The 71,711-nt window shown below is 48.8% G+C and overlaps 1 protein-coding gene across 1 annotated transcript; it reads right to left on the minus strand.

Moving 5' to 3' along the window:
- Nucleotides 1-17,994: 17,994 nt before the first annotated feature.
- On the minus strand, nt 17,995-47,491 carry PXDC1 (PX domain containing 1). The gene is made up of 5 exons (XM_003806702.7): nt 46,657-47,491; nt 33,489-33,580; nt 32,510-32,627; nt 23,012-23,123; nt 17,995-19,113 (listed from the first exon to the last, which is right to left on the minus strand). The coding sequence occupies exons 1-5, from the start codon at nt 46,910-46,912 to the stop codon at nt 18,996-18,998; spliced, it is 696 nt and encodes a 231-aa protein (XP_003806750.1). The 5' UTR covers nt 46,913-47,491; the 3' UTR covers nt 17,995-18,995.
- Between the last annotated feature and the right edge of the window lie 24,220 nt (nt 47,492-71,711).

Genomic DNA, 71,711 nt, shown 5'->3' on the forward strand with positions numbered 1-71,711 from the left:
TTGGAGAAAGAAGGAAAGAAGTGATGTTGGAGAAGCCAGTAGGAGCCCAGTGAGGCTGGACAAGGCTGGCCAGGTAGAGGAGTTTGGATTTCACTGCAAATACAGTGGGAAGTGATTATAGGATTTTCAGCAGGAGAATGACCTGATTCAGTTTTGGGTTTAGAAGATAACTGTAGGTACTGCTTGGAGAATGGCTTGAAGAAGAGCAAGAGAGGAAAGCTTGGTGAGGCAGTCACTAATTGTCCAGAAAAGAGATGGCAGTGACCGGACGAGGAGGTGGCAGGTGGCAGTGGGGATGGAGAAGTACATGGACGTGAGATTTGGTTTGGAGGTAGAATCCACAGGATATCCTGATGGCACGGATGGAAGGGAGAAAGAGGAGAGAGTGTGAAGAAGGGTTCCCAAGGTTCTGGATGGAGAAAATTGGTAGATAAAGGTGCTGTTTGCCAAGATGGATCACTAGGGAGGAGTGGGTCTAGAGAAGGAAAGAAAAGAAGAGATAAGCTATTTTGGACGTGCTAAGCCAGATGACATGGAATCAAGGGAAGGATGTGTTAAGCCAGATGGCGTGGAATCAAGGGTGGTGGTGGTAAACATGTCATCCGATAGATGAAGAGGTTGATGAGAATGAGAGAGGAAGCAGCAAAGGGAGTGAAATTCTTTTGAGACTGAGGAGGGATGGATCAGGAGCTCCCTGTAGGGGGATTGTGGCAGAGAAATCCTAGCCCAGGAAGAATGAGGGAGCAGATGAGAATAGATGAATGTAGGTCCATGGGTTTGGTAGCAGGAGCTCCCACCTGAGGGCCTCTATTTTTCCAACGGAGTATGAAGCAAGGTCATCCACTGAGAATAAATGTGGAAAGGTGGAGGTTTGGAAAACATGAAGAAAGTAAGAATCCTTTTTGGAGAGTGGAAAAGTCAGTCTACTAGAAAAAAAGTAAGATTGTAGGCCAGTGCTGAGTATTCATTTGTGTTAATAATTATGAATTTATAATGACTCGTCTTTCTTGTATTCTCCAGCAATATTCCACTGAATTAAGAGAACTGGTTGAGTTAATTCATAGGGAATGCTTAGAACTGTGTCTGGCTCCTAGCGATCATTTAACCTGTATTAGCTGTTCTTATTATCCTAACAGTAGCATCAGCAATAATAGTAGCAGTTACACATTAGTTCAGGCAGCAGAAGACAAATGGCTGGAACCCAAGTTTGTGTGATGAAAAGAGGGGCAAGAAAGTTGAGAATGCTTGCAAGAAAGCAATGATAATGATGACCATGGAAGAGAATGTAAGAGAATGTAAGAGGATTAATGGTAGAGAGAAATGAGTGAGATCAATGAATTGAAAGAACCTAATAAGTCAAAACATTTTGCACATGGAAAATCTGATCTTAAAATTTATAAGGAATTTCAAGAGACCCTAAATAACCAAAGCAATCTCAGGGGATAAAAACAGTCAAGGGGGATGTCTTGGACTTCCTGATTGCCTACTACAAATCTACAGTAGGCAAAACAATGAGGTACTGGCCTAAAGACCGACATACAAACCAATGGATTAGAATAGAGTGTCCCAAAATAAACGCTCGCACACACAGCAAAATGATTTGCAACAAGGGTACCAAATCATTCAATGGAAAGAGGGCAGACTTTTTACCAAATAATGCCAAGAAAACTGGATATTCATATGCCGAAGAATAAATTTGAACCCTTTCCTTACATGATATACAAAAATTAACTCAAAATGGATCAGAAACAAACATTAAAGCTAAAACTATTAAAAATCTATAGGAAAACATAAAAGAAAAGCTTCACAACACTGGCTTTGGCAATGATTTCTTGGGTATGATGACAAAAGTGCAAGTGACAGAAGGAAAAATAGATCACTGGGACTTAAACAAGATTAAAAACTTGTGCATCAAAGGACACAGTGAAAGGGCAACCCATGGAATGGGAGAAAAAACTGCCAACCAAAAATACGTAGAGCACTCTCACAATGCAACACAAAAAAACAAGCCACCCAATTCAAAAATGGGCAAAGGACTTGCATAGACATTTCTCCAAAGAAGACATCCCTCCAAAGACACACAAACGGCCAATAAACACATGAAAAGAAGCTCGGCTTCACTATCATTAGGGAAATGCAAATCAAAATGCAAGTCAAATCCATAATACGCTATCACTTTATACCCATTAGGGTGGCTATTATTTAAACACAAACAAACAAAAATGGAAAATAGCAAGTGCTGGCAAGGATGTGGAGAAATTGGATCCCTTGCAGATTACTAGTTGGAATGTAAAATGGTGCAGTTGCTGAGAAAAACAGTTTGGCAGTTCCTCAAAAGTTAAACAGAGTTATTACCATGTGATCCAGCAATTCCACTTCTGGGTATACACCTGAAAGAATTGAAAGGAGGGGCTCAAATACATACTTTGTTCCTAGCAGCATTATTCACAACAGCTGAAAAGTGGAAACCCAAGTATTCATCAGTGGAGGAGTAGCTAAACAAAATGTAATATATTCACACAATGGAATATGATTCAGCCTTAAAGAGGAAGGAAATCCTGTCACACACCACAACATGAGGGAAACTTGAGAATGTTATGCTGAACAAGCCAGTCCCCAGAGAGACAAATACCGTGTGATTCCACTCATATGAGGTACCCAGAGGAGTCAGACTCTCAGAGACAGAAAATAGTAGGGGGATTGCCAGGAGCTGTGGGAGGAGAATTGGGGGTTAGCGTTTAAGGGGTGCAGAGTTTTGGTTTGGGAAGATAGAAAAGTTCTGGAGATGGATGGTGGCAATTGTCGCACAACATTATAAATGTACTTAATTGCCACTGGACTGTACACTTAAAAATGGTTTAAATGATTAATTTTATCTATATGTTACCACAATTATATATACACATGTATATATGTGTATATATACTGTATATGTATACACAGACATATATACACTTGTATATATACAAGTGTATATATATACACAAATATATACATATACACTATATATACATATATACACTATATATACACATATATGCACACACACGCATAGAAACACATACACATATGCTTTTGATTGCAGTTAGAATCAGTGAGACACTGAGCTAGAAAGAGCAAGAGGTTGCAGCCAAAGAGTGGCAGGTTTGATTTTATTCCTTTATAGGTTGCACAGTTTCATATCATCAGAGTCCAGCTTGTGGCCGTGGGAGTGCGTGTCTGAGGCCAGCAGAAGGCAGTGTGTTTGGAGGGCTAGAGTACAAGGTGCTAAGGCTGCACCGTCAGCATGCCTGCAAGTGAGGGGGCACTGTGAGGAGCTATGAGACCCTGGATGATGGAATGGAGGTTGGAGGAGCTGGAGCCTGAGAGATACTGGTGCTTGTGCGGGAGAGAGCTTTTGATCTGCAAGTGGTAATGTGCAAATCTTGGAGGACATGGAAAATTAGCAGCCTCCCCTGGAAGCAGTGAAAGGAAAGTGGGGTCCCCGGAGAGAGCCAGGCTCTGCCAGGGTGAGGAGCTGATGTGGGGCATCAGAGCACTCAGAGGCCCCAGAGAGGCTGCTCCCGCCATCCAGGTGGGACATCTCCAAGGAGTCCACATTTGTCGGGAGCCTGGGCTCCCTCTCCTTGGCTCTGCTGATTTTCAATTTCATGCACTCATTGCTGGGATGAAAATTTATGCCAAAGGTCTGTTCATGAACACATTTCACAACAAGCGATCAAGAAGCAAACACAAAAGCAACCTCGGCAGAGCCATCATCAATTCAAGATCGACACAGCCTGGCCTTGGAGCCCAGGACCCCAGGGACAGGCCCTAATAATGCTTCTCCTCCTGGTCCAGAAGGTGTTAGAGAAGTCACTCCTGAAACCCACAGAGTGTAGCCGGAAAGTCAAGGGTAAGTCAGGACTGAAGAAACCCCTCTGCCCAGGCATGCATTAAATTAAATTGGGCAGAGCAGCAGGTCCTGTCTCTGCCAAACTCTGTCCACACGGGCTCCTGTTTTACTGGTGAACCCACATGCTGCACCCCTTGATTCATCATAATTAATCCATATGAATAATTAAGGCTCAGTTGAGACCTGTCTCTGAGAAATCCTATAGTCATGTGGCTTGTTCATGCAGTGTGAGGAAGGAACCAGTAATTTTTGGACAAAGGTAGGTACAGTGGAAAATGCACACCCTTGTAGCCGATCCCACCAAGAGCTGGTTGAGGCAGCAGCATCTGCCACCTACTTGTTTGCTCAATAACACAATTCCACCTCTTTATCATTCACAGGCCAGTCCTGGGCTATGTGGGGCTTCTGGCTTCCTGGATCCCAATTGCTGCAAAATCATCTAAATTCCACTCTTTTCAAGAAAAGCAAAGTTTGAGAGGGCTTTAATAAGGAGGAGGTGGACACTCAAAAGTCCTTGGACAGAAGAGAAGACCTATTATGAGCCAGCCAATATGGCACTTCACACTCATTGTTTGTTCTTTACAATGCACTTTTTTCTTTGACAGGGTCTCACACTGTCACCCAGATTGAAGTGCAGTGTGCAGTGGTGCAATCATAGCTCTGCATCCTTGACCTCCTGTGCTCAAGTAATCCTCCAGCCTCCTGAGTAGCTAGGACTACACGTGTATCACTGCCTTTGGATACTTTTCAAAAATGTTTTGTAGAGATGGGGGTCCCACTATGTTGCCCAGGTTGCTCTCAAACCCCTGGCCTCAAGCCATCCCCCAGCCCTGGCATCCCAAAATGCTGGGATTGCAGGCCTGAGCCACTGTGCCCAGCCTAACTCACTCTTCTTGAGCAATGTAGGGAAGCAGGTAATAAACTGAAGTGTCACATGCTTGGGCCAGATTCCTTCTTGCCTCAGGGCCTTTGCACATGCTGTTCTCTCTCTGGCTGCTCTTCCCTACATCCCACCCCCTCACTTATCCTCTTTCCACATTTCAGCACTCAGTGAAGTCACTCACGAAAGCCCCCTCAGACCTGCAGCCACATTGTGTTTCTCCATAGACATGCACTTACCTGGTCACAATCCCTGTTGTAACTAACCACTGCATTGCATGTCATTCCAGCTAAAACGTAAACCCCCTCAGCGTCAGGACCCTCGTCTGCCTTGTCTATAACCCCAGACCCCACGCAGAGTATCTGTCCTACACCTATTTGTGAGACCAGTGACTGAATGCAGGCAGGAAGGAAGGAGGATTTAAACCCACGTGTCTCCGACTTAAAGCCCAAATCCTTTTAATCACACCAAATTCCAGCAGAAGGAAGACCATGAAGGAGGATGGACTTTGAGGTCACGATCACAGCTATCCGGCAGCTTTACAGAAACTCAAGTCTCTGCACTTTCCTGAAAACTCCCAAAAGCTTCGAGCAGGAGATGGCGTGGTAGGCTGGGGGCTTCCCTCACATGCTTGGCCTTCCATCAAGTCCATTCATAGAGGAAACTGGTTTCTAACAAGTCCACTTAGTCCTGAAGCTAAGCTTGTCATTTCATCACAGCTTTGCTAAGACAATTCAGGGTCCATACTCAACATTTTCAGGGTCAACTTCTGGGTAGGACCAGGCATTTATTGTGACACTGAATCTCCAACCCTTCCTCTGCCCACAGGCTGAGTGCTGCAATCCAACCATCAGAGCCTGCTCTCTTGGTTTGAGATTTTGACCCCTAACAATGTTTTTAATACCCAGGGAAGAGACAACTCCTTGTACTATAATCAGGCGTTTGTATCTCCAGGTCAACAAACAGTGCGACAGCAGATTCACTGAGTTAAAGGCAGCAAGGAGGCTGGGCTGTGAAGTCATTCTGTGTGTGAGTGCCTATGTCTGGGGAGCAAGGGGGCCAGGCAGCATCTCAGCTCCTCCAAGGAGGACAGCAGGGCCAACGTCCACTAGGGAGGCTGAAATTCTACAGCATGCCCCAGGGCCTTTGTTCCACAAGTGTAAACAGTGATGCACAAAGCTGGTTACATTCAAAACAAACTCTGATCTTCACCTGCTTTCTTCACCCTGTTTTTCTCTGTCCCAGTCCTAGGGCACATTCTTCAGATCCGTGCTGAGTGTTTTCATCCTAATTAGCCATGAAGAGATGAGAAAGGTCTTACCAAGCAATGACCCGTCCAGCTCACAGCACCACCAGAGAGCACAGGATGCCCACGGGAGGGCAGGGTCTGCTCCAACCTCAGAAACGAACAGGCCCTGGCTTTCCTTCTGAACCCAGTCGTAGACACGCAAGCTGTGAATCATACAAACTCCTCTTACACTCACTTAGAAATATAAATTTGTATTTATTAAAATGAACAGCTTGCTTCATATGTAAGGAAACAAATACAAGTTTTTCTAGATCAATCTCTAATATGGATTGTTCCAAAAATAGATCTCCAGTAACGGAGTCTATCTTTGGTGGGCCACATATCCTAGACACTGTGCTAACAGATTTATATCCTTTATTTCATTTAATTCCCATATTGACCCAGACAAGTAGTTATTCTCTGTCTTCAGTTGAGTAAACAGGCTCAGAGAGGTCATGTGACTGGCTCAGAATTACATGGCTGTTTAGTGGTGGAGCCAAGTTTGAACTTGGGTCAGTTTGACTCCAAAGACTGTACAGTGACTGTGCTCTAGTGCTGCCTTTGTGACTTATCACAGCAGCTCTGACATTTATTAATGCATAACTATAAGCCAGGCACAGTGGCTCACACCTGTAATCCCAGCACTTTGGGAGGGCGAGGTGGGTGATCACCTGAGGTTAGGAGTTCAAGACCAGCCTGGCCAACATGGTGAAACCCCATCTCTACTAAAAATACAAAAAATTAGCCAGGTGCAGTGGCTCACGCCTATAATCCCAGAACTTTGGGAGGCCGAGGCAGGCGAATCATCTGAGGTTAGGAGTTCAAGACCAGCCTGGCCAACATGGGGAAACCCCGTCTGTACTAAAAACAAAAAATTAGCTGGGCGTGGTGGCGGGCACCTGTAATCCCAGCTATTCAGGAGGCTGAGGCAAGAGAATTGCTTGAACTCAGGATGCAGCAGTTTCAGTGAGCCGAGATCATGCCACTGCATTCCAGCCTGAGTGGCAAGAGCAAAACTTTGTCTCAAAAAATCATAATACAAATAAACACGTAACTGTAAGAGAATTACAACAAAATTACTTCACTACCGAAGTATAGTCACAATTACTAATAGCAAGCAAGTAACAACAGAATGGCACTTGGACCTATCTGGATGAGATAATCAGGGAAGGGAGTGAATGCAGTCAATCACGGTTGCCAAGAGCAGGCTTGACCACTTTGTGTATGAGAAGGAAAACAGCCAGGCTTGCTAAAGAATCTGGTGTATTCCCGCCAACCTACCAAGGCAACCATAAGCTAGGCCCTGCTCAATGTCAGTTTTTCAAATTGATTATCAAGAAGATAATAAAGTCAATGAAGAAATCTAGTCAAGCCTGTTAGATGTGCATGGTGGCATGTACCTGTAGTCCCAGCTACTCAGACTGAGGTGGGAGGATTGCTTGAGCCAAGGAGGTTGAGGCTGCAGTGAGCTGTGATGGCACCACTGTACTCCAGCCTGGGCCACAGAAAGACACTGTCTCTTAAAAAAATTGTGAAAACATAACTTTGTAGAGATGCTCCAGTCAATTCATCTCCAAAACTGGCTTCTAGCTCACTGTGATAGAGCCAGCCACACAGAATGGGTGGTGTGGGTTCTGAGATCTCCGTGTGTGTGTGTGTGTGTGTGTGTGTGTGTGTGTGTGTGTGTGTGTGTTACAGAAAGGGGGGAGGGAGGGAGGGAGAGGGAGAGAGAGAGAGAGAGAGACAGTAGGGAGGTACAGGTTTGTGAGAGAGAGAGACAGACAGACAGTAGGGAGGTACAGGTTTGTAAACCCGACATATGAAGTAATGAATCCATCAGGAGCCCCACTCCTGGTGACACAACATTGTGTTTGATGGATGACAGGGCAGTGGTTCTGGGGGCAATGGGCTTGGAGAGGGCACACACTCCAGCATGAAATATGGCAGCAGGATCCCTGGCAGAAGAAAGGCCGGGCATCAGGGCTTCACACAGAACAAGGCTGGTCCAGGCTAGGCTCTACCCATCAGGTTCCTGGGTGCTCCAGCAAAGCCAGTCGGAAGCCCAGCCTCCCCATGAGCACAGGGCAGGGGCAGAACAGAGCCAGTGCCCCCCAGGCCAGGTCTGTGTGACGTCCAGAGACCCAGACCACAGCCCACCTGCTCAGTGGGGGAACTCCTGCCATCTGGCTGCTGCCCACTGGATGAGCTGGGATCTTCCAAATCTCAACTGCCACCTTGCTCCTGATGAGCCCAGAAACCAAACACCCTGTCCTCCACAGTCCCCAGGGGAGCCTGGCAGGGCTGTCCCTTATCCTTGGGTGCTGGCCCAAATGTGTTCCTTGAACAAATAAGCCAGACCCAGAGAATGTGTCATGTACACTTCCTCATTCTTTTCTTTCTGGTGAGCAGGAGGAGAAATTCCAGTGAAGGAGAGGAGCAAATACCCTCTCACGGCCACCCCAGGACTACTGAAGATCAAGCTGGGAAAGAATGAAGGGGTCATTTCCAGAGAAAATTCAGACTCCCTGGGGTACCCTGGGTGCTTGGGAAAGGCATTAGCCTGTTCCAGACACAATGACACACTCGCTCAACGCATGGTTGTTTCTCGCCTTCTGTGTGCAAGGCATCTTTTCAGGGTGGGAATGCTGGCACTGAGCAGGACACACCAGGGCTCTGATCTCATTTAATAAGATCCAAGTGCCCCTGAAGGAGTTCCTGGGACTTTAAGCTGCTCAGCTCTTGTCTGGATGCCAATCACATGCCAAAGGAGTTTAGCCTAGAGAAAGAAGTTTCCAGGCCACGTAACTCTCTCAAATCTGAGCAGGAAGTGCAGAGCAGTCTCGGATAAACAGGCTGTGGATCCTGCCCTTGCAACTAGGAGTGGATTTGAAGCTCAAACTCTCCATGAGTTGATGCTATCTGCAGGCGAACCAGAGACAAATAGTCAGGGCCTCTTTGGACAGTGGTTAAGAAAATCTTCCAATACCCCACCAGGTAGTTGGTCTTTGACGTACCTTCTTCACTACCCTTGTTTTGCTGTAATTCCTTTTGTTTCTTTATTTTTCCTCCTTCTCTGTCTGCTCCACCTTCTCCTCTTCCTTCTTGATACTGTGTTTTTGTGGGATTTCTTCATGCTAGCTGATGTCTATTCAGGACTGAGACAGCATCTTATGTGTCTCTGTATACACAGTGCCTTGTGCAGTGCTTGGAATGCAGTAGGTGCTCAATAAAAGTCACTTCTTTCTCCTTCTCTTCCTGCCCGCTGTCAAGGGCTCTCCTTGGTTCCTCAGGCCTGCATGTGGGTGACAGCATCACGTCACAGAAACACTCATGCCTCAGGGGTTGCAGTCACTGTCACCTCTCTGCCCACACACTCAGAGGACTAATTTCATGGATTTTATTATAGACTTTTCTCCCCAAAATAGCAAGCTCCTGGGCTGACTCAGTCAAGTCAACTCCATTTATGAAATGAAAAATATAAATTAGATGGGAACAAGGGTCAAGAAGACTATTTTCAATGAGTCAAAATTTCTCTTCAGTCACCTGACTGTCCCAGCGTGATTCTGAAGGTCCTGGCTTGGATGCGGTCTGTTTCCACTGAAACACATTAGCAGCTGAAATCAGCAGAGATCAAACCTGTCCTGCTGGGTTGTGTGGAATGCCAGAGGGATACCTGGTCATTAAGCTCCGTTTGAGTGAAGGAAAGAGGACTGCTTTGGAAAATAAAAATTTATTTTTAAAGCCACAAAAGTGAGGCCATTCCACGTCCTGCATAGTCCTGCACCTGGTCCTCATGGCTGTCACCATCACGAGTGGTCTCTCTACAGAAGGCAAGACCTTCACTCTAAGGAAGCTCATATTCCAGAACTGAAACTGTTGTGATCAGCTGCTTCAAGGATCATTGCCACTTCTAGCACAGTCCCTTGCTTTATCAATAAACAAACTAGAGTGATAACCCAAAATACTTATGACAGAGAATTAAGATTAGGCCTTTGTGGGCCACCATGGATTGATCGCAGTAATGACCCCGATTTGTTCATGCTTCCCTGTATCCATGCCCTTGGGTAGTGTCTTACCACATGGACACTGAACTTGACTCACCTCAGCCAATGGGATAGTACAAATGTGATGCAGAGGCTTGAAAAGCACTTGTGCAAGGGCATTTGGCCTGACTGCTCTTGAACCATGAGTTGCCTTGTGAAAAAGCCTAGGCCAGCTAGATGGAGGCTGATTGACCACATGGAGCAGGAAGAAAAAAACCACCCAGCTGAGCACTTGCACCCTAGCTGTTCCTCAACAAGGCCAGCCAAGATCAGCCTACCCTGGCCCCAAAGAGCAGAACCACCCAGCGAATCCCAACCCATATTGCAGGCCCAAAGAACCAGCAGCTGAATAAACAGCTGTTTAGCCGTCCACTTTGGAGCTTGTCTCATACAGTAAAAGCTAACTGATACAAGGGCTAATTTCCTTCACATGATAATAGAAAGAATCCCTACAAATCAATCAGGATCTCTATTCTGCAAATATATTCTCATGCTTAAGAAATTTTTGAATATTCAGGTGTATCCTTTGCTGCTTATTTTGCAAAGGCAAAATATTTGAAATAATCTCACTTTCCATCAATAGAGACTTAACTGTATTCACACATGTTGCTGATGGAAATGCAAACTGTGGAAATTTGCAACATCTACCAAATTATCATCTACCCTTGGACCCAGAAATCCACTTTGGAAGAATTGCCCTATAAATATACCCACACATGTATTGTGAAAAGGTCATTCACTGAAGAATTGTTTGTATAATCAATAAAACATTGGAAACAGCCCACGTCTACCAACAGGGAACTGGTCAGGGCATGTCCACAATGAACCACTGTACAGAAGCCAACCAAGAATGAGGAAGCTCTTTAACAACAGATAGGAAAGAGCCTTAAGATAGCTTAGGAAAAATAGCAAGGTATAGAGAAGTATAGATAGAATGCTAACTTTTAAATTTGAAAACCACAGAGTGAGAATATATATTTTCCATGTATACTTATATTTGCATAAAAACTCTCAATGTATAAATAAGAAATTAATAGAAGTGGTTCCCTGGGTGGGGGTAGGGGTTCTGGGAAATGAGCAGATGATTGATAGGAGGGAGAAGGAGAATTTTTACTATACACCTTTTTATTCCAATCATGTCTTTGCTGCCCTCATCACTCCACTAAAATTGCTCTTGTGAAAGTTGACAGTGACTTCTGCTGTGTTCAAATCTGGCATTCTTTTCCCATCCTCATCGTAGGTATAGTAACTATCTCTTATATGCTGATCTTTGGCTGTTCCTTGAAACACTTTCTTCATTTGGCTTCCAAGACTCCTCATTCTCCTCACTTTTCTCATATTCCCTGGCACTTCTCACTCTCCTTTTATTATTTTACTTATTGATTCAGAGGGGTTCTTTGAATAAGAGGAGGAGTTCTTCGCACATGAAGGAAATTAGCCCTTGTATCAGTTAGCATTTGCTGCGTAACCCAAGCTCACATATGCCTCACTCTGCTTTGCTGGCACCTCTTAATGTTGGGGAGCTCTAGGGCTCAGTCCTCAGAACTCCTTTCTATCTATACCTGCTCTCGTGGTGATCAAGTCCAGTCTCATGGCTTTACATATTTCCTCTTTTGTTATGATCCTCCAAAATCTCCACCTCCAGATCTGTTCTTTCTTCTTGGCCCCAGCATTTTGGGAGGCTGAGGCAGGAGGACTTCTTGAGGCCCAGGGTTCTAGACCAGCATGGACAACATAGCAAGACCCTGTCTTTATTAAAATTTTAAAAAAATTAGCCGGGTATTGTGGCACACACCTGTAGTCCCAGCTACTTGAGAGGCTGAAGTGGGAGGATCACCTGGGTCCAGGAGGTCAAGGCTGCAGTGAGCCATAATCACGCCATTGCACTCCAGCCTAGGCGACAGAATGAGACCCTATCATTAAAAATAATAAAATCATAATAAAATATTGCTATTTGTATGTTATATTCCAAAATTGACACTTAATTGATTAGAATAAATGATATGTTCAAATTATTTTTGAATAGAAAGAATGGATCTTGAATCTTGGCTGTAAGACCTGTCTAAATGTACTGAAGTGTCTAAGGAAGAATGTGTTAGGGGAAGGGCAGTCAGCCACAGTAGCATTGCAGAAGCAAACTTGTTCATTGCCTATCAAGCACTATCTGGTGGAGAGGAATCTAGAACAAGCCAACCAACTTTTGAGTGTCTAATCCAGCAGTCAGCCGTAATAGTTCCATCCAAGAGGACACAGAGCACGGAAATATAAGTGCCCTGTCTTCCCACCATCAACACTCCTCCTGGAGAAATGTTTCCCTGGTGAGCTGGGACTCTAAGACTAGGAAGAGGATCCTCCCTCCTAACCCACATCTGAATATTTCAGTCACACTATAGGCAAGGCCACTCTGACATGAGATGCTATGGCTTAGACTTCCATGGGTGAATTCATTCCTGTTGTCTCTTCATTCAACTCAGATTTCCAATAAACTCACTGCCTATGTCAAGTTTTCACTTGTCCACAGAGAGAAAGAAAAAGCATGGTAGTCACTTTTTTAAATTGCTTATTTATTTTTTTTTTTTGGTGTGAAAATGCCCTCTGTGAAAACTCCAAAGTCTTTATACAATAATATTTCCAGTGGCATTAATGTAATTAATTCCCTCTATTACATTTTCTGTATTAGCAGAGCCGGATTTAGATCACTATTTGACTTTCCCCACTTGTAGGGAGTAAATACTCTGATAGGACGTGATTTCTAAGTATTCTGATTTTGGGGTCAGTTATGTCTATTGTAAATACATAAATGGGCAGCTATTTTGGTGTTTGGACACCTGCCTCAAGACTGTTTAATATGAGTGTGCCCACAGGAGAGAAGTTTGCTCTCCAGGTTACGTTCTGCAAGACCAAGAGCATCCCCTTGGCCTGTGGCAAATTCACCACCCTTGGCCACCTCCCCACCGCCCCATCCTCACCTCCACCCCCAAAAACAGACAGGAGCGAATAACAGAAAGTGTAATGCTTTGGCCAGAATCCTAATAAAATTACTTATTTAAGATATGATGTACTGCACATCAACCATGCCCTTTAGAAGCAAAACTTATCAAGTTTGAGCAGATCATCTATTTCCGAAGTGCTTCAGGTAGATAAGAGAGATAGACAGATGAAGATACAGATATAGCTTCAAGACACATTATTGACCATGAATGCTAAATTATACAGGCTCCAGAGGAATTCTTTTAGCTATTGTCTGAAAAGTGTATGCTTACATTCATTTGGCATTTGCATGAAGAAATATTGGCAGGATATACCAGAAACTAATCAATTCTGGGGGGTAGAATAAGGACAGGAAGCAGAGTCATACTTTCTACAAAACCTTTCAAAGCTTTTTAATTTTTGGACTGCAGGAATGTATCACCCATTCAGATTTTAAAAAGCAACACTGATATCTGCACAGAGCCTTGTTCGTGTTGGAAGGTCTTTTGCATGAAGCATACAGGCATGCCACGTTTGGTTTTGTGTTCCCGCAACAGATAAAATCAAATGTCTCCATCAATCAGGGGTCCACAGCGATTGGTGTGTGTCATCACCATGGTTTCTAGTTTCTGTATTTGATGCTTTGACATTATGGGGTCATGCTGACCTTGGACTGTCCTAGGAATTAGCCAGTTCCTAGAGATGATAAAGGACTCATCTGCTAGTTTGCTAGGCACATGCACACCAATCCATCCATGAGCCCACATCCAACCACCCTTACTGGCTTTCATACTCTGGGCCACCATCCATCTACCCTAATCATCCCAGGACCAGGTACAAGACAACTAGAGACAGCCCCTAGTCCGCGGAGCCTGCTGAAATTATCAAACTGACCAATCTTTGAAACTGCTTAGTCTGCCTCCCTATCTCCTCCGCACAGAAACCACAATAAAGACTCTTGCTATGCCTTCCCCTGCTCCTTCTGCCTCCTGACCTACCCTGGTACTTCTCACATGGCTCCCCAGGGCATATGTGCCCCCTCGACTTGCGATCTGCCTGTATAGCAAACTATCTTTTCAATGGCAGCCACCTCCTCATCTGTTGGCCTTGACATGCTGAAAAATAATACAGTCTGCATTTTAAGTCCTTAGGCCTAGAGGAGAATATTGGTCTGCAGAAGGCACAGAGAACACAGGACAGAAATTTTAGTTGCAATAAAAAGGCTTGTAATTTGACAGAATGCTTCTAAAATGAAACCCAAGAATGTGTCCTATCCCCAACAGGAGAAACTAGTGAAGGTTAGGACACATTGCTCAGGGCAGTTTGGCTGCTAACACCCCCAGGTATACTTCTATTAATAAATGTCACAGCCATGAGAACTGTACGCTTATGAAGGAGCCCACAGTCAGCTCCGTTACCAGGTAGCTTATGCTCATGTGCCTCCCCACAAGGGAAGTGCTGGGGAGTGTCAATTCTGCAGGAATCACCACAGGCGGGACTAGGCAATGTTTACACTGTGCATTTTTCACTTTAGGAAGGCCTCATACGTGAAAATGAGCATTTGTAACAAAACAAAGAAGGAATGATTCCTCAGCCCATAAATAGTGTATGCTGAAAGCGCTTTTCAAATAGGAAACTTAGGTGACTTACATGATTTGACGACAGGAATTTGAATTGCTCACCACTTCACAGGAGCCTAAGGTGATCAAGTGGAGTTAATGACAGCAGCCTTCACACAATTGTCAGTGACTAAGGGCAGTGTCCAAGCCCCTGCAGCCAAGGGTGTTAGTTGCCAGAGCAGCACGAAGAGCCTAAGTGAGTTAGGAAAGAAGCTGGTCCGTGTGTTCGGAATTGTTGGGTTCTTGGTCTGACTTAAAGAATGAAGCTGCGGACCCTTGCAGTGAGCGTTACAGCTCTTAAGGTGGCGCGTCTGGAGTCTGTCCTTTCTGATGTTCAGATCGGTTCGTTGTTTCTTCTTTCTGGTAGGTTTGTGGTATCGCTGGCTCAGGAGTGAAGCTGCAGACCTTCACAGTGAGTGTTACAGCTCTTAAGATGAAGCGTCTGGAGTCTGCCCCTTCTGATGTTCAAACGCGTTCGGAGTTTTTTCCTTCCGGTGGGTTCGTGGTCTCGCTAGCTCAGGAGTGAAACTGCACACCTTCACGGTGAGTGTTATAGCTCTTAAGACAGCGCGTCTGGAGTTGTTTGTTTCTCTCGGTGAGCTCGTAGTCTCGCTAGGCTCTGATGTGAAGCTGCAGATCTTCACGGTGAGTGGTACAGCTCATAAAAGCAGCGTGGACCCAAGGAGTGAGCAGCAAGATTTACTGCAAAAAGTGAAAGAACAATGCTTCCACAGCATGGAAAACGATCCCCGCGAGTTGTCAATGCTGGCTCGGGCAGCCTGCTTTTATTCTCTTATCTGGCCCCACCCACATCCTGCTGATTGGTAGAGCCGAGTGGTCTGTTTTGTCAGGGCGCTGATTGGTGCGTTTACAATCCCTGAGCTAGATACAAAGGTTCTCCATGTTCCCATCAGATTAGTTAGATACAGAGTTTCACCACACAAGTTCTCCAAGGCCCCACCAGAGCAGCTAGATACAGAGTGTTAATTGGTGCATTCACAAACCTTGAGCTAAACACAGGGTGCTGATTGGTGTGTTTACAAACCTTGAGCTAGATACAGAGTGCTGATTGGTGTATTTACAATCCCTGAGCTAGACATAAAGGTTCTCCAAGGCCCCACCAGAGCAGCTAGATACAGAGTGTTGATTGGTGCACTCACAAACCTTGAGCTAAACACAGGGTGCTGATTGGTGTATTTACAATCCCTGAGCTAGACATAAAGGTTCTCCAAGGCCCCACCAGAGCAGCTAGATACAGAGTGTCGATTGGTGCACTCACAAACCTTGAGCTAGACACAGGGTGCTGATTGGTGTGTTTACAATCCCTGAGCTAGATATAAAGACTCTCCACATCCCCACCAGACTCAGGAGCCCAGCTGGCTTTACCTAGTGGATTCTGCACGGGGGCTGCAGGTGGAGCTGCTTGCCAGTCCTGCGCCTGTGCTCACATTCCTCAGCCCTTGGGTGGTCGATGGGACTGGGTGCCGTGGAGCAGGGGGTGGTGCTCGTCGGGAAGGCTCGGGCGGCACAGGAGCCCATGGAGTGGGTGGGAGGCTCAGGCATGGCGGGCTGCAGGTCCCGAGCCCTGCCCTGCGGGAAGGCTGCTAAGGCTCGGTGAGATCGAGCACAGCGCCGGTGGGCTGGTACTAGTGGGGAACCCAGTACACCCTCCGCAGCCACTAGCCCGGGTGCTAAGTCCCTCATTGCCCGGGGCCAGCAGGGCTGGCCGGCTGCTCCCAGTGCGGGGCCCGCCAAGCCCACGCCCACCCGGAACTCCAGCTGGCCAGCAAGCGCCGCACGCAGCCCTGGTTCCCGCTCGTGCCTCTCCCTCCACACCTCCCTGCAAGCTGAGGGAGTGGGCTCCAGCCTTGGCCAGCCCAGAAAGGGGTTCCCACAGTGCAGCGGCGGGCCGAAGGGCTCCTCAAGTGCCGCCAAAGTGGGAGCCCAGGCAGAGGAGGCGCCGAGAGCGAGCGAGGGCTGTGAGGACTGCCAGCAAGCTGTCACCTCTCACCTGGAGGAATGTGCGGGCAAGAGTGAAAATTCACACATGAACCTCAACTGCTCTGGTATCGATTTTCTGAAATGACAGTTTAGAGGCTGACAATTCACAATTCTTTCACTTGGTCAAGTTTCTAATATATTTTTATTTTTATTTATTTATTGTCAACACCTCAAAATTAGGATATTTCACAAAGAAGAGTCAGATTTCTAGCTTTTATTGAAAAACTAGGAGATCTGGCCATACTGGGCCCATACTTGCAGGCAAAACAACCAGCTAAACTGAGCAGTGGTAGCTGCTCCCTTGATGCAGCGTCTGAGCGCTCCTGTTTGCCATAGCTGCCACCACTCCATACTGCTTCCAACAGTGATGCTGAGTGCCAGTAAGCATATGTCTTTGCACCTAAAGAAACATTTATTTGTACTTATGGCTCTTTCAAGTGTGGGAATATAAAAAATGGACTTACGAGACCTATGTTTTTCCAGAAAAAAAAAAAAAAAGGAAGCCAGAGAATGCTCTGATGTGCTTAATAGGACAACAGATGTCCAAACATCTCACCCCTACTGGCAAGACCTCATTGCGCACGGACTAGTAACAGTAAAACTTCTTCAGTGAAGGCTGAGCAGGGGATGAGGTTGGGGAGCCAAATTTGAGTCTTGACAGAGGAACACAGCCTGAGCAAGGAGGTGGCCAAGGAAGCTGCATCACAGTGACCGAATGGCTGGGGAGAAGCACCTCTGTGAAACGGATGAGACGAATCCGTGAATCAATCCTTGAAAGTCAGATGGGCATTAATTGAACATGCTGATCAATTCTAATCTTAGCTACTAAGCAGGAAGCCTCATCCTTGCACAGAACCGAATTTGATGTGGCAAGAAAAGAAAGGCAACTGGTCAACCCCGGAGTGAGCCACCTACTAGCCTATTTGAAATCGAGATGCTTTAAACAACACAGCTGGAAGGCAGAGGGAAATGCAAAACCAAAGGAAAGTCCATGTGCTTTGCAGCTGGGTCATCAAAGAGAATTCCTGTGGCTGCCAAAAAGAAAAATGGAGGAAAAGAAAAAAGCCTAAGTCAACCCCCTTCTCCCTCCAAAATAAAACAAGCTGTGTGTCCATTTTTCAATCTGGGCAGACCACTTCCCTGGGGTAAGAACATAACACACTTTCTCACTCACGGAATGTGACAGGAAGAGGGGGAGGGACCAGGCCCCAGGAGTCAGTTTTAGTTTCCACCCTGTCCCAAGGCAGGGGACAGAAAGAACCACGCCTTTATACACAAACATCCTGGACAGATCAAAGTAGAGTCATAGATTTTATTTAATTAAAATAGATTAAAAACAGACTGTGTAAAAGAATTAGAATTCTCAATAATTTACTATTATTTACATTAGCAAATGTCGGTCGTTAGTAGACACTGAGCAGAGAAGCTTGAAGAACGGGGATCCTCTCCTGTGGGCAGGGGAGCCCCAGCTTCCCTCGTGATTCCCGTCCTTTCAAGTTCATTATGGCAGCTCTGTCAATGAGCACCCCAGGGTGGTGTGGCCGCAGCACCAGGACCCGCGCTGAAGGCCCAGAGACCTGGCAGGCCGGGAAGAAATTCCTTTCCTCTGGGAAGAACCACCAACGCTCAGTCCAAGCTCACACGGTTATCTAGTCGGCAATGCCTTCCCTGCCCTGCAGCCAATACCCCCCACTGTGCTGGGCCTTCTGCAAACACTCCTGGGGTTGACCCAAACCCAGTTTCCAGATAAAAGATAAAAAGAAAAAAAAAAAAAGGCCACATATCCCAGTTCTCAGAGAAATCCTGGATTACTAAACATCCCCTGCCTGTGGCACCTGGAATGGGTGACTTGTCAAAATCTCCCTCAAGACGTTTTGTGCGTTTGCCGTGGGAGGGAATGGTGGGGAGTCAGGGTGGCTGGGGGCACTAGGCCACTTCACCAAGAGGGATGCACCTCCCAGGAAGCAGTAGCAGTGAGAGCGAGCCCCACAGGAACTGTCCCTGCCCTGGCAGTGCGCAGCCCTGTGGGCACCAAGCAGGGAGTGAAGACCCTCAGAACACAGGCCCTGTGGCCTCCGGCTGTGACCTCAGCTTGCTGGAGACTCTGCGGTCAGCCTGACCCACTAGGAGCCCCTGCTGCTCCACTTGCAGGATACCCAGGCCTCCTGGCGTCAGTGGGGCCTGGGACGTCTGGGAGGTCCAGAGCTGGGGCAGCAGCTGTGACCATGGGGGCCAGCACAGTGGACAGCATCAGAGCTGGCAGTGAACAGCTGAGGCGGGGGAGGCCTGATAGAGAGGTTCAGTCCCAAATGTCTGTCTCGAAGGGGACCAGGTGGTAATACGACAGGTTGGTGACGTAGGCTGCTGGGTCGTCCCCGTCCTCCAGCTCTGAGGGAAACTCACTGCCATTCTCAAATCTGAAATTAGAGAAACCAGAGGTGAGGGATGGCTCATTGTTGGGATCAACACCAAACACCCGCCGGGCCCGTGAGCATGACTTTCAATGCCCGCTAGTAAGTGTGCAAAAAAACCACGGCTACAAATGAACTGGTGAGCTGGCTCCTGCTTTGAGACTGCCAGAGCTTCTGGTTTCCACTGCCCTGGAGACTGCTGTCTGCATTTGCTTAGACAACCCTTAGCAAGGCCTTCATCCATTCTTTCATTCATGGAGTGCTGATTTTCACCTCTTGTTCTGTGCCCAGCACCGCGTCAGGCTGTGGGATCAGCAGTGAACAAGGCAGGCAGGGTCTGTCCTCAGGGAAGAGGCGCCTGCCTCGTGCTGGGCCCTGGGGACAGCTGAGAGAGGAATGGTCACGAGCTCACAGACTGACCGCAGCAGAGATGACACACGGACGCACAGGAGGCTGCGAGGGAACAGGAGGCTGGAGAAGAGCCGGCGAGGCCCGTGGAGGTCACGGGGGGAGACACCTTCTAGCGGGGAAGCCTGCATGTGGGTACGTGTTGCATTCGCGCTCTGGCAGATGAGAAGCATCCGAACGTGGGGGACTTACATGGGGTGAGGAGAACTAGGGAAGAATACAAACCCCAAACATAAGGGGACGTAAAAGCCCGCGATACTGACTCCCCACACACTGGAACTGTTTCTACTCCCTCTGCAGCCCAGGCAGACTTCCTACGTTAAGAAAAGAGACTCCAGGTCTTTAAAAATGCATAACAGAGAAAAGCACAAGAAGGACATTCTCCCCAGGAAGGGGGACAGAGCTGTACGGCTTGTGGGATTTTCCTCCACCTATGAATCAGCCCAAACCCGGCAGGCCGCGTGGGAGTGTGGACAGAGGCAAGCAGCTGCCCCACCCTCCTGGGAGCCACCTCGGGGCTGCCTCCTGTGCCGCCCCCAGTGACTGAAGGTGGCCCTGGCCCGTGGACAACTGTGGGAACTCAGCCATCTCTGGAAAGCTTTGCCATGACCAAGATGACTGCACAGTCCAGGCCCCTGGCTGGACACACAACAAGGCAGGGCGAGCACATGTCCCCCACAAACCTAGTACATCGTGTGAATCCCGCTGACCTCAAGGGACAGGGCTGTGAAAACAGCTTTAAGGCATTTGGATAAGAAAGGCTGAGGCTGCAGAGGAAGGCCTCCCCTCTGACTCCATGGCCAGGCCTGGAGTGTGGTGTCAGCCCCCGCCTCGGCTTCCCTATGCTCACGGTCTTGGCAACACGAGGCTGGGACAGAGGCCGCGGCACAAAGAGCCCTAGCTGTGGGTGGGAAAGCTATGGGGGCTCACGGAGACAGAGCAGCTCTCCAACTTCATCCAGGGAATGAAATCTCTTCCCCAGACCAGGGCTGGATGGAAACCCAAGGGGGAACCTTGGGCGTGCCGAAAGGTTCAAGCCAGTCAAGGGACAGAGCCACAGCGCCACCTCAAACAGTGTCCCACCACCTGCCCGTCCTCCCTACCCAGATCACAGGATGACCCTGAGGACATGAGGAGGGAGGGGGACCGGGATGCTCAGGGAAAATGAGTCATGGGGCTAAGGCTCCCTGAGGTCCCCACAGAACCGCCCAGTGCCTCGGCCCTGGATGACCTCCCAGAAGCCAGGCAATCCCTTCGCCAGCTGAGACTGTCACCTGCAGAGCCCCAGAAGTCCTCACTGGCCCCATCTCTATCAGATACATCCATTCCCTGAGTGCAGGTGGGTCTCTGGGCCCTGGCACTGGTGCCCACTTGCCCCTGGGGCCAGACTCGGGGCAGCCTGCTGAGACTCTGCTGTGGGGGCCCTGCTGTGGGCCCGGCGGCACTGGGCTCACAGGCTCGGGCCAGACAATCAGCCTCGGGTGCCAGGGAGGATAGCCACGCAGGGAGGTGAAGCCTCCAGTTCCACAAAGGGTGTCTGTGCTCTTGGTCGCTGTCAACCCCCCACCCGACAGCCGGTGCCGTGTAGAAACAGATCGTCCCTGTGAGACACTGGAGCTGGACCATCGACTCCACTGCACTGCCCGAGATTGAGCAGCCAGAGAGAGGCCCGGCAAGCCCAAGTCGGAACTCCCTCCAAATGCTCCCGAGCCCCACAGCGGCAGGCGTTTCTTTGTTAGGCTTTTCTGGGGTCATGGGGATTTTCTCGGCCCTCTCTCCCTGTGAGCCAGGCATCCCGGAGCAGGTGGCCGCCTATTCAAGACCTGTCACTCCTGTCCACATACAGTCCCGGGCAGCTGCAAGAGCCACACCTCTGGCCCGGCTTTCTTCCTTCCGTGTGTTTCTCCTCAGCTCCAGCCTGCTCACGGTTGAACTTGCCTCCTAAATCTGGCCTCATTCCAGGGTGCCAAGGGCCTCTTGGATATAGAAAGGGGTCCCCTTGCAAACACTGCAGACTCAGAGCCTGCACAACTGGTGATGAGGAAGGGTCTCCATCTGTCTTCTCCCCAAGACAGTGCCTGGCCAGTAACTACCCCTGCCAAGCTAAAGGGCCTTTTTCTTTCATCCATGATTACACTCCAGCCTTGTACCTCCACAGTGCCAGCCTGTTGGCATGGGGGACCCACAGGTAATGAGTGAATGAGCTATGTACAGTGGGGTCAGGGCAAGGGACACAAAGGGGCAAGGCAGGTCAGGAAAGCTGCGGCCTTGGCCCCACTGGCACAGCCTCTGCCACCAGCAGCTCATGACCCCTCTACTGGGAAGGATTCTCGCACCATCTACCCGAGAGACACACTGGTAAAGGCGGGGTCTGTTAGCAGGAGCCAGTCCCACAAGCCTGACAGGGACCCCCCACCCCATGCTCAGTCATGGAGCAGACTGTGGAGAAAGTGGGGTCTGTTAGCAGGAGCCAGTCCCACAAGCCTGACAGGGACCCCCCATGCTCAGTCATGGAGCAGGGATTCAGCAGAGGAGGCCCAGGCCACCGGCTGGGGCCCAGGTTCATGCTAGGGTCACAGCCCTGCCGCCCACAGGCCCGGATGTGGGTCTCGGCACATGTGGCCGGCTCTAGTTTCAATCTGCTGCTATGGAGGGCTAGCAAATGCGTGGGGCAAGACCCGGGCCATCCCCAGGCTATGTCATTCCTGGGCCCACAGGGAGACTCTGCATCCAGAGCTGCCTCTGTGGGACTCTCAAGCGGGATGTTTTACACTCACCATCTGTGGTCTTCAACACAACCCATGGTGGGACAGCAGAATGGTCCCGTGAAGGTAAGAGAAGTCAGGAAAGGTTAAATAACTTTCTAAGCTCATACAGCCAAGAAGCAGTCTGGATTTGGCTGTGTCAGGAAACAGAGGCCAAGCTGTCTGGGGACCCTGGTGCCCCCAGAATTCACCAAGAAGATGCCTGGAGGAGAGCCAAGGCTGAAGATGCTGCCGACCCCAGTGCCGGGCTCTCTAGAGCATGTGTTACAGTCAAATCAGAGACAGAAAGAGCGGAGAAGACAGTGGTGGCTTTGGCTGTCCAGCCTCAGTAATCAGATACATCCTACACCTTCAGCACAGGGCCAGGCAGCCTTGAGGCAAACATGTCCCCATCTCAGGGAATCAGGACCATTGAGTGTGAGGCATGTGGCCCTCCTGGCCCTGGAGACAGCATCACACCCTTCAGGGCCCCACACGAACCAGGCCCCTAGCCCTGCAACGTCTCCTAAATGCCCCTCAGAGCCAGCAACTCCATCCTCCACAGATTCACTCATCAAGATCTCACCAGACTCTAGGAAAGGCAAACTTCTAAAATCAGTGTCCAAATGCAGGTAGGAACTGCTGGGTGGCTCTGGGCACCCACTTCCTTCCATAAGAACAGTGAGCCCCCATCCCACAAGGCAAATGGCTCAGGACAGTCTATGAAACAATATTCAAATCAGCATACTTACAAATGCTCTGCTGGGTCCACGCCCAGGTGCTGGTCTCTTCCATTTGGTATACTGTGGTCAATAACGATTGTTTCAGTATTTGCTAAACAAAATCCATTGGACCTCATGATTTCTGAAAACCAAAGCAACAAGGTGAGTCCTCAGGAGGGGTCGGGGCTTGAGGTTTTGGAGTTTGGAACTTACTCCCATCTCCCTGCTTTCTCCTCCACCTGTTGCCCGTGCCTCTCTTCCACACCGTAAGAGAATGCCGTGCACCCGAGACCCATTCAGAGCTCTGCCGCACAAAGTCAGGGAAGAGGTCAATCCCCGCAGGGGCCAGGCCTGCTGTGTGTCTCTCCCAAGACAAAGATGCTCTGCTGCCTGAGTACGCTCTCCATATGCCCTTCGCTGTGGGCTTCAAGCTGGAGTACAAAGAAGGAGTACTGGGCTCAAATCTGTGAGTCTGCGTGTGAGAGCAGAGCTATGGCACAGTGACATGTGGCTCTGCCCAGGGTACCTCTCCTTGCTGAGCTCTCACTGTGGCTGAGACAGAAGTAACAATATTGACTGCCCTGGGTTGTTGTTCTGACTGAACGAAATCAGTGTGCATTTTATTCTTATTTCAATAGTTTTGGGGTTACAGGTGGGTCTTGGTTACATGGATAAGTTCTTTAGCGGTGATTTCTGAGATTTTGGTGGATCCATCACCCAAGCAGGGTACACTATACCCAGTAAGTAGTCTTTTATCTCTCACCCCATGAACCCAAAGTCCATGATATCATTCTTATGCCTTCGCATCCTCATAGCTTAGCTCCCACTTCTAAGTGAGAATATACAATATTGGTTGCCCATTCCTGAGTTACTTCTCAGTGTGCATTTTAAACCAAAGGGTGACTTTCACTGTTTCGCTTTATGTAATTCTGTATGTAAATGATTTTTTTTTTCCAAATAAGCACAGATTTGGGTAATTTAGAAAAGCCAGCAAAGAAAAACGACTTCCTACGTCCACACCGGCTGCATGGCATGAGCTAGAGGGTGGAAGTCTGCGCTAGTCCTTGGCTGAAGGGGCTGGAATGGAGGATAAGGAGCCAGGACAACGAGCTCCATGGCCTTGGGACTCAGTTTCCTCCAATGGAAAATTTCAAAGTTGTATTAATCTCTGAGGATCCTTCTCACTCTGAAATCCCATGAACTCCTGGATCGCATCATGCCATCTGGTCCATCTAGGTATAAAAAGCTGCAGCGTTCGTTTGTATTTTCTGAGGGACCGCGTTTCCGTCCCCTCGCTCGGCAGATGAGATCTGGTAGCCATGGCCAGTTCTTGGAGCTAAGGTCCTCCAGCTGCCCGTGAGCCTGCTCGTCTCCTAACCACAGTTCTAAGACCAGAACCACCTTCGTCTGTTCTTTCGACTCAGAACCTCTATGCACCCCATCATAAAAGTCACGCCTAAAATATACTCCAATTCCCGGTGCCTTCTCAAATCCAAGGGATTATCATCTTCCCATTCAGGACACAGCTCCTAACAGCCCTCCCTCTCCCCTGGCACACCACACCCAACAGGAACATCGCTCACTGCCCCATCGGATGCCTTAGTTGCTTGGGGGACTGTTTTCCTTTATTTTTTCTTACACCTTACCACAATTTAGACTGGTTTATTCCCGTGTATGGATTTGCTTTTTTTGGTAACTGAAATAGTCACTTTCTGTTTAATCTTTCTACATATTTGGTTCTCAGTTCTTTGAACTGCTTTCCATATGAAGAGAATTAGGGAAATTACACAAAAATGAGGAAAGAGAAACAGATTTCCTCCTCGCCCCCCATAAGATCAAAATGTCGATTCATCAGTCAGATTCATCAGGTCATTGCTAAAATTCCACCTGCCTTTCTGGAGAAGGGCCACTGGTGTTTCCTGGGGACATCAGTCCTCAGCTCTTCCCTGCCCTCCTCCCTGTACCACCTGGTAGGGCTGCAGGTCCTGAGAAGGAGCTCTGCGAAGCAAAGAAGAATCAGTGCCCAAAGTCTGGGGTCAGCCACACTTCCAGGTGCAAAAGGGGCAAAAGACGATGCTTACCAAAGCCTCACTGAACAGGCGGACTGTGAAAACTGCCATATCCTAACAAGATAAACTAAGATTCCCTCGCCTCTCTATCTAAAATGGGTGGCAGCACAGAACCACTGCCTTTATTGTTTTTATTAACCCTGACCCAAATCTGTCTTTCTTGGGAAGCACATAAAACCTCAGAGCAACCTCCATACAGCCAGCTGACAGCCCCATCCCCCTTTCTCCCACCCCTTTTGCAAAGGGAACTTGGTTGGGTGGTGGCCTACAAGTTAAAACAAATGTCACTGCTGCAAATCACTTCTGAATAAAATTCTGAAGAGTTACTTTACATGCCTACTCTTTCTTAAATGTGAAATTTGGAGCTCCACAAAATGGAGTCATTACCAGTCCCCCAAAAAATAGATTTGTAAGCAATCATTCCTTAATTGCCTGTGACAAGGAGCCTCATGCACATACATGTGGTTTAATTATTTGCAAGGCTGGCTGGGCCCTGGAGGACACTAAGGTATGTCTGGTGCCTCCTGCATGGACCTTGCTGTCTCAGGCCCGGCCCAGAGAGGGACTTCGCTTAGACTCTCGCATTTCACTAAAGATGGTCCCTGAGAAGCTCCGGTTCCCTCCTGGATCCCACCTCTGCTGTCAGCCCCAGAACCTCGAAAAACCTAGGGGCAAGCCAGGCGACACAGCTGGCAGGTGTGCAGCAACCTCTGGAACATTTATTCCCAACAGGGGTTCAGAAAGGGATGGTTTATTGAAAAGCAAATTGTCTTAAAACCTAGGGAAGTGTGCACAGCTTTTATATGCCTGTGCTGGGAGAAAATGGAGCACAGATTCTCTAACAGTTTACATTTTTATTTACTTGGTCACTTTAACAAACAAGTCCTAAGAAAAGCTGTAGAAATTAGAACACATCCACAGTTTAAAAAAAAAAAAAAAGAAGAAAAAACATTTAGCTGTAGCAAGCCTCTAATTGTAGGGACCACTGGTTTAAGGAGATCTTCTTGCTAAGCCTGTAGCCTGTGCCCCGTTTCAACCACGGACAGCAGATATTTACATGGGAGTTGACCTCCCAGGTCAGTTTTCACAAGACGATGGTGTAGACCATGAACTTGTACCTTCAAGCAAAAGGCTGCATTGAGATTCATTGCTACGGGACCAGGGAGCCTGACTTGTAACAAAGTCCACTGATAACCTGCCATGTGCCTTCGGCCAGAGCACTAGCAAGCATGGCGTGTCTCAGTGTGGAATGCTGGCTCCTCAGGAGGCACGAGCAGGTAGGAAAGCATGCAGACTGCAGCTGGGAAAGGCTCTGCTACTTATGCCTGGAGAGCAGGTTACTTCTTGCTCAGTTTCTTCATCTGTACAATGGAAATAAAGGTATCCATTCCAAAGGCCATTGTGCAGACTAACTTGAGATGATGTATGTAAAGAATCTAGCAAATACTGAGGGCTCAATAAAGAGTCCTGAGTGATCTATCATGATCATTCAGTGCCCTTTTATTAACTGCCTAACTGGGCTACCCCTATTTAGTAAAAATAAGGTTGACATTATACAGAAGCGAGATTAATGAAAAACAGTGTTCTATTTCCAGGCCCCCTAAACCTAAATAATCAGATTTTGTGGCTGAAATTGATGAGTCCAAATAGCCGTATCAAGGCTGAGGTCCGCATTTCCTCACAGCTATTATGATCAGTGTTAGTAATGTCCTCACATCTGTTATGATGTAAATAAAAAAGAACGGAAGAAAATGTTGTCATTCAAGAAAAATTATAGCATCTGAGCCTCTCTTCAAACATACAATGTCAATGTCTTAGAAGTCAGCTTAGTATCTATAGCAAGAATCTTTGACCAGTGTAGCCATTTTAATCACATACATGACTGATTCCATGAAATAGTTGACTTTCAAGCTATTTTTTTACACTCATATTTTTCCAAATGAAAGCAGCCCTGCTCTTCCATGGAAACTGACATTGGCACAATTCTGTTAACTAAATGAAAGACCTCCTTCACTTGAATTTCAACAGTTTTTCCACCAACGTTCCTCTTTTCCGTGGGGGCCCCAATCCAAGATCTCTTGCTGCAATGAGTTGCTCTGTCTTGGTCTTCTGCGACCTCTGACAGTTTCTCCATCTTTCCTTGTCCCTCATGACCATAGCACTGTTAGAGAGGACTGAGCTATTTTAGCAAATGTCCCTCGATTTGGGTTTGTTGGCAGTTTCAGAGTGATTCGATCGAGGTGATGCATTTTTGGCAGGAACCCTACACAGTGACGCTGCATGAGACCTGGAGTGGCATATGGGGGTGGGGCTGATGCTGACAGGTCCTGCTGCTGCTGAGGCTGCTGTGGAGTGCCTGGTGAGGAGGCTTCTGCCAGCTGTTTCCACAGTGAAGTTACCACCTTTCCCTTTGTAGTTAATAATTGAAGGAGGATGCCTTGCGGCTATGCAAATCCTGTTTCTCCTCAAAGTTTCACTCATAAATCTTTGCATCTATCAATCAATGGATCTTTTTTGCAACAATTACCAATGTGTCTGTTTGCCTGATGGCAATTTTTCTGTTTTTTAGATGCAGCTATGTTTTCATAGCCCCACAAACGTCACAACCCCTCACTTCAATAACTCTATTCCTTTTCCCAGCAGACACGTGGTCTCAGCCGTGAAAGCATTTATACTCTAGCCTTCCTCCCTTTCACCTCCTCTCTCCCACTGTATTTCCCATGCACTCCAGCAACGGAACAAAACCCAAAGCAGTGCCCTTGTATTAACTGGCTAGCTGGACTACCCCTACATAGTAAAACTAAGGTTGAGATTGGCTAGAAGCCAGATTAATGAAAAATAAAATTGTGATTCATTTCCAGGCCTCTTAAACCTGAATGGTCAGATTTTGTGGCTGAGACTGATAAGTCCAAGTTGCCAGATCGAAGCTGAGAGGTTTGCATTTCCTTTTACATTGCACAGCTGCAGCCACGGGGCAGAATGCTCTAGATTCTTGCTTTCTTACATTTGATAAGCATTGGGACAAAGAATGATTAAGGAAGCACTGCCAAGGGATGCAGTCCATCCTGACTGTCCTCACCGTGGCCCCAGGAAGTGGAAACAGTCGCCGCGCCTGCTAGCGCCGGGCGCCATCTAGTGGAGCTCCTGACAACTAAACTGTCCTAGAAAAGCCAAGGTACTCGGCACCTGCAGGTCCCCATCCCCAGCCTACATCATGAGAGCAGAGACAGTCAGTGCCTCTTCCCCATGGCACCGCCTCCCTACACGTATGTCAGTGGCATAAGAAATGGAGGAGGAGGGTGGATGTGGGCTCTCGGCCGGGAATGAATGGAATTAACCAGGACAGCAGTGGACAGGCAGCTTTGCACGAAGGACCCTGCAGGGCCACAGTCCATGCAACGGCTGGCCAGTCCCCTGCAGGAGGCCGAGGCTCTGGAGTGGAGGTGACATCAAAAGGCTAGCGTGGGCTAGGCTCTGAATGCCCAGAATGACAAAGAACTTGGGCTTGATGGTGAGAGTGAGCTTTTAAGACAGTTAATGAGCCTCAGAGGTCAGAGCTTTGGGATGACTGGCTCAGTCCGCGGGTTCATATCCTGGAGAAAGGGGGAGGCATGAGAGAAAGCCATGTGGACAGTCTCAGGTGATGCCAGGACTCTCTGGACCCCGCGCCTCAGCCTGGGGAGCCACAGATCCAGAAACATGCCAAATATGGGACCAAGACTGAGAACATCATGTGCCTATGTGTGAGCCATTTTCTCAAAGGGATGTTGGGGCTATTTATTGTCAATAGTAATTTCATTAAAAAGCACTCCTGAAGGGAGGTATCTGCCATGGTGTGGGTGGGTGTACCGCCTCGCCACCGGCAGGCACAACTGCTCTAGATTAAGAAGCTCCCTTAGACACAGTGAGGGGCCGGCTAGACCGGGAACAGAGATCGGAAGGTCTAGGGGGTTCAGAGAAAGAAAACCAGACTCGGTGACCGGCAGAGAAGAGGAAGAGGAGGAAACACTCAGAGCACTTGAGACCCTCGGCTCTGCAAGGCTGCAAGAGGCCGTACCGCCTGCCGCCTCCTGCAGCAACCCCTCCGGGCCCCCAGACTTTGCACTGAGACTGTTAGCCACAGGCTGGTGCAGACTCCATGGTTAGGCAGCCCCAGATGTTAGAACGTGTTCTCTGCTGAGCCAAAGTCGCCCACAGTTACTTCTACCCACAGGCCCAGTGCCAGCCCCCACCTGACCCCTTCCCATGGCAGCCCGCCAACATCTGAAGGTGGCATCCCCTTCCTCCTAGCTGCTCTTCCACATTTCCTCCCATTCTTCTGACCCCTGCCCACCAGACACTCTTCTCTGGATGTAATAATTCATCTTGCTGCATCCCAGGGACAGTCTTGACTTGCATAAGGAGGCCAGGACCCCTGCCTTCCTAGACCTGGACACTGCACCCCCATCACACACGGAAGGCCACAGACAGCCGTGGCTGAAACCTGTCCTCAGCCCTTGCAAAAAGGCAAAGAAAACATACTTTCAATGGCAACATGAGACTCTACGTTTCTCCCTGTTAAATTTCGTCTCACTATGCTCGCCCCTTAGGGTCCACGTGGGCCATGGGTTCATACACATCGCTGATAGAGACGGGAGGCCAGGGCAGGCTGAAGCATGTGCCGGGCACTGTGCCTCAGGAGCTTCTCCATCAGAGGTGGCTCCAGGCCTCTAATCTATCCCTCTCACTCGGGGGCCAGCACCTCCCATAAGGCAAGGCACTAAGAGGACTCTGCTGCTCCTTGATCTCTGGGTTGCCCAAACAGAGCAAAACAAACCAAAACAGAGACACTGGTGCTAGGACTCTCCCCACTCAGACTAAAGAACCAGGCTTCCCCATGCTCTGCACTACAAAATGCAAAACCCAGAGCAATAGACAATTAGGACTCCAGAGCCCTCTGTGAGCCCTCTGAGATGAGGATCCATAGACACCCAGCCAGGAAAAAGGACCCAGTCATCCTCACTCTCCCATAAAGGTTCTGGAGACCCAGTGCCAGCTAAAAAGGGGCTCCTGTACTCACTGCTCTTGTCTAAGGGCACATAGGAAGGTATCTTAGGGAGATATCAAAAGCAGCATACCACCCAAAGTGATCTACAAATTCATCGCAATCCCCATCAAAATACAATTGACATTCTTCACAGGAATAGGAAAAAAAAATCAATCCTAGGCCGGGCGCAGTGGCTAATACCTATAATCCCAGCACTTTGGGAGGCTAAGGCAGATGGATTGCTTGAGCTCAGGAGTTTCAGACCAGCTTGGGAAACATGGCAAAACCTCATCTCTACAAAAAATACAAAAGCTAGCCTGGCATGATGGGATACGCCTGTAGTCCCAGCTACTTGGGAGGCTGAGGCAGGAGGATCACTTGAGCTGTAACTGCAACACCGCACTCCAGCCTGGGCAACAGAGGGAGACCCTGTCTCAAAACAAAACAAAACCACCAAACAAAACAACAACAACAAAAATGAGCAAAACAATCCTAAAATGTATATGGAACCAAAAAAGATGCCAAATAGCCAAAGCAATCTTGAGCAAAGCCAGAGGCATCACACTACACAATTTCAAAATATACGACAGAGCTACAGTAACCAAAACAGCATGGTACTGGCATAAAAAGACACACAGACCAATGGAACAGAATAGAGAACACAGAAATAAATCGATATACTTACAGCCAACTGATTTTTGACAAAGGTGCCAAGAACACACAATGGAAACCACCAAAGTGTCTACCTACCAATGAATGAGTAAAGGAAATGTGGTACATATGCACAACGGAATACTATTCAGCCATTAAAAAGAATGAAATGCTGTCATTTGTGGCAACATGAATGAGCCTGCAGGCATTATGTTAAGTGAAATAAGCTAGGCACAGAAAGACAAATGTCACAAGATCTCACCCATATGTGGAACCTAGAGAAGGGGAGATCATAGAAGCAGCAAGTAGAACAGTGGTTACCAGAGGCTGGGGAGGGGCCAGCGGTGGACAGGAAGAGGCTGGTCAGTGAGCACGAAGTGACAGTGGGAGGAATAAGCTCTGCTGTACTACTGCACAGTAGGGTGACAAGGGTTAACAGTACTGCCTTGTGTATTTCAAAATAGCTGGAAGAGAGGATTTTGAATGTTCTCACCACAAAGAAAAGATGAATGTTTGAGATAATGGAAATGCTAAATACTCTGATTTGATTTTTACACAATATACACATGTATCAAAACATCACACTTTACCCCATAAATATGTACAATAATTATGTGTCAGTAAAAACAAAACAAAGCAGCAGCCACAGACAGGATCAGGTGTTCCACCACCCTGCGCACACACAATCCTATTAATATCTACAAACCCATCTTCCACTCCAGGTTCCAGAACCTGCCCACCCCACCCAGTTCTCCCAAGCACACAATTCAGAATCCCACTTGTGCTGTGGCCCATAATCAGCAAGGCCACGTTCACAGCCAACAGCATCAGTCACCCATCCCCATTGTCCTCTGGTCTCCCAATTCCTTCTGGGTCAGCTCTGGGCTCAGACCCCCTCTCATCCGCTCTTCTCCCTTGACATCCTTCTGAGTCCTCCATCTCTCCTTCTCCCCTGCTTCCTCCTCCGTTCAGAAACGGAATGATGGACACAGGCCCCCTGCTCTCCTTCCCACAGATCGCAACATCATGGAGGTGCTCTCCTCTGGCTGAGCCATGTCTCCTCTCATGAGTCCCCCCTTCCCTCCCTGTCCACCAGGCAAGATCGCACACAACTGTCACCTCTTATGTCACAAGGTGATTGCCACTTGCTTGGGAAAATCCAGTCCTAGAGACTCCCAGGACAGAGCTCTTTTCCCTACAAAATCCTCCTCATCAGCCTTTGTCAAAATAGTGCTGCAAAAAACAAGTCTAGTGTTCTCATGACACCTGCAACCCAGATCTTAGTAAGTCACCAAACTTGGACTGGCCAAGAGGCCCCAGCTTCCCCTTCCTTCCTGCGCCAGGAGCCACAGTCCCACATCCACGCTAAGGAGACCTAAAGCCTGTGCGTCCCTTTGGTTATGGCTGCCCCTAAAAGCAAGAACCAAATTCAATGCCACGTTGACATGGGCTGTCTCACTTCAGCAGGCTGAACGGTGGATTCCAATAGTTTGCTTCAAACTCTATCATCAATGTGTTCGTTCATCGTTATACTATTTCTTAAGTGAGTTCCCATTTACATGCCAAACAAACCCCTGAGGACGCAGCAGGAGTGAAAACCACAGAAGGAAACACTGCTTGGGAGAATCAGGCAACAGCCTCTCCCTGTACATTCGCATTTCTCTCGATTGTCTTTCTGGAAAAGTGTGGCCCAGCCTCATAGACAGCCAACTGTGAGGGTTTCTGTGACACCTCAGCCTCAACAGCAGTCCCTCCCACCAACGCCTCCTTTGTGGCTCTTACCTGATATTTTGACTGGACTTTGAAAGCTGGGTTGAATTTTATGTACATTATCATTTTTTAACACCTGATCCAGAGGAGATCTTTCGAAGAAGGTGAGCACAACTTCCGATCTAGAATACTGGGGAGAAATACAGGGATTACTAAAAATGAACAGCCTCTACACGTTGGCCCTGTCTGTCTACCAAGAGAGGGGCCCCGCTCCTCCACAGAGGCAGCCTGTGTGATGCAAACGCCCCATGAATGTCCAGATGCTCCCATGGCTGGCTGCAGGGGCGGGGCTGCCATCACTGCACAGCCCTCACATGCTCATGGCCCAGGCGGATGAAAGGCAAGGCCTCAGCAACCTGGGCAGTGGAGGGAATCATGGCTCTTATGTGCCAGTTTCACTCACGCCTCCCTCCCTCTATAGTCAACTGTAGGCTGTGTCCACTCTCCCCACTGGCCAGAAAGAAAGGGAAGCTTCCAGGAGCTAAGGAGGTCTGCCTGGCGCTCAAGTCTAGGTTCTTAACCACCACTCAGGACGAAGCCCGCAGGCTTACGTGGAAAGGGAGTTGACGGTCAAATCCGGGCAACGTGCCCCGCTGTGCTGACGCCAACGTTCTTCTTGGTTTCCACATGTCTGTTCTAAAATCCCCTCAGCAAGACAGTGGATTCTGAGCAGAGGCAGAAAGCAAAGGCCTCCTGCAGCCAGAGGGGCCCCGCGCCCTTCCACCCATGCCTCCTTGCATCCCTCATTTTCACTCTTTCCCCAGGGAGGAAAAACCAGGGCCACTGGAGCCCATGAAAGCCTTCTTTCTCCTGATGACACCTGCACACCTCCACCCCGTCCCTATCGCCTGGTACTTCCAGGGAGGGAACAAAACGGCTAAGTGAGACAGAGCAAGCAAGTCAACCCTCCGGGGGGATGGACGCCTTTCGCATTTGGGAGGTGCCAGCACCTCCCACCTCCCTGCCCAGCCCGGGGCCTGGCCGCACTCACTTTACAGGGCATGCTTATGATCGTCTTCAGCAGCTTCTCCACCTCATTAAGCCTGGTCTCTATGTCGTGGGCTTCCTTTACGGCAACCAGTCCTAGAATTGAGACAGAAATGCTCAAAGTCAGAATAGCACACCAGGAAACGTGCTCCCAATGCAATACACAACAGGTGCCCACAAACCGCCAGGGTCGTCCTCTGTAATGAGATGTCGGGAACATTCATTCAGCCTTATGCACCTATAGCCGCATTCTGGAAGTCCTGCTCTAAGCCTCATTCGATGTTTCACCTACCCAATGATCCGTTAAGTCTGTGCAGGAGTTGGTACTGTCAATCTGAAAAGGGGATGGGAGGTGTAAGATCCCTCCAAGTGGGGCAGCCTGGCAAACTCCATAATCACCCTGGTCACAGCCAGAGCTCAGCCCAGGGCGAATCAGGCCCCACCAGCGTGGTGGCTACAGTCAGGGGCGCGGGCCCAGGACCAGCCCACCCCCAGTGACACAGGGAAGGACTCACTCTTCTGGCCACGGCTGCTCAGACCGCAGACCCCTGGAAATGGAGCCTCTGTTTAGACCAGTCATTTACATGCCAAGTTCACAAGGAAAAAAGTCAGATCTCTTTGGACACGACTCATGCCACTTTCCAGGAATCTGAGCTTCTGTGCTTCTCACGGTCACCACACGCCCGGGTGGCTGTCAGGCAGCACAATATTTTATTTTTAAAATACCATAGCTCGAGGCATGGAGGCTCGGGTGCTTTTCTATCTCCCCATGAGAAGCGCAGAGCAGAAGTCTTCACATCACAGGTTCTATCCCTCGGCTTTGCAGGGATGGGGAAGTAGGTGCCCAAGGACACTGGCGTCTCCCCCACACTTGAGTGACCGAGGCTGATGCAAACGTGCCTGTGAGCGGTGATTAAACCACAAAGGCTTAAGTGCCAGAACTATTAATGGCAAAAACCGTGATTACTGCGATTACTTTTGCACCAACCTAGTATTATTGGTCACGGAGCCTAACTTTTTCAGAAGTTCTGGTCTGATTTTGTTTTGCAGGGGAAAAGCCTGTTCAGTTTTCAAGCAATTCGTTGAATAGGTCTATAAAAGAGATAAAAAAAGATTTCTTAAACTTCCTGACTGAAATTAAGAGATCCCAGAGCATACAGTCCATGGAAACTCCCGCCAGGGCTCCCCAGACATAGGTCAAAGGCACTTCTGCAAGAGTGGGCTACCGCAGGGGCATCCCCATAACGGGGGTCAGTGGGGATCAGTGGAGGCCAAAAACCTTCTCCCCACTTCCTCAAGCACGTGCCAGGTGCCCATTCACCTGGCTCACCTGGTATCCCAGCAGGCATCCCTGCTTGGCAGTGGGGCTATCTGATCCTGCCCCCTCCACTGACCTCAGCCACACAGGCCCAGGCGGCCAGCTGTGCAGGGCACAAGGGTCCAAGAGGGGCAGGGTCCGTGGTCTGTGACTCAGCCACTGGAAAACCCTGGGGCCTCTGTCCACGTGGCCTGTGCCTACGCCCAAGCACGATGCCCTGGCCGTCACCAGAGGAAGGGGCTGGACGACCCTCTGCCGTCTCCTCCAGCCTCGGCCCACCTCCCCACACGCCGGGGCAAGCAGGGTGAAGAAGGAAGAAAAAGAGAAAACAACAAAAGTACCAGACTCTCCGGATGCCTCCTCCCAAGCCCTGAAATCCTTGCATAGAATTTCAAATATTTATATACCGCAATTTACATAGAATTTCAAATATTTATATACTACAAGATGTATATATGCACCACTCTTTCAACCAAAATGCTTTGATCCGCTGCTTGCTCAGGGAAGTCTACCAAGGAAAGGGAAGCCAATTCAAAATTCTTAAAAAGTTGTTTTTAAAGAGAAGACAATTATATAACTCATTCCCACAAAGTGCTTCTTTATTCTAAGACAAGCAAAACTACTGTTATATTTCAACTTTTATTACAGCTAGAATACTAGTTTCCAGTTGATCAAATGAATGACACAGTAGTTGTACTCAGTTTACAAGATCGGCTTCTTGCAAAGTCAATGTATCCAGCACATGTATACCCATTTCATAGGACAGAAAGCGTGACCTAACAATTTACAGGTATTATAGAGGTTTATAATGCTTTTATCTTTGCTTTGCTGACATATCTTTGGCTGCATCTTTGATTTAATTAATGTGCAGCTCTTGGTTGGGTTGATAACCTCCAAGGGCAACATTAGGGAGATAAATATATTCTGCGGTACACTGATCTCCTTTTAGTATGGCCAAACTTGGCAAATAAGACACGTGATGCCTAATTAAATACAAATTTCAGATAAACAATGGATAATGCAATAGCAGGGACAGACTTACACTAAAAACATATTTGCTGTTTGACATTCAAATTTAACTTTGGGTCCGGTATTTTATCTGCCTACGCTATCTTCTTTGTGACCCATCTTCCAGACTGAACTACACAGAAAGGCAAGTGTACCTGGTCAGGCCTCTGGAAACCGTGTTAGGATTTTAGTTGGGCAGGCAGACTCTTCATGACCTGCTCCTAGCCCACCTACCTCACCAGCTCTGTGCCCTGTGAAACACACCCTCAAGCCAACCCCAAGAAACAGGCCCTCGCTTCCCAACAGCCTCCAGGTGAGCTGTCCTCCAGCCTCCTCCACCTCCAGGCTCATCATGGGGCAAAGCCCACTTAGGCAAAAGCCACCTGCTATGTGATGATGGGACTGGGTCCTGCCTGTGGGTTCGGAAAGCCCATCCCACCCTCTACAGCCTCTTGCTCCTCTGCAATGACTGTGCCTTCACCTGGGGGTCTCCCCAGAGACTAGTGAGAGTCATAGGGCAGGAGGCACCTTAGGCTCATCTCCCTGTGACCAGCAACCAGCACAGTGCCTGGCCCACGCCAGGGATGCGATGTTCGCTGGCTGTGCTGGCAGAATACACTTGCATCAGATGAGACAGAAGTGGACAGGTGTTAGTCACTCTCCTGTGTGTGCTCCAGCTGCCCTGGGGCAGCACCCCAGTCTCTGTCTTCTCATCATCACCTCAGCCTGACCCCAGACAGAACCGACCAGCAGCAGGCTCTTCAGTCACCAGCCTCGAAGGAGAGTCTCGAGGGCGAAGTGGCACTAAAACTGCTGAGCCACACTGGTTTGATTTTATTTGTGGAAATGTGCAGAACCACATTGCTTCCTTTCACCTGCTTTTATGTTTCTGAATGGAAGCCAAACTGTGTTCCTTGGGTGTGTAAACATCCTTAACAACCAAACAAAAGGAGCCTGAGAAAATTTAGATGGGGAAAGTGAAGAGCTGGAATCCCTCCCTGGAAGCACAGAAATGACTTAATGCTTATTTTTTAAGCTCTAGGATTTTAGTTAAGGGCACGTCCATTATTGAATTCCCCATTCCGGCTCCCGGTGGCAACCAAGCTGGCAATCTGGATCAGCTTTCTCAGGACACTGTGGTCCTTTCTCCACGGAGACAGTTCACCTGAATGACAACGAGCGCTGGTCCCTTCCCCAGGAGGGGCCGCAGCTGATTCATTAAGTGATGAATTCTGCTGAACTTACGGAAACCCACCTGACTGACAGCAGCACAACTGGGCTGCTGTTGCTACGGCTGCTACCACCAGAGCTCCAGAGCACGGCAACAAGAACGCAGCGCGGGGCTGCCTTGAGCAGCAAACGCCTCCCCGCCCCCACTCAAGAAGTGACACCGGCAAGAGACTACAGACAGCCTGGCTTTCCTAAAATGCCAACGCTCGCATTTCCCTACTCCCCTTCAATTGTTTTTAAAATGTTTTAAATACACCAAACGGATGGGTGTATTTAATGTGGAAGGAAAACACTTTTTAAAAAAAAAACTGTACAACTGTCCACTGGGACCACAGTGCAGAAATAAAAGAAATCTTCATCTTGCAATTTCTGATTGTTTTATGTTCACTAAGGTTTCTCAGTTTCACAGCTGGAAACCTCAAACTCCTGCTGCCAGCATGCCAAATTACAAATACTCAAATTTATAAAGAAAAAGTTCTGAGCAGAATACACGTTGAAGACACTGCTTTATTTTCCAGGAACAGACAAGAACTATGAGTTTAAGAAGTACTGCTTCCCCCAAAGCAAACTATTGCGTGCATCTGCGTTTCTTTCTATCCTACCTGTTGTACTCTTCCTTTGTGACTCAAGTGCTTTGGCTTCCAATGGCTAGTGGAATTCTTCCAAATGTCACCTGTTTACCATAAGCAACGATTTGAAAACTTGTTTTCAAAACTGCACTTAAATACAGTAATTTTAGATCATCTAAAACTTTTGGTTTTTATATTCCAAATATTGTTGATGGCATGACAATTCTGGGGGTTCCTGTCCGACTTTGTTTTACTGCCTGAGATCGCACGGATGAATACCGCAGGCAGGTGAAGAGGGTTGCCTATTCTCCCAAGCGAACCTGAAAACGGAAGCAGAGCCGCTTCACTCGGGTCTTTCAGGACTGACCAGCAGGGGGCGCGCGCACTCTGCGGAAAAAGCAGGATGGCGTTCACTGCAACGGACGCTTAAGGAAGCTAGCCTCAGAGTTCACAGCCCCGGAAACTGTTCTAATTTCTGATAAAGAATCACTAATACAACCTCAACTTTAAAAATTTCATCCTACACATTTTGTGACATGAGAATTTCATCCAGATGTAGCCAAACAATTAAGAATTTGAAACCAAAAAATTGGTAACACAATTGTACATAAATTCCAGTGGGCCAACTGGACACACATTTGGGGACTGAGTATCAACAGGGGGCTGCCAGCGTCACTTTTCTACCTAAAGGAGTCAGGTCTCGAAAGCTGAAAACACAGCGTTGTATCTGTCAATTTGGGGATTAGCTGCTTTGTGCAAACACAAACACCTGATTTGTTCTTGGAATCAGAACTGAACGCGCTGGAGGCAGTACAAAAATCTGACAGTGAGAGCCAACGTTAACAAACACCGCTTCCGGATCTCAGAAACCTGGGTCCAGAGTCCCACTTTTTTGGGAAGTGGAGGCTTTGGGCTCAACACTTGTGGTAACTGGCCCAGCTTCCTCCAGGGAGGACCTTGGCCATCTGACTCTAGCGGGAGGGCTTCCTGCTGCTGCAATTCTGAAACTAAAGGCAGGATGCTGCTCGGGTGCGCAGGGAGGTCACGCGTTAAAGAGCGTCCACTACCCAAAGAACAGGCCTCTCTGAGCACTCAGAGGACGCGGTTCCCACACGCACACAACAGACGGCCCCGGGGAAATGCTCTGCAAAGTGAGCTTTAACAAACTGAGTCAAACCATAAATTACATTTATATTGTTTCCTTTCCATTTAACAAATGTGCCCATCAGCACACTACACAGATGCAGAGGTGAAGGGGGGAACGCAGCCTCATCTTGTGTGCTGCACGGGAGACACACATTCTTTAAAGGTTGACTATAATACACATCTTGGAAACTAAATATCTAAAATGTTTTAGGAAAGCCTTTAAAACTTCCTAAGTACCTGTTTTCTAAATAGGCAGTCAATGCTGAAGCAGCAGGGAGTTAAGAACTGACTAGCTGGTTATTCAATGCATAACTAAGCAACCCAGGGAAGTTCTAACTCCCTGGGAACCTGAGGCTGCTCTTCGCTATCCGAGACTGACACGTTTCCACCTGTGGAGTGTCACGCAGTATATGTACAAGGAGAGCGAGATTGCGGCTGTGTGGACACAAGGACAGAAGGCCTCCCCCACCTCCACCCTGCAATGCATCAGGGGCGCCCAGCAGCTGGTCCACAGCCACCTCCCCTCTACATCTTTTCAGGAGTGAAAAGCTGAGCTGAGAATGCAAGAGGAAGAGATGGAAGTGGCTGCAGAAAAACAGAACACCCGGAGGACCCAAGCTGGGGGCTGAGGGAAGTCTCTCTTCCTCCCTCTGCAGCAGCGGCTGCCTTCTGTACCTGGGAGGTGGCTCCTAGAGCGACTGGGAAAGAAATGTTTGACTTAAACTTACTGAGCTCTGCTCTGCTCTTCCCGTAATCCTGCCTTCTCTAGGCCTTTTCATTATTTTCCCCACTAAAAGCCAAATCCCCTTCCTAAATTTTAGACTCAACATTCTCCAACAGCCATCCACTTAGCCAGTCCGTCCTGCAGCATCACAGGTTCCCAGGGGGAGCAGCCCACTCAGGCAGGCAGGAAGCACTTCAGTCGCTCTTCCCAAAGCACCCATGGCTCCTCCTCCACCAGGCTGGGGATACCACGGCCAACAAGATGGGATCCCGGCCTCCCGGCACGTCATGCTAGCCAGGAGGGCCAACAGGAGGCAAACACAGACCACAAAGTGTCCCCTGCCTGGCAAATCCGGGTGCCAGGAGGATGCACAGCAGGGGATCCCCCCCCCACTCCTGGGCAGGAGGCGGCCTGAAGGGTGAGCGGATACAAGGATGAAAGGGGTTGGGGAAAGAGGGAGTGAGATGGGGAAGGTGGAGGGCAGGGGTGGGGAGAGCTGAGACCAGAAAAGGGCAAGTGTGGTCTCACAAATCCCGGGAAAGGGCCTTGCCCATGAGGGACAAGGAGGCAACGGCCTCCAACGGAGGTTCTGGCCACAAGAACTCTGTGCACTTGGCAATTCTTATTTTTATTTATTTTTTTATTTATTTATTTGAGGCGAAGTCTCGCTCTTGTCACCCAGGCTGGAGGGCAGTGGTGCAATCTCAGCTCACTGCAAGCTCCGCTTCCAGGGTTCAAGTGATTCTCCTGCCTTAGCCTCCCGAGTAGCTGGGACTACAGGCATGCGCGCTACCAGGCTCGGCTAATTTTTCTATCTTTAGTAGAGACGGGGTTTCACCACGTCGGCCAGGCTGGTCTCAAATTCCTGACCTCAAGTGATCCACCTGCCTCGGCCTCCCAAAGTGCTGGGATTACAGGCGTGAGCCACCACGGCCAGCAATTCTTTCTTAGGATCAGGCCTAGATCTTAGGATCTTTCTTAGGTAACCCAAGCCTGGCCCACACCCAGCACCAATTCTAGTTTCTGGACGAGCAAGGCCACAGGCCTAGTCCGTAGGGACCCCAATGAAGTTTGGTGGTGACCTCCCTCTTTGTGGGCTCTCTCTTTAGCCAGGGCAGGGGTATTCTCCCAGGGTGTATGGGGGGGCCACACCCAGAAGAGGGCGGGCACATGAGTGGGCCAGTCCTGCCAAGCGGCTCACTGCTCTCAGGAGCCAGCCTCCAGCACTCTCCCGCAGACCACTGTCATCAAGGGCACATGGCAAGTGCCAGGGCAAAGAGCAAATGGTCCCAAAGCCAGCAGCCCATATATGCCCAGCTTGGTGCTGGGCACTCTACGGATACCACTGCTTTCGGTACTCACAACCGCCCTGCGTGCGGATATTATTACTGCTATAGCATCAACAGTGCACCCGAGGCTTGAGGAACTTGCCTGGAATGACATGCAGGTGGCAAAGCCAGCATCCAATCCCCTAACCCCACCTGTCTGGGTCCAAAGCCAGTGCTTTCAGCCTGAGCCTGACCCCTCCTATTAAGGCCTGACTGTGTTCCCAGGTGGGGAGATCCCTGAGCCTGACCCTTCTCACTGTAATTGAGCTGTGTCCCAGGTGGTTGTCCCCCAAGCTGACCCCTCCTACCATGACCCAGCTGTGTCCCAGGTGGGTGATCCAGCAATCTGGCAGGGCCTTGATCTTCTATGGTGAGACTGACAGCTGCCACCTATCAAAGTATGAACTGCAAGCTCTTCCCTCCCCCTCTGCACCCACTGTCCACCATGTGTTTTCTGCTGAGTCTAGGTTAAACATCAGCAAGGTTTCTTAACAATGGGAAGAAACCCTTGCAGGTTTAAGTTGGCAAAAGAGTTACGTGGTCTGTCTGATGTCCCCATTTCCTGTGGGATGGGGCAAGAGGGGGCACAGCTAGAGGGTGTGCGCTCAGCTCCTCTCGCCACCAAGCAGGGAGCTCAGATCAAGGTGCTCCTGAGCTGAGTCCCTGGCCTGTTCTGTGAGAAAGCTGCAGCTTTTCAGTGCCAACTGCCACCGTGAAAGGCAGTAGCCCTGGAAGCAGGTCTGTCTGTGGAAGTGTCCAGTCTCCAGCTGGGAAGTGAGCTTAGGTGTCGCCTGGGGCCCAGGGGCTCAGTCTGAGATCTGTCGGGGGGCAGCAAACCAAACGCAGCTCAGTGGCCATTTATGGAAAAGGAAGAGGATCCCAGGTACAGCAGGATGGGGGAAGCAGAGTGGGCGGCGGGGTTTGGGCTTGGCAAAGAAAAGCAAAACAGAAGGAAGAAAGAGGAAGAGGAGGCCGCGTGAAGGTGGGTGGCCCCATGGGAGCCCTGGCAGGGTACCCCCAGTGCAGGGTGACTTGGCCAGGTCAAGAGAGTCAAAAATAGGTCTGTGAGTCAGAAAGGAAGATCCAAGTCCCCTGAGAAGTAAAGCTGCCCCTCTGGGTGGGGCAGAATGACGCAGGTGAATTCTGCACGGGGGTGGAGCTATGGTTGAAGGCAAAGGGCAGGCCCAGCCAGCACCTCACTTGCAAGGGCCCATTGGATGGGGCAGAGATGGTGCCTCTGTGCCCCTGCTCTGCTGCCCGGGACTGGTGTGGCCCATGATCATTTCTGAGCCACTGTCACTAAGAAAGTAAACTCCGTGGCTTTGCAGTTGGCCATCAGGTGGGATTCTCCCTTATGTTTCAGGGTAACACAGGGCTTCTCCCCTCACTGTCCACCCGAGAACAGCATGAGCAGGTTCAGGCCCTGGGATCAAATCACGCATCTTCCTAGAGCTGTCAGGGTTGTGGGAGTCTGGTAGTCACATCTGTGTCCAGCCCTTTTCTGGTAATGTCCCAGATGCCAGTCCCCTGGTACTCGGATCTCAAATCTAAGACGACAGTCTCCTAGCATGCAGGTAGATGAATGTCTTTGGTGATAAAGATGAGCACAGGCAGGTACATTAGCACCACATGGGCTGGCGGGCTTGTGATCATGGCCTTACTAAGAGAAAACGCTAAAATGCCGCCTCCCAAGCTGCCCTCCGGAGCCACCTCCTCCCCCATGCCAACTCCTCCTGCCGACTCCCCCATGCCAGCAAGTGGCAATCCTGCCAGTCCTGCACCTCAGGCTGAAAACTCTGGGGTCATCTGCACACTCCTCCACACCCCACGTCTGGCCTTGCAGTGCCCCTGTGGCTCTCCCTCAATGCACATCAGCGTTTGCCCACTTCTCCCACCTGCTCTGCTGCACCAGCCCCCAGCACCTGCCTCCATGCCTCCCCCACTCTTTCTCAGGACAGCAGCCCGAGTTTGAGTCAGGCCAAATCACCTCTCTGCTCAGAGCCCTCTCTGAATAAAAGCCCAAATGTGACCACGACCTTCCTCTCTCCCTTCCTGACCAACACTCTCCACACCAGCCACTGTACCTCCTCACTCCCCAAACCCACCAGGCACACGCCAGCCTCAGGGCCTTTGCACCTGCTCTTCCACTGCCTAGAATCGACTTCCCCAGGCACCCAATGGCGTGATCCCCGCTTTCCTTCATGTCTCTCTTCAAAAGTCACTTGTCCTTGATCACGCTGTCTAAACGCAAAACCCCTCCCCCTGCTCCTGTAAGTCGGAGCCCCTTTCTTTGCTTACTTATTTTTCCTTTTGAACATGTATCACTATCTAATGTATTTGTTACTTGTTTATCTTGTTACTATTGGATTTCTCCCAACCAGAATATAAGAATCATGAGGGATGTTCTTGGTCTCTTGTTCACTGCTGTGCCACCATCACCTATACATGTGGTAGGCACTATGCAGATATTTGATGGAATGAATGTAAAAGCAAAATGTTGATTGTACAGCTACTAAGAATGAAAGATCACCTGACTACTCGGGAACACAATCTGTTGCTGCAGTGGTGACCTGGTTGGCTCAGACATCACAAAGCCTGAAACTATAGAAACAACGATCAAAAAAGTCTAGGAGCCTCAAAATGCCAACAAGGAAATTCAACATGTTTATGTTTTAAAGCATAAACCTTCCTAGATGCGAGAGATGTAAATAAAGGGTAACCCTGAACCATGTTAGGTATCGCACAGAGGGGACTGAAATGAAAGACTTGGGCCCACTGGTGTTAAGAGTCTGGAAAACACAAGAACGGAACACCTTGGTGACCCGGCGACAATATCCCCAGGAAACAGCTAGCTCCCTCCCCTAGGGCTGCGGGACAAGAAAGGGAGAGGGGGCATATCCAATCTGGATGGAGAAGAAGGTCGGGTGGGAGAGTGAGTGTGCGAGGAAAGGGGCAAGAGGACAGAAGCTGGGCAAGTCCTGAGGTCAGCCCGGTCCGACCTCACCCAAACAGAAGGCCAGGAGAGTGCGCTAGTGAGCAGTGTGCCTCCACCCCAGGCAGGGGTTGACATATCCCTGCAGATGTGTCACCATGACACATACAAGGCCCAGGGATGGCCTCCAAGCACCACTCCACAGTGTGTGTGTGCAGAGAGAGAAAAAGCACATTCTCCCCCACTGCAGTACTCAAGGGACCAAGAAAAGGGCTCAGCATCCCTTTAACTGCTAGCAGATTCAAAGCTGCAAGTGGGGCCAAGGCTCCCACACCCTCCAAGGGTGTGCAGACACTTCCAAGAGTCACCAGCCCACTGCCAGCAGAAGCTCAGAAATCCAGATTTCCTCACAAATCTCTTAAATGGAACTAGAGAATGCAAATCTAACCCGTCCCAGAAACAGTTCAATCCATGTAAACTGGGGAATGTGATAGGGAATGATGCAGAGAAAAGCTGGCATTGCAGCACAGCAAAGCACACACATCTGGCTGCCTTTTGTGTTTATAGTTTGTATATCCAGATAATCTTTTTATGCAAATAATAAATCTGCATGGAAATAAGGTGCAATCTGCTTTTACATTACTGGGATATATTTTACTTGGCAAACAATTTCCCTGGACTTAAAAGGATCAAAGAAAGGGAAAGGACTTCCCTGGCGCTGCACAACAAAACTCAGGTGGTGCTGGGCAGGGACCAACTAACTGCCCCTCAGAAAACCAAGGACTAGAATGAAGGCAGGGCTTATGGTCCCGGTTCTGGTCCCAGGCTCCCCTCTTCACCCCCTCCAGGGTGTGCCAGACTGTCCCCAGCAGAGAGAGCAGCTCCAACAGTTCCACGGTGTGCTGTTAGAAAGTCCTTTACACCCAGCCGCTGGACCTCACACTCACCGCCCACCAGCCCTGCCACCATCATTCTGACCCCTATTTCTGATTTCTGTTCCCCTTGAGGTACTTGGAGGTAGCTATCATATCCCTTCAGAGCGTTTTCTCCACGGTAAGTGTTCGCGTCTTCAACCTTTCTTCACTCTTTTGAGCCACTCTTGCGTGTCCACACAGCTTGTGACCGCGTAACAGACCCAGCACAACTAGGGCGACAGCAAAAGAGGCGGAGCCAGGGTGTGTGCAGGGCACGCCCCTCCCTCCTGCTCCAGGTGAGGTATTTCCACCAGCGTGGATGCAACTGAAACCACGCCCTCTTTCCACCGTCTGGCCCAACCCCAGCCAGAAGCAGCTGATGCGTTGGTAACAATGACAACTGGCATTTATGGAGAACCTGCTCTTGTTAGACCCTCTACCATGCCTTTCAGTCCTCACAAACGTCAGAGACCACAAGCACAAAGTTACAGGTGGGGAGCCCCACGGGGATCCCGCTCCAACCAGCCTGCCAGGGGTCACGGAGCTCAGACGCCTGACCACAGTGAAGCTCAGGGACTCCAGTGTATTTAAGCCTCGTTCCAGGAAAGGTCATTGAATAAACCGCTGTTCCTTCACGATGCTTTCCTGATTTGGGCATTGATTTGTTAAATTTAAAATATCATAACAAACAGCAAATCCAAGGAAAACTGCTTCGATGCTTGAAATAACACCCAACTGTCTGGAGAACAGCTATAAATGTGAGGCTCTGGGGAGCAGAGGGAGGTCTGAAAGGCGGGCCTTCTAGCTCAGGGCCCCAACTCGCTGGCTGTGGGAGCCCTTCCAAAAGATGTGTCATGAGAACTAAGCTAATTATCCACGTAATTCTCACACTGGGGTTGGGGCCATCGCCAGGGGAAAGCACAGGTTATCTCAAGACCGCAGCCAGACAGGAGGCTGGGGAGACTTGGACGGGCCACCCTCTGCTTCAGTAACTTGGCCCCAAGCTTTCAGGAGGTCTCTGCTCAGAGGAGGACTGCAGAAAAGAAGGCTGCTGGGCCACTGTCCCAATGTTCCGAGCTACAGGTGGTCACACATGGAGGGGGTGGGACCTGCTCGGAAGTCCTCCAGTCTTCCCACCCCTTCTCCCCTCCCGGCCCTCCCAGGCGGCCCCTCTCCCCGGCCTGCCCCCTCCACCCCGCAATTCTTCCCGTCTCAACTCCAGTCCCTCTCTCTTGCGTCCTCCCGGCTTCCACCCCCTCAGCCTGGCCTCCAAAAGAAAGATCGGGCAGAGCGGTAGGAAAAGGGAAGCCACCGCGGTTTCTGAAAACAAGAATTCCCGCGAGCCAGGACGGTCACAAGGCCGGGGAGGAGGCGGCGCAGCTGATCAAACGCGAATGGGGACCAGCCCTGGCGGGGGTGCGGGGGGGCCCTGGCTGTCCGCGGCAGCCGCGGGCGGGGCGGCCCCTCCGAGGAGGGACGGAAGGGCTGCGTGGCACCTCGCGCTCGAAGACCAGGGGCGCGCCCTCCGCGGGGAGAACTCGGGGCGGCGGCCAGACCCGACGCGACCCCCGGCTCGGACCCTGCAGTTAACTGCTCCCAGACGCTTTCCCAGTGCGCCCGCCCGCCGGCCCTCGGGAGGTACCGGGCAGGGGGCTAGGGCCGGGCCGACCCTGTGAGCCGCTCAGCCCCGGGCGCCCCCGCCGTCCTCGGAAGTGACTCGTCCTCAGGGAGAGTCCGGCGCCCGCCCTGCCGGCCTCGGCCCCTTTCCCGCCCCATTTGGCTCCTCCGCCGGGGGCGCCCCCAGGCTGGGCAGGCTGGCTCCCCGTCCCCCTAACCCCGCCGCCCGGGCACCCCTCGTCTGCGGGCGCGGGGTCCAAGTGTCCCCTGTCCGGGGCGGGCAGGAAGGAGAAGTCGCAATCTCGGTTGAAGTCTCTTCCCCGCCTCCTTCGTGCACTTCAAGGCTGCCTCGGCCCCGCGCCCCTCCCGCGTCCCCGGCCCCGCACCTTGCCGCAGCGGCCCCTGCGCCAGCTCGGACCGGTCCTCGGGAAAGGCGTCGCGCAGGCGCTGCCACAGGCGGCCCAGGTCCGCCAGGCTGCGGTGCAGGTAGAGCACGCTGCGGTCCGACCACTCCGTGCGGATCTCGAAGAACTCCTCTTCGTCGCCGCGCCGGCTGACGATGAGCCTGCGGATGCCGTTCACCCAGCAGCCGCGCACGAACATGTTCACGAGCGACGTGCCCTCAAACACCGCCGAGGCCATGTCGCACGCATGCCCCCGCCAAGGGCTCCCCAGCCCCGCCGCCCGCCCGCCCGCAGGAGGCGCGCCCCGGCCGGGGTCGTCCCGGGTCTGTCCGTGGCCGGGGTCGTCCGGGGCGCGTCCGGGGCCGGGGTCGTCCGGAGTCGGCCCGGCACTCCAGGAGGCTGCGTACGGCCCGCGTTCGGGGCAGCGGGGCGGCGCGGCGGCGAGTGGCTCGGGCCGGCCGGGCGCGGCTTTATAAGGCGCTTCCCATCGCGGGCGGCGCGGTAGTCGACGTCGAGGCTAGGCCGCGTCCGCCTCCCGCCCGCCTCCCGCGGAACGGGCGCCGCGGGCCGCTCTGGAAAGGAAGAGGTCCGGCTGGCCGCGCCCCCGCCGCCTCCGCAGAGACCGCGTTGCTGCGGCCACGGGAACCCCCGGAGCCGGGAGCCGGGCCGAGTCCCAAGCGCTCGCCCCCGCCTCGCGCCCCCCGCGCCTCCTCCCTCGCGGCCCCGGAGCCGCAGGTCGGTGACTGGACCAGCCGGGAAGGGAGGCGGGGCGGGCCCTGCTTGCCAGGCGCTCGGCGCAGACTTTTTTCTCTTTCCGTTTCGCGATCCTCGGGACCTCCCAGGGCTAGGAGCTGCGCGCCCCACCCGGCCCGCGAGGGGATGGCAGCTACCGGGGGTCCGGAGGCGGGGCTGCGAGTGTCGGGGCGGGGGGCGCGGGCCGGGTCGAGCACCGCCCCGACCCGCCCCGACGAGGGCCCAGGCCAGTCCGGCCCGCCCCGGGTTCCCTCCGTGCCTCAGGTCCCCTCCGTGCCCCGCGTCCTCCCGCGCATTCCGGTCATGCCTCAGCCGCGCCAAGGCCTGGGACACGGCCGGACAGACCGCGGGGCAGCCCTCGGAGAAGTGGGAAGAGGAGAGAAAACAGTGGCGAAAAGAAGGTCTCCTGGGAAGGAGCGCCCTGGGAAGCTGGACGCGGTGGGTGCTCTTGAGGGGCCTCAGGAGTGGACTTGGGGAAACCGCCCGCCCTGAAAACTGACTCAGCGGCGCGTTACTGAGGCCGTTCCTAGTTGGAAGAGAATTAATAGCACTTGTTTGAGAATTACAAGTTAGTTCCAGAAATGAATCGAGTGACCTCACAGCCTGTAGGCAGGGGTGGGAGAGCCAGGGTGAGCCCCTCACCTCACCCCGCCCCCGCCCCGGCAGCGCTCTGGAAAGCCTCAAAGCCCAGCGCTGCGCGGAAATGTTAGAGGCCCAAGGCAGGTGGCCTGTCTGGACTCAGACCCGACCCAGATGTCCCCCCAGGTCCCTACCACTCAGTCCCACCTGCCTCGACTCAGTCCCGACCCAGATGACCACCCCCCTCCCCCCCCACCCACCACGACCAGCTTTTATTCCGACTGCGCCAGTGACTTGCAGATAGCATAGCTTCAAATTTCCTCACCTGGTCTGGGGCGGTGAACAGGTCAAGATGGAGAGTGTCAAGAGAGACTTTTGCTTTGTCTATGATGTTTTTATATACACTTGCTAATTAAATGAACGCATATGTTTCCTGTGTAATTTTGTATAGGGGAATAGGGGCCGTGGGAACTGGAAGTAAACAGCCAGTGTGCCAGCAGCTCTTGACTCTAGGTGGTGGGAATAAGTGCCGTTGTAACCACAGTACCAGCCCAAACGGGGCTTACTCTGTTTGTAACAATGTTGAGTTACCTTGCAGGTATAACAGAGCCAAAAACTCTCAAGTCACAAAGCCCAGGCATGCACCATAGAAAAAGATGTGATCTCTAACAAACATCCAGAACCAACTATTCGTCTCCTTGGAACGAAGAAGACTGGGACATGACTGGAACCCGAACATTCGAACTCTCAGAAGGGAAGGGTCTCTTGGCCCAGAAGATAGGGGCTAAAATCCACCTCAACATATCGTACCATAAATGGCCAAATTTGAAGGCCTTCAAACAGATCCTGCCCAGCCAACATTTCTAAGTCCTTTCCTTTGCCCTCTGCTTCCTTAGAACTTGCCCCAGACCCCAAATCAGGGAGGAAGATTTGAACCTGCCTCCTGTCTCCTTGCTGGCTGGTCTTGCAATAAAGTCTTTCTTTTCTCAAAGGCAGTACCATGGTATTGCTTCCGTGTACATTGAGCAGTGAGCCTGAGGCAGGAAAATAGGGTCAGGAGGCAGGGAACATAAGGCCAATTCACACTTCGGCTGTAACAGGAAATATCCACTCCATAGGGCGTATGCTGTAAGTGACTTTGTAACTTTACTTCATCCTCTGCATTTACATAGAGGGTAAGTGAAGTAAACAATGGAATCATCTAGGAGATATTTAAACTTCCAAAAATTCTGTAACGGGGCCTTTGAGCCCCTATGTTTGGGCCGCTCCCACACTGTGGAATGTAATTTCGTTTTCAGTAAATCCCTTCATTCCTTCCTTGCTTTGTTTGTGCTTTTTGTCCAATTCTTTGTTCAAGATGCCAAGAACCTGGACATCCTCCACCGGTGACAAGCCCATTTGCTTAATAAGATTATTATTTTCTTCTCAGTATTTTTCTGTTACTTATTTTCTGAAAGTGCCAGGAAGAGGAGGGCAAGCAGGACCACCCCAAAATAGGCCACCTGTGGTATCATGGTGACCTCTAACCCCAGCCCCCAAGAATATGAAAGTGATGACGACTCTTATGAAGTGTTGGATTTAACTGAGTATGCAAGAAGACATCAGCGGTGGAATTGAGTGTTTGGCCCCAGTTGGAGACCTATGGTGTTACAGAGAAATACTCAGTAGCTACCCAGATTGGAATGTGTGGCATGACAGGCTGGTATGCAGGATTTTTGCTCCCAAAAGTTGGGAAGGTTGCAGCAACTGCAGTGACTTCCAGATTGACTGGAAGAGAATTGAAAGAGACGTACATAAAGCAAAAAGACATACTAAGGCCCGGGCGTGGTGGCTCATGTCTGAAATCCCAGCACTTTGGGAGGCCGAGGCGTGTGGATCACCAAGTCAGGAGATCGAGACCATCCTGGCCAGCATGGTGAAACTCCATCTCTACTGAAACTACAAAAATTAGCTGGGCGTGGTGGTGGGCGCCTGTAATCCCAGCTACTTGGGAGGCTGAGGCAGGCGAATTGCTTGAACCCAGGAGGCAGAAGTTGCAATGAGCTGAGATCGCGCCACTGTACTCCAGCCTGATGACAGAGCAAGACTCCATCTCAAAAAAAAAAAAAAAAAGACAGACTAAGAAATGAGCAAATAAAGCAGCACCTGAAATCAACAATACAGTTGAAGAAGCAACTGACTTTATCAAACAGAACATTGTGATATCCACTGGATTTGTGGGAGGCTTTTTGCTAAGACTTGCATTTTAAGGACATGAATGGTCTACCATAGTAGACTCAGCTATGAGAAGTGGCGGCAACACAGTGTCCTCTCTCAACAGTACATGCTGCCGGATCTCAGAAAAACAACTAGCTGGACAATACTGAACTCACAACTTAGCATTTTGCCATCTGGAGCCTGGCAAACTGGTATTTGCTGTAAAACAACTTATGTGGTATGTGAACAGTAGTAGTTCTGAGCAAAACGTGGCTTTTATCATTTTTTAAAAAATGCTTCTCTTTAGAATTAGCTTATAAAATATCACCATTGGTTGTAGATATGGAGAGAAAAGAAACTGCTACATTTATTGCCTGGTGAAATATTAATCCCTTTTTATTTAAATAAGATGTTCTGGCTTGGCGCGGTGGCTCACACCTGTAATCCCAACACTTTGGGAGGCCAAGGAGGGAGAATCACCTGAGGTCAGGAGTTCAAAATCAGCCTGGCCAACATGGTGAAACCCTGTCTCTACTAAAAATACAAAACAATGAGCTGAGCGTGGTGGAGGGTGCCTGTAATCCCAGCTACTCAGGAGGCTAAGGCACAAGAATCACTTGAACCCAGGAGTCAGAGGTCGCAATGAGCTGAGGTTGCGCCACTGCACTCCAGCCTGGGTGACAGAGTGAGACGCTGTCTCAATAAATAAATAAGATGTTCTTCATTGTGGTTTACGGTATAATGACAATAATTTTAAAATCTGTATTATAGCATCAATATTAGGACTGACTTTTTTTTAAAGATATGTCTGCAATAAATTGAAGAACTGCAATGCCCTTTTGTGGAAAGCTTTAGAAATGATATAATTATTAAAGATATTAACTAGACAAAAAATAATTTTCTAATAATGATGATAATAAAAGAATCTCTGAAGTGAGTATTAGAACTTCTGACTACTTCTAACTATTGGTCCTACCCAGCCACTGATGAACTCCAATCATATAGTCTCAAACTGCTCACTTGATGTTTCTTTGCCTCCATTTGCCTTTCCGTGAAATGGGAATTTAAAACAAAAATTAAAAAGCCCACGACTGTTGTGAGGACAAATAAAATGGTACATGGCTGAAAGTGTGCAGTAAACACCTTTGAGGACTTGTGTTATATAAATGTCAGTAACAGATACAGAGGAGAAGGAGTGGTTTCGGGTTGTAAATCCAGCTGATGAGCTAGTTCATCGCGGGAGGCTACATAATAGAATGTGCAAATGGAGAACAAAGAGGAGCTCTCTGGGTCACCTGCCCATCTTCCAAGCCTGGTTTAGAATTACAAAGGTGTAGCCAAGGAGGAGTCCTGTTGTAGGTAAGAGCTTTGGAAACCAGATACTTCAATCTGATTAATAAGAGTAAATAATGAGAATAAAAGACTTCATGAAACCCAAGGCCTTTTCTTCTGAGGGGGTGTTGGGGTGTCCTGTTTATTTTTCTTCGGTGGTAGTTTTGTTTGGATTTAGCTTTTTTTTAAGTTCTATGTGTTCTCCCCGGCCCTCAAAGTGAACAGCAAGACAATGCAAAAGCCCGGAGGCATCCCTCCAGGTCTCTGTCTGTGACCTACTCATCTGGCATCTGACAACACAATAGGGAACTCCGTGCTGCTATAGTCTGAAAAATAAGATTAACTTCTAGAGCCAGGAGGTGAGCAGTGAGTGTGGGGTGGGAGAGGAGATGCTCGCCCCAGGGCACCCTAACCCCACAGGTTCCACTATTTGTAACCCCCTCTCCCACCCCACCTACTTTACCTCCCCCAACCCCTAAAGGGAGAGCTAAAGAGGGTCTTTTATTTTATTTTTTTAAATCACTATCTGTGCTTGCAAGGAGTTTGGAGCCTCATGTGATTGACAAGCTGTTTACAAGAGCACCATGATTTGCATGTTAAGTTCTGCCTCAGCAGTTGTTCTAGACACGGTAAGATAGTTCAGTGAGCTTCCCACAAAACTGCAGCTCTTGGCCAGGTGCGGTGGCTCACGCCTGTAATCCCAGCACTTTGGAAGGCTGAGGTGGGCAGATCACGAGGTCAAGAGATCAAGACCCTCCTGGACAACATGGTGAAACCCCATCTCTACTAAAAATACAAAAGTTAGCTGGGTGTGGTGGTGCACACTTGTAGTCCCAGCTACTTGAGAGACTGAGGCAGGAGAATCGCTTGAACCTGGGAGGCGGAGGTTGCAGTGAGCCGAGATCGCACCACTGCGCTCCAGTCTGGCAACAGAGCAAGACTCAGTCTCAAAAAAAAAAAAAAAAACTACAGCTCTTCTCTGTTTCTCTTCAAAACAAAAGGGATGGGACCTCAGAGTTGTGAATGTTTGCAGATACAGTAACTGATTTGATCCTCACAACAGCCCAAGGGGACAGGGAGATCCTTGTTCCTTAGATTCAAGAAACAAGGCTCCAAGAGGGTCTGGAGAGGCCCTGGGTGGAGGGCTAGTCCCACACCAAGGCCCTGCTTGGCCGGGCCCCTGCAAATCCACTCAATGGTCCGGCCCGGGTTCCAGCACATTGGTGTTCATGGTCTCCAACGGCCCTGTGCCTTCCCCAGGGACCTGCTCACAGGCCCTCAGTGTGGAATGCCTGCCACCCCTGCCCTGGACTGCTCATTCCCATTCTTCCTTTAGACCAGTGCTTTTCAGACTCTCCAGTGCCTGTGAATTTCCTGGGAACTTGTTACAAAGTAAATTCTGATTCAGGAGGCCTGGGTGGGGCCTGAGATTCTGCGTTTCTGCCGGGCTGCCAGAGCTCATGACCATCTGCCGGCCACTCTTGAGCAGCAAGGCAGATGCTAGCGTAGGCCTTGCTTGGTCTGGGATGTGTCAGGAGACACAATTATACCGTCTCCTGGTGCCCTGCATTGGTTCAAAATTGTAATGAGTTTGTTATGTTTTCCTGGCTGCGGTGTAATCTCTACGAGGGCAGGGACTAGAGAACTGTCTCATTCCTATTCGTATTTCCAGTGCCTAGTACGGTGCCTGACACATGGCAAATGCTCACTAAATATTTATTAAATGGGTGAGTGAGTGAAAGACAAGAGCCAACACTGGTCTTCCCACAGGAACAATGCTGTCCCTTGATCTTGTGAAGGGACAGTAATGGAACATTGGGGAAAATTTCACAACCCATCATCAAATCCAGATTTTACTGGAGGCCCATGTTGAGAGATGACAGCATGCTGGCGGCCCTCGCTCGCTCATCGGTGCCTCCTCGGCCTGGGCGCCCATTCTGGCCGCGCTTGGGGGGCCCTTTAGCCTGCCGCTGCACTGTGGGGGCCCCTTCTCTGGGCCAGCCGAGGCCGGAGCCGGCTCCCTCGGCTTGCCGGGGGTTGTGGAAGGAGAGGCGCGGGCGGGAACCAGGACTGTGCGCGGCGCTTGCGGGCCAGCGCGAGTTCCGGGTGGGCGTAGGCTCGGCGGACCCCGCACTTGGAGCGGCCAGCCGGCCCCGCCGGCCGGGCAGTGAGGAGCTTAGCACCTGGGCCAGCAGCTGCTGTGCTCAACTTCTCGCCAGGCTTTAGCTGCCTCCCCGCGAGGCAGGGCTCGGGACCTGCAGCCCGCCATGCCTGAGCCTTCCCCACGCCGTGGGCTCCTGCATGGCCCCAGCCTCCCCCACGAGCACCGCGCCCTGCTCCACGGCGCCCAGTCCCATCGACCACCCAAGGGCTGAGAAGTGTGGGCATACAGGCACAGGACTGGCAGGCACCTCCACCTGCGGCCCCAATGCGGGATCCACTGGGTGAAGCCAGCTGGGCTCCTGAGTGTGGTGGGGACTTGGAGAACCTTTATGTCTAGCTAAGGGATTGTAAATACACCAATCGGCACTCTGTATCTAGCTCAAGGTTTGTAAACACACCAATCAGCACCCTGTGTCTAGCTCAGGGTTTGTGAATGCACCAATCAACACTCTGTGTCTAGCTAATCTAGTGGGGACATGGAGAACTTTTTGTGTCCACACTCTGTATCTAGCTAATCTAGTGGGGACGTGGAGAACTTTTGTGTCTAGCTCAGGGGTTGAAAAGGCACCAATCAGCACCCTGTCAAAAAGGACCTCAGCTCTCTGTAAAACAGACCAATCGGCTTTCTATAAAACGGACCAAACAGCGGGGATGTGGGTGGGGCCAGATAAGAGAATAAAAGCAGGCTGCTCCGGTCTCCTATCCACTCTGTGGAAGCTTTGTTCTTTTGGTGTTTGTAATCAATCTTGCTGCTGCACGCTTTTTGGGTCCACACTGTCTTTATGAGCTGTAACACTCACCGTGAAGGTCTGCAGCTTCACTCCTGAAGCCGGTGACACCACGAACCCATCGGGAGGAACGAACAACTCCAGATGCGCTGCCTTCTAGAGCTGTAACACTCACTGCCAAGGTCTGTAGTTTCACTTCTGAAGCCAGTGAGACCACAAACCCACCAAAAGGAATACTCCAGACTCGCTGTCTTTAAGAACTATGAATGCCACTACGAGGGTCTGTGGCTTCATTCTTTAAGTCAGTGAGACCAAGAACCCACCAATTCCAGACACAATATCCTAGGCCTAAAATCATCTTAAAAAAAAAAAAACCATCTTAAAATGGGTCGCAGTAAAATGTTCATGGTGATCATCTCTCAAGAATGGGATTACTGACTCTGTGTACTCCGTGTTTTCCAAATTTAATGCAATGAACAAGCACTAGTACAGTAATTTGAAAATTTAAGCAAGTTCTCTGAATTGTCTCCCTGGTCACTTGTCACTGCAGATGAACTGTGTGGCCATGGCCCATCACTTGTACTCACTGTTTCCTTAACTACAAAGAAGGGGGGACTGCAGATGACTACCGAGACACTCAGCAATGTGAATTCTCTATGAATGTTTTTATCTGTATGCCTTCTCAGCCTTGCTACTCCAAAGCACTCCCAGCCTCATTCTTGACTATCTGATTTCTGCAAGTTCTTGCCAATATGAATTATGTTTCATGCTGCTGGCTTTCTAAGAATGGAATTTGTGACTCAAGGCCTAAGCTGCCACTGAGCTATTTGCTAGACTTAAGTTGCCGTTTTTGAACACCCGGACTCCTAAGAATCAATGAAAACCCAAGATGATCAACATTAGTCACAGAACCAAATAATCCTATGGACTGATGGAGGGTGGGTCGCTGGAGTTTTATGCTTTTCACATACTGGCATTCCAGTAAACATTCTTAAATATGTAAGCTGTGAGGTTATTCAGCAAACAGCCTGTGGACAGTCACAGCATTTGTACCTGCTCTACAACCCACTGTATTTTCCCTAATGGTATGACTGCATTAATACATGAAGTGATTTAACATTATTTTAGGAGTTGAAGCTAAACTTTTTTTTTTACATTCATTAGCGCATTGAGACATTCACTCAGCCTACTTTCTATAGACTATCATGAGCAGAGTTAGTGAGCTTGTTTGTGGAAACTATGTATGAAAAATAAGGAAAGTTTGGAGTTCAAATCTGAAATATTTTGAGATCAACATTGACGAGACATAGTGACAATGCTTGCCAATAATATTTATTCTGGAACTATTACATTACGACAAACATGGGATCCCTTTGTATGGTTAGATTCAATAACAGATCATTGTTACACTTTGATTCAGCATTTTCTTATATTCTGAATAGAAATAAAATTTCTCTGCCTGAACTCTGTTCTGACATGTGTTGAGCAGACATCAGTCTTCATATTCACCAGTAATATAAGCCCCAAACAAGTAATATAACTTTAAAATTTTTACCATATGGATAGGGACATAGCTATAAATATGTAGATACAGATGTGTCTTATTTGATTCCACAAAAGATTTAAGATGACTTGCCAAAATATATACAATAAAAAAATGCATAAATTAGAATTTAGATCCTAGGAAAATGTAGAAGAGAAAAAGGAGCGGAGGAAAATTGGTCCATGGATAAGCACACCATCGAAGTGCATTCAGTTACTAAATGTGGGTTGGAAATGGCTTCCCTCCAACGCTTCCTGACTCAAGAGTTAAACTCCAAAACTTTCGCCTGACCTGCAAGGCCTCTACATGGCCTGCGCCTGACGCCGTCCCCCCAGTCTTCCATCTCATCCCTCACATTCCTACATTCTCTAGTCCACTCCTCCTAGATATGCCAGGCGGGTCCTAAGGTCAGGAGTTTGAGACAAGCCTGACCAAAATGGTGAAACCCCGTCTCTACTAAAAATACAAAAATTAGCTGCCCATGGTGGCGGGCGCCTATAGTCCCAGCTACTCAGGAGGCTGAGACAGGAGAATCGCTTGAACTCAGAGGGGTCAGACGTTGCAGTGAGCCGAGATCACGCCACTGCACTCCAGCATGGGTGACAGAGCCAGCCTGAAACTCTGCCCTGTGTCCTTCTGAGAAGTGACAGGGTACCGGCATGGCAGCCCTCACAGCCCTCGCTCAGCTCTTGGCGCCTCCTCGGCCTTGGCGCCCACTCTGGCCGCGCTTGAGGAGCCCTTCAGCCCGCCGCTGCACTGTGGAAGCCCCCTTCTGGGCTGGCCAAGGCCGGAGCCAGCTCCCTCAGCTTGCGAGGAGGTGTGGAGGGAGAGGAACGGGCGGGAACCGGGGCTGCTCGCGGCGCTTATGGACCAGCGCGAGTTCCGGGTGGGCGTGGACTCGGCGGGCCCCGCACTCGGAGCGACCAGCCGGCCCCGCCGGCCCGGACAGTGAAGGGCTTAGCACCTGGGCCAGCAGCTGCTGTGCTCGACTTCTCGCTGGGCCTTAGCTGCCTCCCCGCGGGGCACGGCTCGGGACCTGCAGCCCGCCATGCCTCAGCCTCCCCCACGCCGTGGGCTCCTGCGCGGCCCGAGCCTCCCCGAGGCTCAAAATGGTCAAAATGGACCAATCAGCTCTCTGTAAAACAGACCAGTCGGCTCTCTGTAAAATGGACCAATCAGCAGGATGTGGGTGGGGCCAGATAAGAGAATAAAGGCAGGCTGCCTGAGGCAACCGCGGCACGCCGCCACGGTCCGTTTTCAGACTGTGGTATCTTTGTTCTTTTGCTTTTTGTAATAAATTTTGTTGTTGTTTGTTCTTTGGGTTCACGGTGCATTTGCGAGCTGTAACACTCACCACGAAGGTCCTCAGCTTTCCTCGCTGGTGAGACCATGAACCCCCCAGAGGGAAAAAACACCCAACACATCAGAACGTCAGAAGGAACAAACTCGGCCATGCCGCCTTTAAGGGCCTGTAACACTTACCGCAAGCACCAGCCACGCCGCCTTTAAGAACTGTAATACTTGCCGTGAGGGTCCGCGACTTTGTTCTTGACGTCAGTGAGGCCAAAAACCCATCAATTCTGGACACACTCCCAAATGGCTTCCTCCCTCATGTAGAATTCACCATCTCCTTAGAGGGGCTCTTGGCCACCCACCTGAAAGAGGTCACTCCCCCCGCCCACCTGCCCGTCATTCTCTTTCCCAACGTGTTTTGTGTTTTTTCAGAGTGAACGTCGTGATAACGTGTATCATGACCTGTATCCTCACTAGCATGTAAATCTTGTGGGGAGGGCCTTTTTCTGTTCTGTAGACTGCTGTGTCCTGAGAGGAGCAAATGGTGAAGTTTGTGTTCTCTGGCTAGGGGCAGTGCAGGTATCCTGTCTTGTTGGTTGAGGGCGTATCCACGTGCTTTTTTGTTTGTATTTGAGATGGAGTCTCGCTCTGTCTCCCGGGCTGGAGTGCTGTGGTGCGATCTCGGCTCACTGCAACCTCCGCCTCCCGGGTTCAAGGAATTCTCTTGTCTCAGCCTCGCCAGTAGCTGGGACTATAGGCGCTGGCCACCATGCCCAGCTAATTTTTGTATTGTTCAGGCTGGTCTCAAACTGCTGACCTCAGGTGATCAGCCTGCCAAAGTGCTGGGATTACAGGTGTGAGCCACCGCATCCGGCTTCCACGTGCTTTTAAAAGTAGCAACTGAGCACTCGGATTGTAGAATGGACATCCTTTCACGTAAAAATTCTTGTCTGAGTCTGATAATCCTCACAACAACATCTGAGGAACATCTTATGTCTGTTTGGTCATGGGATGAAGAGAATCTGCAACTGAAATTTCCAGTAGACGGGGAGCTGTTCTAATGCATGAACAGCAGGACATCAAGACTCCAACATCATCTTCCGTCAGGTTGCTCCACGGTGATCTGGGCTGAGAAAATTTCAAGGTAACATTTGCTAATTGTTGGCTGTATGCCTATACATATAGACAGTTCACCAACGTAGATTTCTAATGATCCTGCCAGGTAAACTTTGTTCTCAAATAAAATGCCTCCAAGTAACTGATTTTAGAAGTGCATTTACCAACATGGTAATTTCAGTATTAGAATAGCCTCTCAAGTCCTGCTTTCTGACAACAGAGTGAAGCCAAGTGTCAGTAAAGTCACTCCTAGTACATAAAAATGAAACTATATAATAAGCATAGAGAATAAGTCTTAGACCACTGGGAAAACTTAAATATAAACAGGATACAAATGATATTTCAGAAGTTGTGTTTATTTTCTTAAGTACAATAATGGTATTTTGTAATGGAAATGTTCGTGTTTTTAGGCTTTGTTTGCTGAAGTTCTCAGTAATGAAGTGTGATGTTAAAACTGTCTTTCAACTGGCTTCACAATAAATAAATAAATAAGTAGGTAAATCTAGGAAGCATATATAGCAAAACGTGAATAATTGTTGTATCTAAAAGGATTTAGGCCTTTACTATACTATTCTGTCAACTTTTCTGAATATTTGAAAATTTTCCCAAGTCAAAGTTGGAGAGGGATAATACTTATATTTCTACTCCTTTTAATAAAGATAATCTAAACATGGTTTTAAGAACCTGTTGTCTGCCTTGAGAAACCATTTATTTCTGCTGACATTCTCACAGTGATATTAAAGCTCAGATACTATTTAAACATTTGTGGCTATGATTTTTTTATCAAGCACATTAAAATTAGTCCCAAACTAGTTATTATTCACTGAGTCAAAAGTCAAGGAAAAGAACCAAAATTAATCAACACTGTGTCTTGTATGTAATACAAGTTCATAGAGCCATGAACTTGTAATATAGCTTCATGGAAGTATCCACAGGGTGTTGACGAGTGTGGCAGCAGCTGTTTCTAAAGCCTCCTTATTCCTGAGACGCCCTGGCTTGTTGCATGCCCCTCACCAAAACACACAACAGCCCCTCAGCAAATTAAGTCCAGAATATTGCATTTTACACCCAAATGCCCCAAGATAGATATTCAAGTAAACTTAATAGAATCACTTAACATTCTAGCTGAAAAGGACTTTAGTGATCATTTAACTATAGTGAATGTTGGTTGTAAAATCATTAATGCCCTGCAGGGCAGAGATGTTGTCCTGACTGTATTTGCATGAGTAGTATCACATAACATAGACACTTTCTAGACTGGTACCCAGTCATGATTTTATTCCGTGAGTGTGTGAAAAAGGGATTGAGGTCCTTCAGCCTCATTCAAGGAGTTGTGGAGGGAGTTTTGGGTTGATGTCTACCTCATTTGATATCTGCTCATATCTATGTGTCCAGCATCTTGTTCATTTTTTGCAGCCTCAATCTGATCACACATTCAGCCACTTAGGACTAGGTGAGCAAGAGCTGTTGGTTCAGAAAACCAAGGCTGAATTCCATTGTCCCTTACCTGATGGAGCAGAGAGGCTCCTGGAAAGATATGGTTTGACTAAATTTCTATACATTTATTTGAATGGACATGAATTTGTAGCAGGTGGTATATTTCACCACTTAGCCTTACCCACATAAGGGGGCTTGGATTTGTCCCCAACAGCATTTCTGAATAGCAAGGACCCATGCTGTTTTGGAGGGAATTGTATGCTGTTTTGGAGGGAATTGTATGGTTTGAGCCATTCAAGGCAAGTAACATGAGGCCATTGTGAGGGGGCTCATCGAGGTGTTTGGGCAGAGATGGGCACACCATCCATAGGCAGTGGGCAGGTGGGTGCCCTTGGAGGTCCTGGCCCAATGAGGACAGGACAAGCAGCTTCTCACTGCCTGCAATGCACGATCCACAGACATGGTTTGGCTTCCATGAGGTGGTGGTTGGTGTATGCTGGCTGCCAGTCGGCCCTCTGCATTCCCAAGTCCCTCCCCACCCACCTCCAAAGCCACCCCTGCCACCATGTTCCCTTCCACACCCTCCCAGTGACTTTAGGCTCTTCCTTTCCTCTCTTTCCAGGGTAAACTTCTTGTTTCCTCCCTCCTGTGGCCTTTCTATTAGAATCTCAAGAGCATTATTGGGGGTTGGGAAACCCTGGCTTACTTCTCCTTTTATCACTGACACAATTTTAATTCTTCTTGAAGGATAGTCTAAGGAAGTGGGGGAAAATTTACATCGAGATGATGTTTGAAGATACTACAAGCCAAGAGAACATTAGAGTCCCAGGTCACCCTTCTTTCTGAAACAAATAATCACGTCCTGATTCCCTTTTGGCTTTTGTGTGTATTTATATGTTCACCCAGGTTTGCTCAATGCAGGTATGGGCATTTCAGTGAAAGCCTCTATTTTACCCTTCTCTCCTTCTCTCTAGTTGGCCAGAATATTTGCTTCCAAGTGCAGCCCAAATTACTTACCTTAATTGTCTGCACCTCCCAAGTATTTCAGCTAATTGTCGAATTGTTGCTACTCATTGTCTTGTGACTGTGTATACCTCACCCACGGGGCTTAAATTCTGCCCAAGCAAAAAGGGCTTGGTGAACTGAAACCAGAAAAAAGCTCAAGGCAATGGAACAAATGCCAATGTCTTGGTTCAAGGAGCGACTTTTACAGAATTACGTGCATTCGTACCAGTTGTTATGATGAATTGTTCTGACTCTCATCCAGACAGAAAAATAATTGAAGTTCTTTTCCCAGGGGTTCTCTAACTCAAACACTCAAAACGACCTGACCTCAGCCCAGAGCAGAAGTCACAAGGCCAAGATTAAAAAAATAAGTAAATACATTTATAAGGAGATATAAACTGCTTTCCGAAAACATCCAATTTGGGTCAATGATTGATGAAGAACTAAGAATAACTGGAACATTTGCTTTTCCTTATTTTTAAAATAATTAAAGTTACTTATAATGCTTATATAGACCTCTGAGCAAGGAGTGTGTGTGTGTGTGTATGTGTATGTGTAAGTTTATGCTTGAAGATCTTTGTTGCTACTCCTACCCCCATCCCCCTGTATATATTCTAGAAACCAGTGCTAGTTCTGATGACCAACTTTGGGCTAAACCACAGCTATACTTTGGAAGCTATGCAATCGCAGACTACTCTGCAGATTTTGCTTTTTGTTAATAACCTATTTTAAAGTTCAGCAGACTGGCATCTCTTTTGATGCTGATTATACTCCTAAAACTCCACTCCAAGTTCAGCGTCAGCAAATCCCAGTCTGACAGAAAGTAAGATTGTTTTCTCAGTTTGCCAGTACACTGCATTTCAGAGACAGGCTCAACCCCAAAGTCGCTGCTGTGGCAGAGCTCATGCCGCGCCTTTTGGACCACAGTGACAGATGGTTTTGCTTAAAGACAATCCCTCTGAGATAGCTCGTCTGCCCAGGCGGCTGTGTGGGCATGCTTCGGGCATGTAGCCAGCGCTCACATGCTATCCACGTATTTCACATCCATAACCACACCCGCATATAGTTTAAACACTGTCTGGTCTTCAGAGGCCTTTATGTAACTTTATATTCAATGAAAATAGCTCTTGGTGATTAATTTTGCTGCTTTTGGCCCCTTTCAGGGAAACAAGTTTGACACTTAGTCTGTACTTTTCAAAGCGAGAGAAAATGGAATTGAAAAGAGTGTTTTCTAATGAATTAATTCCAGTGATGTTGAGTCCAACATGAGAAGAAATGTAATTCCTCCTGGAATGCAACTGCACACCTACTGCTCAATGATGTATAATAACTATTTTATTCCAAAAAGGATTTGAAGTGGCTTCCAAAAAATGAGTGACATTAATAGCTAAGGATATTGGGGAGAAACTGGGCATAGCCGATGGATTTCACTTGCCTGTGGCCGTGGCTGTTCATTTTCGCTCATGAAGTGTAAGAAATGAGGAAGGGTGACTGACCAGGGGAAAACGACACCGCATCTGGGAATACCCTCCTTCAAATCAGAGACTTACAGGAAAACGGACAGGCCAGCGCACATTATTCAGGCCATTCTCAAATGTTTAATAACTGTTTCATATCAATATCAAGTTAAGCACATTTTAGTAAGGTGGGTGAACATGTTTGCCCATATCCCAAATTATCCCAGACTCGCCACTGTACAGGAAGCGGACAGTGTCTTCCACCAACGCCTGCTTCACAAGGTTTATTCCTTAATAGCCAGACTTGGCCTCTTTTCTTAGCTCTGAGCTGTGAGGCACAGTCAGTGTTTTCAAACAAAAGGTATTTCCAGGAAATCTTCTGTCTGAGGAAGGACAAACACACAGTTCTCTTAGTTGGGGAGCGTGGGAAGGAGGGAAGCAAAGGTGTGGGGGACTTTGGTATTCTCTCTTCTTAACCCAGTACTTGGAGGGTATTCTCCCAGGCCATTCAGTGGAACAACAAAATGGCTGGAAAACAACACTTTTAAAAAGTTTCTTCCTGGGCGCGGTGGCTCATGCCTGTAATCCCAGCACTTTGGGAGGATGAGGCGGGTGGATCACGAGGTCAGGAGTTCGAGACCAGCCTGGCTAACGTGGTGAAACCCCCTCTCTACTAAAAATACAAAAATTAGCCAGACGTGGTGGTGCACACCTGTAATCCTAGCTACTCAGGAGGCTGAGGCAGGACAATTGCTTGAACCAGGGAGGCGGAGGTTGCAGTGAGCTGAGATTGCGCCACTGCATTCCAGCCTGGGAGACAGAGCAAGAGTCTGCCTCAGGAAAAAAAAGAAAGTTTCTATGACAACATGTTATGAATGAGCACACTTCCTAAGGAAATGAAACTCCTAAATGCATCAGTAACTTTATTGGGGATCTGGAAGTTGTCTTTTTTTTTAAGTTTGCTAATTATAAATCCAGATGCAAAACCTATGACTGTTTACCCAATTTAGCAGTTTTTTCACATTTTTTTTCATTTTTTAAAAAATATATTGATCCAACTGTAATAAAAATATATTCTGTAACTGTAATATGTTATTTCCCTGCAAATGTTCCTCTTTATCCACATTTTTCCATCCTTTCACCACTCATTCCTTCAACATATTTTTATTACCAGCTAGCAAATACAGTAAGAACAGCATCAATATGAGCAGAGTATTCTTCTATACTCTGTTTCTTAACTAAAGATAAACAAAGGCCAGGCGCTGTGGCTCACACCTATAATCCCAGCACTTTGGGAAGCTGAGGCGGGCGAATCGCCTGAGGTCAGGAGCTCAAGACCAGCCTGGCCAACATGGTAAAACCCTGTCTCTACTAAAAATACAAAAATTAGCCAAATGTGGTGACAGATGCCTATAATCCCAGCTACTCGGAAGGCTGAGGCAGGAGAATTGCTTGAACCTGGGAGGTGGAGGTTGCAGTGAGCCAAGATCATGCCACTGCACTCCAGCATGGGCAACAGAGCAAGACTCCATCTCAAAAAAAAAAAAAAAAAAAAAAAAAAAAAAAAGATAAGCAAGTACTCTGTGCATTGGGAAGTAACTAAGTGGTCAGGGTTTCTATTATCTTTTTGAAATTTAGATTTGTTAGCCTAAGAGATCATGAATCATCAGGCTCTTGGCAACTGTGGGAAAGGAAAGATGATATTCTAGAAACTGATCATCTGGTAATCGCTGATAAGTTCACACATCAATATTTAATTCCACCACAGTTTTGTTTTCAAAGTAGAAGAAGTTTGTATAGGTTGGTGCAAAAGTAATTGCGGTTTTTGCCACTAAAGTAATGGCAAAAACCGCAATTACTTTTGCACCAACCTAATAGCATATTGTCAGCAATCACCACTGCATCCCTGACTGAGATCAATGTGAGCTCTGCACAGTGTCTCCTAACACTCACTAGGTGGCCATGGTTTCTATCCCTTCTAGAGAATGCTACCTGGAAAATAAGGTTTGGGGTCACACCCAGACATCAGACCATTTGTTACTTTCCCCATTTTCTCACCCTTTTTTTTAAAATTTTTTAAATTATACTTTAAGTTTTAGGGTACATGTGCACAACGTGCAGGTTAGTTACATATGTATACATGTGCCATGTTGGTGTGCTGCACCCAGTAACTCGTCATTTAACATTAGGTATATCTCCTAATGCTATCCCTCCCCCATTCCCCCACCCCACAACAGGCCCCGGTGTGTGATGTTCCCCTTCCTGCATCCATGTGTTCTCATTGTTCAATTCCCACCTATGAGCGAGAACATGTGGTGTTTGGATTTTTGCCCTTGGATAGTTTGCTGAGAATCTCACCCCCTTGTTTTTTGTTTTTTTGTTTTTTTTTTTGAGACAGTCTTGCTCTGTTGCCCAGGCTGGTGTGCAGTGGCGCCATCTCAGCTCACTGCAACCTCCACCTTCCAGGTTCAAGTGATTCTCATGCCTCAGCCTCCAAAGTAGCTGGGATCACAGGCATGCACCACCACGCCTGGCTAATTTTTGTATTTTTAACAGAGACAGCGTTTCACCATGTTGGCCAGGCTGGTCTCAAACTCCCAACCTCCGGTGATCCGTCCGCCTCAGCCTCGGAAATTGCTGGGATTACAACCGTGAGCTACCGCGCCCAGCCTCACCCATTTAAAGGGAAACTTTCTTCATGGTAACGAGCTCACTTACAGATTGAGTTCATAATATTAAAAAACATTTTTTTAGAGATGACATCTCCCTGTGTTGCCCAGACTGGAGTGTAATGGCTATTTCCAGACATGTTGATGGTACACTGTGGCCTCAAACAATCCTCCCTCCTCAGCCTCCTGAGTAACTGGGACGACAGACTCGCACCACCAAGCCCAGGTGAGTTCACGATTTGAAAGGCACTGGTTTTAGACCTTTCTAGTAAATTTTAAATGGCACATTGGATTTCTCATAGCAGATGACTCATGTTCTTCTTATGAAATTCGCTTACACATTTCTCATGCTGGATTTTAGTCAGAATATAGACTAGAGAGAAAAAATCATCAAGGACAGAACCCACGGATATGTAACTTTATGAACAGGAATGTCCCAAACTCCCGATTTCATTCTTCTGACACAAAGAATTACCACCATGCGGCATACTTCTGCTGTAGGAATTGCTGCTGGAATATACTAATCATTTTAAGCAGTGAAGAGCATTGTGTCTGAAAGGCAAGTAGAGATACGGAAACACAATCAAGTCTAACAATAGCCTGAGAGGAACCATGCCTAACCACAAGGGATAAAGATGAAAACCACCGTTTCATTCTTTCTCCTCCTTTTGACTTTACTGCTGCAGCTCAGTTTGCATCTTGAGCACCCTGGTTGCCCAACAGCCCGGCGGGGTTCATTTGCATGTGTCTTCCCAGGTCTTCCCTTCAACCTCTGCAAAGCCAGCCAGGCGGAGAGGGGGCAGAGGCGTCCTTGGAGGGGAGCAATTCAGAAACAGCCACATCTTTTCTTTAAGGAAAAGGGAGGTCTCAAGATTACTTTCTATTTTTCATCACTTCTCTAATATATGCACACTGTTATTTGCATAACATCTATTTGCACTGGGAGCCCATCCCTGGCTTCCTGAAAGATACAGGAGGGCATTTGAATATATATTTTATTCCCTGTGATGTCTGAGAGTTGAGCCTCTAATCTCATTATCAGCTTGCATGCTTCCAGTGAGTTATTCTATGGTCTTTAGAATTGTACCTCCAATTTGTAAGCCTAGCTAACAATTACATTTTCATCGTGGAAAGATGTTAAAGATTGCTTTCAGTGAGAATTAAAGATCTCAGCATGTGCAGCTCCCAACCCCCAACCTCACTTCTTTGCGCACTTAATAGAGGTTGGCAACATAAAACTCCCTTTCTCTAGAACATCATCTTCACACAGAAAATCCTGCAGAAACTATGTTAAAAACACAGCATTGTCTAGCCTTATTCACTAAATGCTCCAACTTGACCACCTCAAAAAAAATAATAATTTCCAGGCTTGGAGAGACTGTTTAATTATTGAAGGACCAGCCTAGTGAAATGACATGGGATCCCAGACTGGTGGGATTTATGAAGAAATTGTCCATCCCTAAAAGAACAGGAAAACATACAGGTAGGTAGTTTCACAAAATATAATGTCAGTAAGACGGGTCAAAGACAGCCAAAATCACTCTTCAGAACCATTCTCAGCCTCTCTTTGGGTTCCCAGTTTATGTTTACCTGCTTTGGGTTTAAATACCTTGCCTAGATGATTTTACTTAATCCTTATGGCAATCTGAGGACATTGATTTTTTTAAATCCCCATTATACAGACAAGGAACCTGAGGTCAGTAGCTTTCCAAGGTCACATAATAAGAGACACATCTGAGATAAGTAATTGGGTCTACTGCATTGCATCTTTAAGCCTCGCCTAAACCTTCATTCATCCCTTTTGGCTTTCCTGTCTTTACCCCAGCTTTCTAGGATCTTCCAGGGCAGGACTACGTTCAGATCTGGCCTCCTTCTACCTAGCCAGTTCCTTCCCCTGCCAGCAAACATGCTATTCCGGCTTCTTTCTGCCCCTAGTGAGAGGTGACGGCGTGTTGGCAGCCCCCGCAGCCTTCTCTCGCTCTCGGTGCCTCCTCGGCCTCGGCGCCCATTCTGGCCGCGCTTGAGAAGTCCTTCAGCCCGCCGCTGCACCGTGGGAGCCCTTCTCTAGGCTGGCCGAGGCCGGAGCCGGCTCCCTCGGCTTGCGGGGAGGTGTGGAGGGAGAGGCACGGGCGGGAACTGGGACTGCGCGCGGCGCTTGCGGGCCAGCTAGAGTTCCGGGTGGGCGTGGGCTTTGCGGGCCCACACTCGGAGCGGCCGGCCGGCCCGCAAGCCCCGGGCAGTGAGGGGCTTAGCACCTGGGCCAGCAGCTGCTGTGCTCGACTACTCGCCGGGCCTTAGCGGCCTCCCCGCGGGGCAGGGCTCAGGACCTGCAGCCCGCCATGCCTGAGTCCCCGCCCCGCCCCGCCGCGGGCTCCCGCGTGGCCTGAGCCTCCCCGACGAGCACCGCACCCTGCTCCACGGTGCCCGATCCCACCGACCGCCCAAGGGCTGAGGGAGTGCGGGCGCACGGCACGGGACTGGAGGGCAGCTCCACCTGCGCCCCGGTGCGAGATCCACTGGGTGAGGCCAGCTGGGCTCCTGAGTCTAGTAGGAACTTGGAGAACCTTTGTGTCTAGCCAAGGGATTGTGAGTGCACCAATCAGCACTCTGTGTCTAGCTCAAGGTTTGTGGATGCACGAGTCGGCACTCTGTATCTAGCTAATCTGGTGGGGACTTGGAGAATCTTTATGTCTAGCTAGGGATTGTGAATACACCAATCAGCACTCTGTGTCTAGCTCAAGGTTTGTGAATGCACCAATCAGCACTCTGTGTCTAGCTCAAGGTTTGTGAATGCACCAATCAGCACTCTGTGTCTAGCTCAGGGTTTGTGAATGCACCAATTGACACTCTGTATCTAGCTAATCTAGTGGGGAGGTGGAGAACTTTTGTGTCTAGCTCAGGGATTGTAAAGGCACCAATCAGCACCCTGTCAAGACGGACCAATCAGCTCTCTGTAAAACAGACCAATCGGCTCTCAGTAAAATGGGCCAATCAGCAGGATGTGGGGGGGGGGGGGCGGCCAGATAAGAGAATAAAAGCAGGCTGCCGGAGCTGCTAGTTGTAAGTCTCCCCGGTGGAGTCTCCTCGGTGTTATATACAAAGTGTGGGAGATTTGTTATTTTGCTGTTTGTAATAAGTCTTGCTGCTTTTATGAGGTATGATACCCACCGTGAAGATCTGTAGCTTTATGTTTGAAGCCAGGGAGCTTAGAAACCCACCAGGAAGAACAACTCCAGATGTGCTGCCTTTAAGAGCTGTGGTATTCATGCGTAAATGTGTGCAGCTTTGCTCCTGAGCCAGCGAGAGCACGAACCCACCAGAAGGAAAAAACTGTCCGACACATCCGAATGTTAGAAGGAACAAACTCCAGATACACTGCATTTTAAGAACTATCACCGTTAGGGTCCGTGGCTTCATTCCTGAAGCTAGTGAGACCAAGAACCCACAAATTACGTACACACTAGATCTGCCTTGTAACAAGATAGGTGTTTGCTACACCAGGTTTATCAGCATAATTTTGGGTGCTTATTAAAAATATGGGGGTCTGGCCGGGCGCTGTGGCTCATTCCTGTAATCCCAGCATGGTGGGAGGCCAAGGTGGGTGGGTCACTGGAGGTCAGGAACTTCAAAACCAGTCTAGCTAATAGGGTTAAACCTGCTTTCTGCTAAAAATACAAAAATTAGTTGGATGCAGTGGTACTTTCCTATAGTCCCAGCTATTGGGGAGGCGGAGGCAGGAGATATTGCTTGAACCGGAGAGGCGGAGGTTGCGGTGAGCCGAGATGGCATTACACTCCAGCCTTGGTGAAGAAGCGAGACTGTCTCAAAAACGAGAGGAGCCTGGCATTTCTCTTGCATACTGTTTTGTGGGTTTGGGTGGGAACCTGAAGTCTCTGTTCAACAGGACACTGTGTGTTTCTGATGATCAAGTTAAAGAAAAGATGCTGTTTCTCGAAAGTGGCCTGTGAACCTCTTTCACGCAAAGTATGATACGAAAATTCTCCTTTAAGATAAAGTATTTTTACGTGCCATTGAGCACAACTTATCTTAATGTTAGTATCTTTAGATCAGTGTATTAAAGGATGTCTTCCAAAGTGTTTTGAATGTTATATTAATGATCATAATTTGATGCATTCTCACTTAATGAGTGGCTTGTGCTATTTAACATAGTTTAATTTTTACATGAGTGTGAATCTGAATAACGAAGTTTCTCCAAAGACAATGAGTTTATTTAGGAATGGGCATTACAGTGCTGAATATGTGTGCCGTGATAAACTATGGGCATATTCAGAGAGGCGCGGGAAAACAAGTGCTTTTAAAAGCAAAATGAGGGTTACATAAGTTGTATTGAAACAATTATCCTTGGCTACATGGTTCAGTAACAAGGGTGGCATCAGTCCAAGGCAGTTGCTGGGCAGATTTCCTCACAGAAGTTATTTTTTGTGTAAGGTTGCAGTGGCCTGATTTGAGCAGTTTTTGTGTGTGTGTGTGATACTTTTTGTTATCAGACAAATTGTGCATGAAAACCCTTCCTTCATGGTTTTTCCCACCGCCGTTGTCAGGGTTTGACACAAGTGACTCCATTTTGATTCTGACAAATTTGACATTATTTTTTCTTTTTTTCTTTTCTTTTCTTTTTTTTTTTTTTTTTGAGACAGAGTTTTGCTTTCTCTACCAGGCTGGGGTACAGTGGTGTGATCACAGCTCACTGCAACCTCTGCCGCCTGGTTTCAAGAAATTCTCCTGCCTCAGCCTACCGAGTAGCAGGGATTACAGGCATGAGCCACCATGCCCGGCTAATTTTGTATTTTTAGTAGAGACAGGGTTTCACCATGTTGGCCAGGCTGGTCTTGAACTCCTGACCTCAAGTGATCTGCCCGCCTCAGCCTCCCAAAGTGCTGGGATTACAGGTGTGAGCCACCGTGGCTGGCCTTTTTTTTTTTTTTTTTTTTAAAGACAGGGTGTGGCTCTGTCACCCAGGCTGGAGTGTAGTGGTGCGAGCATAGCTCACTGCAGCCTCAAACTCCTGGGCTCAAGGTATCCTCCTGCCTCAGCCTTTTGAGTAGCTACAACCCCATATGGCTAATTTTTGTTTTTAATTTTTTGTTGTCTCGCTATGTTGCCCAGACTGGCCTGCAACTCCTAGGGTCAAGTGATGCTTCCACCTTGGCCTCCCAAAGTGCTGGCCTGAGCCACCACGCCCCACTTTCACATGAGAAAGCACAATTCATCGACAAACCATTCTTAAAATGACCTATTATATTGTGTTTGATTTGAGCAAACAACAAATGGTAAAATGCAGCTTGAAGTGAATCATCCTTAGGGTGTCAAGAATGGATCATGAACTCAGTTCTCTAAAATTTTTGTATTTTGTCTGAAAATGGTAAGAGAGATGTCTCTTTTGTTGAGTTTTATTAATAACAGAAAAAGCAATTGGATAGAAGAATCACTATATTTTCTCTTTTAGACAAGATTTTGAGATACCAGAGACTGATGTCCTTTAAGAGTTTCAATTCAATGAATGTAATTGGTAAAATATTTGAGGAATACTTAATATAATCAGAAAATAACATAATCATTTTCTTCATAAATGTCAGTATTTCAAGTGCGTTATTTATTTAGCCAATATCCATTTTGGGTATAAATTAATCCATATAAAACTAAGACTAAGAAGAATGTCTGGAGGCTGAGCCAGGATGATCACTTGAGGCCAGGAGTTCAAGACCAGACGAGACCCTGTGTCTTAAAAAAATATAAAAAATAAAAAATAAAATAAAATTCTGTGGCTGTCAGAAGTACTTTCCCCTGGCTGTACTCAGCAAACTGAATGGCAAAAATCTGAGCCTTCCTCTGCTGAGGGCCACAGGGCCTCACTCGTGAGTACTTAGAGGTAGCAAGCTCTAAGGGGACAATCTTGAAATAATTATTCCATATATTTATTATTTTAAAATGAAAATGAAAGCAGGTACCACTGGCAGCTCAGTAATAGGAACTCTCTTGAAACAATCTCGTGAATGTGGGTGGAGAAACACAAAGAAGAGGACCCACTGCTCTGTGGCTCCTGGCGTGTCAGTGAGGGGGTCTCAATCCTGACCACCCCTTAGAATCATCTGGAGACCTTTTAAAGAACTGATGCCCAGGTCCTACCCCAGACCATGGAACTCGAATCTTTGGTGGAAGCTTCGAGCATCCGGCTTGAGCTTTGCAGGTGATTCTAAGGTGTAGCTAGGGCTGAGACCCACAGCCACAACCAGAGGGAGGATTTCAGATGTGATGACAACTTCAGGAGGGGAAGATATTTTGGGGACAATCAGGCCTTTCTAAGACTGTAAATCCCATCACAAGATTCCAGCCATCTCCCCTAGGCCTGCCCCTGCTTCAGTGTCTCCAAGAAGTCCACACAGCTGCGGATTGGCTTAAGGAGCACCCTCATGCCCAAAAAGCATTCTGCCTGAAGGGTTTTGGAAGCTTACTGCAAGTTACTTTTAGGAGCTATTTGCAAATGCAGGTGTATGGAGGTCCACACCCAAATTACTAAGGACCACAACCCCTCACCACTCCCCATTCCATTCCCCAGGACAGGAGAGCTCTCAGATCCTGGTTCCATACAGATTATAGGGGTTTCAAGCCCAGCTCACACCCTGTGCTGACCAGCCAGTACACGCAGATGAAGCCGTGACCCCTGCCCTGGAAGAATTTTCCTTCAGTCACAGATAGATAAATCAGGGATTACAGCTGCTGTGATGAGTTATAACCAAGATGGTGA

This window comes from Pan paniscus, chromosome 5 (assembly GCF_029289425.2).
Source record: "Pan paniscus chromosome 5, NHGRI_mPanPan1-v2.0_pri, whole genome shotgun sequence".
NCBI classification, from domain to species: Eukaryota; Metazoa; Chordata; class Mammalia; order Primates; family Hominidae; genus Pan; species Pan paniscus.

What these genes read in the sequence shown, in the direction of transcription:
- PXDC1 (XM_003806702.7), bottom strand. Translation starts at nt 46,912, where the DNA reads ATGGCCTCGGCGGTGTTTGAGGGCACGTCGCTCGTGAACATGTTCGTG. An exon ending in AAGTCCAGTCAAAATATCAG is followed by an intron (nt 23,124 to 32,509) that starts GTAAGAGCCACA and finishes TTTGGTTTTCAG; the next exon opens with AAATCATGAGGTCCAATGGA. An exon ending in GTGGACCCAGCAGAGCATTT is followed by an intron (nt 19,114 to 23,011) that starts GTAAGTATGCTG and finishes CTCTAATTTCAG; the next exon opens with ATTTGAGAATGGCAGTGAGT.